We start from the raw sequence: 71,432 nt of genomic DNA on the forward strand, positions 1-71,432 counted from the left end.
TATGGCAATTATAGGCATCAAGTTCGAAGTCAAACTCCATTCCAACACTCGAAATGTTGTAGTTGAAGATCTACTACCCATTCTCCTCCACGAGCTCCATCCCCTTGAATTTCATATAAAAAATAGGGTAAAAAACAAAAAAGCCCCCTGTGATAAGTCTAATACACAGAAAAGCCCCCTATGGTTTCAAAATATACAATACGATACCTCATGCTTTGAACTAAATTGTAAAGGTGACGGAATCCGTTAAATTTAACGGAAATGACTTATTGGAACCTAAAAAAAAAATTTTATACTTAATTTTTATCAAATATACCTATTCTACCCCTTAACCCTCAATTCTCTCTATTTAGAGAATAAAACAAATGATTTTTTTGAGCTGTCTTTTGCTTAATTATATCAGGGTATTTTGGTCATTTTGTCCATTTCCGTTAACTTTAACGGATTCCGTCACCTTTACAATTTAGTTCAAAGCATGAGGGGTCGTGTTGTATATTTTGAAACCATGGGGGACTTTTCTGTGTATTAGGTTTACCACAGGGGGCTTTTTTGTTTTTTACCCTAAAAAATACTATTACATTAGTGATGATTTTACAATACACCTTAAAATTCAGCAATCTCTTCAGCAAGAATGCTGCTATATTAGCTTTCAAATAATCGTTTGCAACACCTCAAATTGATTACACACACCAAATGTTTCTTTATGCCAAGGCATAACATAACGCAAACTTACCAATTTAGTCTTTTACTAACTCCATAACAAACAAAACTCATCACAAGATTCACAACTTACGCATTAGTTGAACCACCATTATCATTCATTAACTTTTTGCCTGTACAGGATTTACTTCATTTTGGTTACCCATTTTTTCTATTACGATGAATTTTCTATGTAAGTACATCCACATGTGTGCATGCCATGGCTTTTTTATTTTTAGTTTTTCCTTGACATCTAAGACAATGACGGCAAGTGAAGGCTTTCCTTGTTGAGTGAACAGAGTCCTCATCATTCACAATTAAGAGGTGTACAGGCATGGTCAATCCAACATGATTGTTCAATACATTTGTGTATTTAATGACCCTAACCTAGAAATTCTATGTTTTCATGTATAGTTCTCTACTTAACTACTAGCAATGCAAATCTCACTCTGTACAAAAACCAAGCTAGAGATGTTTCCCCACCAACATTTGTTCTTATTGTTACGAACTCTTCCATGTGGGTGTTCAACATATTAAAGGATTCAATGCCTATCTTTGTTTTCAGCACCACGTTTGTCGTTGAATCTCTGGAGATAAGTTGATTTCCTCGCTGCTCTTCTGTTTAACAAAACTTGTTTTGGTGCGGCTGCTGCATCCCCTATTGGATACCATTTGTTCCTGCAATTGGAATTTGACCCTTTTTGCCACAATTCTTCTACTTCTGAGGCAGACGAATAGAGGAAAGCAGCACATGAAAAAGAAGGGGAGAACACTAGTAAATGGGGGCTAAAGCACTTTTTTAAAAACTTGAATTATTTCATTATTCGTCCCAAAATCTGACTGCAACATTTTTTCCTCTCGGCAAATTAAGAATTTCTTCACCCCCCAACTTGGATTGCTTAATAGAGATGAACTAATGGAACTGGTCAAATTTGCAGCATTTTGCTTTTTTTTTTTTTTTTTTTTTTTGTTGTCTCAAAACGACGTCATTGGTAAATCCAATTACAACATCATCATTTTGTTAAATTGCGCGAAATGGCACTTGCGAGGTCCCGTGCGCTCTTACTTCCCGCTCAAGCTGCATGAAGGCTAGAGGAGGTAATTTAATTAGGGGTGCAATTGGGCTTTTTGAGTCTAGGTTTTAGCAAGCTCAAGTTAAACTCACAAATTATATGAATTTTTGGGATTCAAACTTTCGGGTTCAGGGTAATATTAAAAGGCTCAATCTCATTTCACGTTGTTATATGAGTTTTGGGTTCAAATTGGACTTGATCCAAACTCATAATTAAATACATGACTATATATAATATATATTTTATAGGAATAATTCATAATTCTCCCCTGAGGTTTAGGACAATTTCATTGAACTTCCTTAATATTTCAAAAATTACACTTACCCCCCTTGATTTCACATTTTTTGTAACTAAACCTTAGACTTGACCAAAAATTTAAATGAACACTCTAAAATGCCCTTAGTTTATAAAGTTTATATTACTTTTCAAAATAATTGTAAAATATATAGCACAAATATAAAGTAGAAGTATCAGGTCTTCAATACCTATATTTATTATTTAATAAACAATTATTACAACAGTTTTTATCGTATTGATAGACTACTGTGCATGGTGCTTTGTTGGGGATATGTATTCTTTTTAAGTTGGAGAAGAATGTATTGTGATAATCCAAATTCTTTTAGAGTTTCTAAATTTTAAAATTGTTGGAAAGGTTACTAGTTTACTAGTAGTTTTGGATAGTTTCTTTTTAAGTTATTCTTGCAAATGGAACTTAATAGCTAAAATGGATAAAATGTTCATTGATTTACAAAATCAGAAACTTAGTTCATTAATTTATCATGTGAATATATGAACTCACATTTATTGTCCTCCGCATTTGGAAACTTATCTAAATTAATTTCACTCTTACCAAAATATTAATACTTGAACCTATCTTAACTGAATCGAGTATACCATATAAACAATTGTTTTGGAATATTAAATCCAGTTCAAAGATTTAATATTCTATGCATTAACCAAAAGTTGGATAAATTTTCAAGCATTTGGAATTTTGGAAAGGCACTTGGGAAAACAAAAATAGTGAAAAAAAATTCTCAAGAGTTGGGTTCAAACAACATCAAGTTTAAGAGCATCTTGGCACCTTTATTTATTTTTTCTTATTTTAGTAGAACTTAGTACTTTAAAAGACAAACCTTGTCATTGCTAAAACAAAAATTGATTGATTCTCCAATTTACATACCAAATTATATGAGTTCATCGATAATACCACCAAGAATAAACAAGATGACCGTTTTACATTATAAAAACTTTTCATGGGAATATCCCATATTTTCAACTAGAAGCATCTAAATCTAGATCTTATTACTTTCTTAGGAGTGGGGAAACGGTGGGACTAGACAATAATCTTTTTTTTTTTAATAAGTGGAGAGGTTTAAGAGGACATGTGACACCTTATTTTGGTAAAATTAGTGAAAGAATTTGTAACTTTCATTGCAAAAATGGTGAGTAACTTTTTGCAATGAAGAGGTGCTTCTCATAAGATATTAAAGCTTACTGTTTTTATGGCTAAATTTACTAATTTTATGGTCAAATTTACTACTTTATCTCCTAACCTTACTTTTCAAGTTTCTAGGACTTGGAAAGCTAAATGACCGTAACAAAATGGTCGCTAAAAGTACTAGTCTAGACTGTGGGGAACTTATAACCAACTCTTATAGTATTATCTCATTAACTTACTGAATTGTTAAATACTAAATTTGATACATTTAAGTATATATTACATCAAGTAATAAGTGAATACCTTATCATTTATTTTTTCGAACAAGTTTTGTCTAAAAAATTCAATGTCAGTTAATTAATTCAAATGTTCTAATTTTCATTATGAAACACGTCTGAACATGTTAAGATTTAAACTAATTAAGTTTAAATGTTAAATTGAATTATCAAACAAAACCTAAGTTGGTCATTTGCAAAGGCCCACATGCCCAACACGTAACCAATTCCATCAGAACTTCTAGATTAGCAAGAATGAGGGATTAAATTGGTAAAATTGATTGATAAGAGACCACATTTGCCAAGACTCTAAAAATAGGCACCAAAATGGTCGTTTTCCCAAATTCCTTTCTCTGCAACTTGTTTGCTGGTACATGATTGCATTCACAATAGCACTACCAACACTATTCCTTAATTGAATTTCGAATGCTCGAGATAGAGAAGCTGCTTGTATCGATGGTTTTATTGCAAGCCATATGCCTACCAGATTACCTTAATCAGGCAACTGAAGATTTTTATGATATTAGGGAGATGTTTCAAGCTGGGGCAAAAACTTCGGCAGGGCAAACATTGCAAATCCTATTGACTTGAGGTAAGCTTTATGTGTTTCAGTATAGTGGAAATATAAATCAAAGTTCAATGAAGTTATCTTCTTTTCGGGTGCGTGAGTTGCTCTATTCTTAAATGTAAACTTGAGGATCTTGAATTTGAATTCCTGATCTGTAAAATTAGAATTCTTGATCAGTTAAGCTGCCTAAAAGGAAAGGCGACCTGTTCCAGCAAAACAGATGTCCAAGACAATCCAGGGAAATTGTGTGCTTTCAATACCAATTTCCAAAAGAATCAGCTATCCGTGCAATCACTTAGTAGGCCTCTGTCGAATGAGAAGGGTTTCCAGTTAGTTGATAGTACTATATGCTGGGTAGGGCAATTGACCCATATACCATAGCCTTTCAGGCTCTCTCAGTTCGAGTTGTACAAATTTGCATGTTCCTGTCATGTTTTAGTGCAAATGAAACCCTTGTCATATAAAGCTGCTGCAAAATAAATGATCTAATCCATATGGAATTTACTGGCATACTTAAAACATATCCTAACACTACCCTTTGGTGCAGTTCGTGCACAGTTACTAAATACATTGTGCATAACTTGAACAGAGAACCCCATAAGCACAAAATGATCAAAGACAATTAGGCATGGGAAGACGAAGTCGTGCAAGTAAGAATCAGAAAAAGAAGAAATGATGCAAGTATTGTACTAGTCATCACTGATCAGAGGCTTTCGACGTCGAAGAGACAGAGATTTCATTTACAACTTCATTTATCTCATCAGGCTTGATGGTTCTTCCCTTGAGGAAATTGGAGTACCAGTGGGCTGAGAGCTTTGGGTATCTTCTCAATTGCTTGTCATCCAAATCAACGTAGTACAGGCCGAAGCTGGTTGTATAGCCGCCCATTAGCTCTAAACCATCTAGCAAAGACCAGAGGAAGTACCCTTTTGTATTTGATCCATTTCTTCCCAACATTTCAAGATTAAATTAAAAAAAAAAGAGGTCAGAAAAGTTGACATTTAAAATGGTGAGAAAAGTCATTTCAGAAATAATTTCAGTGATACTGTGACCTCATGCATTTAGTCTAAAAAGTTGAGCAGAACATGCCTTGCTGCATGGCTTCGATGACCAATTTTTGCCAGAATGATTTGTAAAGTAGTTACTGAAGAAATTGAAATCTCAAAACTTGGGGAATACATAAAATTTAGCTCATACAAATAGCAGTAAACACACAGTTGAAGTGACCCTAATTCAAAGTTGCATATGCTTACTTTATAGCATCAAGCAAGGTCCTAATATATGAATACATATATTTCACCCTTGATGTGTCGTTTAGTGTTCCATTGCGCTCAGTTCCTTTACCTGTCAAAAACAGTCCAGCCACGAGAATCTGAAACTATTTGCAATCATATTGAACAAGAAAAGAGCAAGAGAAATAAGCTAGATAGTTGCAAACATCTGCTGATTATAAATTCATCAGATGAGAATGCATTTGTGGCAGAGCTCAGCCGGCCAAAAAAGTTGCACAAAGTACAAGAGCACCCTAAACTTAATGCTAGAAACTTAGAGAGCTAAAACCATGCATATATATCCACGAAGAGGAACAAATCCAAAAGGAAATGATAATTCTCAAGTAATATATTTTTAGTGGTGGTATAATTAGGTTCGCAGGTTAAGTGATCACTTCATTTCTCTTTTTTGGTGAAAAAACAGATGTAGTACCAATCATGTCTATCGGAGGTACGCATTTGTCAGAATCAGATCACTAGTACAGAAACATTTGGAAAATGACTAGAGAAGATGCAGGTTAATGCATCCAAGCAAAGGCAGATATGAGTGAGAGAGAGAGAGAGAGAGAGATAGAAAGAACCATTTTCATGGATATAAGTAGGCGGATTGGCATATACATTCCTGAGATACTCCAGAATTCCGGATAGACCGGATGATGTATCATCATTCTGTGCCAAACCGGATGGTAATTAACACAGGACCGAAAATGAAGAGCAGGATATCTTGAAGTAAAACTGTTAATCCCAACCTGATTTTCTGGTGCATCTACTGGCTCAACTGAAGAAAAACAAAAAGACACAGTAATAAGTAAATTTAATCACAATATCTATAGGGAAACAAAAGTCAACATAGAGATATAGATTTTTGAAAGAAGGAGAAGCACTAAGAATTCTCAGATGAATCCAAGGTTGTAAACTAGTTCTCATAGAACTAATAAACAAGGCTTTGCAAAAGGATTTGATCAGTTGATTCACTCAGCAAAATCAAATCCAGCAAGGAATAAGTACAATGCAAGCTCACAGCACATGTGCTAAGTACAATGCAAGCTCACAGCACATGTGCGACACATACCCAGAGTGCTTAATCCCATATCAGCAACTATGTCCCTGATATTCACATTAAGGCTGCTAGGACTGTCCTTGACGTAGAGTGTTAAATAATGGTTCAGCCCTATAAAGTCGAATGAGCCCTTAAGTAGCCTAGATTCACGTGGAGTTAGCGCTGGAATTTTTGTGCCAGCATTCTTCTTTATGATGTCAGGATAGTCTCCAAACACCATTGGATGGAGAAACCTGCAGTCAAATTGTGGGTATACAATAAAGCAAGCTTATATTTTACTTAAAGCAGAAAAATGCAGAAAGCATCTTGCTGCTAACAAGAAATGATGAAATGCATAATTAAAGCACTTATCTACCAAAGATTCTCTACTCACCAACCAATGTAAAAATCAATGGCTCTTTGAGTTGCAATTATATCTTCTGTAGCATTAGAATATGGAGAAAACCAAGGAGCATAGATGTTTTGTCCCACAAAACCATGTTGAGTCGCCTGATATAGAGGTTCAACATCTGTTAATTGACTTACTTCACCTGATATGTTCCCAAATATGAAGATTAAAAAAAAAAACCACTTAAAAGAATTCTAAACAAAAGCATCAATGTCCTATTGTCTTATTCTTCCTTGGCAGATGCAAGGTGGGAACTCAATGATCAAACTGCATGATACTACACACATTAGTGGGAGTGGCAGCAGGTGCTTTATAACTGAATTGCCTTTCCATTTTCAGACCTACTAAGTTGCCCATTTTCCAATCCCCACAGGTGATCTGAAGCGTGTTTGGTCTCTATTCCAAGCTATTTTTCTATTCTTCCAGCTAAACCAAATCCCAGGAGCACTTGCAACCAATCGTTTTTTTTTCCGTATGAGATAAATGTAAACTGACAGAATGTTGATAATTTATCTCAGAGTAAATTGTGATTTCCTTGATTAAAATCGAAGAGGTGACAGATGAGTTTAAGGACAGAATTCTTTCACTGTAAATGACTACACCAGAGCCAGCACATAGCAGAATGACTCCAATTAGCAAGTAGACAAGCATCTAAATATCTGCTTGGACACTTAAAGCCACAAGTATATACAATAAGTGGCAAAAATACGCTTACGTGAAAGATGCTTGTCTAAGTGATAATGAAACTGTGACAGAATTAAAGTACAAGAGCACATTCCAGGTGCATCACTGGTTAGCATTAGTTTAAATTCACAATGCTCCAGAGTATCAATAATGTAGTAGCTTAACAAGGTTGGGCTAACACAGTGCTCTGGACAAGATCCACCACATTTCCATCCCTATCTCTATAAAAGTGAATCGGAAGATTAACCTACTCTGTAAATTCATCTCTAGTATTTTCCAGTTAACACCACTAACTAATAATAGTTTCCATCTATGATTACTTATTAATCACAGTGCCACCTCTGTACATGCAGAGATGTATATGGTTGGACATGGACTATGAGTTTATCGAAAACGATAGTCCATTAGGATCAATGTGACAAAAATCATATTTCAATCGCAGTTGTAGAGCTATCAAGATACTGATTGCTGTTTATGTGAAAAAAATTATGAAATAGGATATTATAGTAATACCTTATGCTTTTTGTAGTATAGCTTCACAGCAGATGAATGTGCCAGCAACATGTTGTGACCAGCAATATATGGCTCAGTTATGGAATTACCTTCGGAGCAGTTCAGTCCAAATGGAAAAGAGCAGCGACCTGGGGGTGCGATTCCATTATCATAACCACCCATGGCAAATATATTACCCTCATTTATGGTAGTCCAATACAGAACCCTGTCTCCAAATTCCTTGAAGCACACATCAGCATAGGCGGTAAAGTCTTTCCTGAAATAACAAACAAATAAGTGTTTAGATCTGATACCATAAATAAGCATCTATGCTTTAAAATATAAATCATACATAAAACAAGCTTAAATGTGAATGGATCAAAGTACAAATATTAAAAACTTACACTATCTTCCGACTGAGCCATCCCCCATATTCATCTTCAAGAACTTGAGGGGTATCAAGGTGAAAAAGTGTGACATGTGGTTGAATTCCTATGCGTTGGTCCAACAGTAAAGTCGTGTTAAGATGGAAAGAAATTTGAATAGATTGTACAGCATTTTGGAAGTTTATCTCCATGTTCTCGGGAAGATAAAGATTTGTCAATATGATGTCATTGATGCAAAAATCCATGAGCGGATTCCCTACAAGTGCTTAATCATTGTACAGGATAAGCTTACCATGGATTAGGAGTTCATTAATAAGATTGTTGTAATATTCTAAACCTTTGGGGTTGACACGGCCACTTCCATCTGAAAAGAGAAATTAGAAAACAAGGTATCAGAAGAAAGAAATAAAATGTGCAGTGGTCTTGTATAGGTAGTACAGTAGAACTCAACATACCAGGAATAAGTCTTGACCAGGAAATAGAGAGTCTGTAAGCCTCCAGACCTGTGTCTACCATGTGTTGAACATCTTCCTGAAACAGATATATTCCTAAAGTCAACTGCATCCTTATGTTAACAAGATAATGAATGATTTTATCACTTAATATCCACAAACATTTTTATACCAATAAGAAGAATCAAGTAGCAGGCTACTGAGATCCACGTAACTAACAATGTAACACCTTTCAACCAGCAAATACATTTAAGTAGCAGTCTAACGGAGCAGAATTCGGTAATACTGCAGGATGTTCGAGATACATATGGATGGAATCAGGAATAGCCGAGGCATGAACATTTAGTGTGATAATAGTGATGATAGTGGTAGCAGGTTGTTTTGTTTTGCTTAACGAGTTTGTCTTTGGTTGAATAGAGCAACGTCCAGCTATGCTGCTGCTCACTGTTGCATTGCTTCTTAGTAAAACAACTATATAATGCCCTAAAAGAATTGTTATCAGAAAAGAGAACAGGTTGCATTTGCAATTGTACATACAAAGTTGACATTCAGATGCTTCATCTGGTTGAGATAATAGTGAATATAAAAGGACACTGTTCACCATCCAAGTCACAAAGTTGAGAACTACTTTAGATTCCTTTCTTTAGGTTTGGTAGGAAGAGGGGGAAAGAAGAGAGATAAGAATTTGATTCAATATCTGATACTATCAGCAATTAATTTTGGTGTATATGAGGCATAAAAGTATATCTCATTTTTTCTGGTTTAAGTGCAACAATCTGCTGCCAACTAAAAAGTTTTAAATAGCTTAGCTTAAAGCTTCTATGCTCAAATATTAACCACTAGAAGAACGGATTTCATAGACGACCGATTACTTTCCACTACTATAAAAAAATCAAAAGATGGGCAGGCTAACAAACATCTAATCATCTATTGGGTGCCACAGCCATTGGTCTTTCCAGCTGCTCGGGACAATGTAGAAACTAACACAACAAAGGAAGTCGATACTAACAAAACAAGTAAAGATACTAACTATAAACATGTACACCTGCACAATTCACACATGAGTCTCTCAGCAATAGAATATTTTCAATCTCCACCTCACATAATTCATTTTAGGAGAAAATTTCCACTAATTGTCTGCAGAGCAATTTAGGAACACCATTAGCTGAAGTTAGATTTTCTATTGAAGTTCCAATGCCACCACTAGGCCAGAAAGCCTCAAACATGACTGAAATGTTTACCTTGTATTTGTGATAGTGATCACATGCTATGTCTCCGGAGGCTCCATTAGAAAGCCCTGAACATTTTATTGGAGATTAAAGCCTAAGTTACAAATTAACAAATCAATAAATAAATTTTTAAATTGCAAAATTTGAGTTTTTCTGATTAACTTCTGCCAACTCGTCTCAGTATAACTAATTTTCGTCCAACTCACCATTTGAAGCCCAGTCATTTCTCTTAACACTTCACTTTTTTTCTCTTTCAAAAAAGCTAACACCTAAGACCTATGGCTATTGGTACCCAATAGTCATACCCAAAAAATTTATTTTTCGACAAACTTACCCTTATTGGCATAAACGAAGGTATCCCAAATGCTAGGCGTCCTTCCATCTTCACGAGCAGCCCCCTCTACCTATACATATGCATATGATTATCATGTTACCGTATTCATGTTATTCATTATACACTATAACTACTAATCCTGTTCCAGAAAAAGAACTAGGTGTGAAGAAATTAAATCAAATGAAACGGAGAAAGTACTTACTTGAAATGATGAAGTGCCAGCACCGAAGATAAAGTCAGCTGGGAAGTCTGATCTTGTAAAATTCTCCACTCTGGCTATTGCCATTACAGCCAGAAGTTGCAACAGCATTAGCAACATTAGCAGTATAATCAGAGGACCAGAAGAATCCATAAGACTCCTCTGTTTCTGTTTCCACATGGTGTCTAAATTTACACTTCACAGAGCTAGTATGGAGGAGTTGTTACCTTTATCAACTCTCTGGTTTCTGTATTATTGTTGGGTCTTTTTATTCATTTTCAATTATGCCGGCATAAGTGCACATTTCAGACGAGAAAATCTCATTGGAAGTTTGCAGAATCAAGATAGCCAAGTGGGCAACTGCTCAAATAAAATAGTAATGTCATCCCCCTGATCTTTCAGCCACCCAGCCGTCCAAATGTGAGTCTCACCAAAATAAACAATTGATATCTAAGGAACAGTTTTGTATATAAGAACTGAAGGAATAATATTTTAGTTGCAGAAGTTCTCGGATCTGCATGGACAGACACCAAGGAAATACAGTTCCAGTGCTCAGCTGCCCACTTAAATTTTTAGAGATTTAACAAATTGGGCACGCCACAAATTTTGAAGCTTTTTTTTTTTTATGATAACTCAAAAGTCCGGATGGGTTTGACTTTAATCACCATTATCAGAATATTTGTCTCCAAATTATATGTCACGTACAAGAATCTACACATGATTTTTTGTAAGAAATTGTTTCATTTTTATCTAGTAAATCAATTTGTGCTAGTGCAAATTTTAAATCTCTAAAACTGAAGTAATATATGGTTGTTCTGCTGTGCGCCCCTTAGTGCCCTTAGGGTGCATGATATATTGCTTTGTCAACAAAAGTTTAAAATTTCTAACACGTAAATTGTAAGCAAAATACATGACGGAAGTACGGAACTGGTGGAGTGCCAACCCCTAAGGGGACGCACATAACGTAATAAAAGCTACAATAAATTAGACTAGTGGAATTTGGATTTCATTAGGTTCAGCCTAATTAAAGCAAGACTCGAAATCCCAGTGTATACGTGAGCCGAGCATATAGTCTAACTGACGGTCCTACTCGAAATCCCTAATCCTTTGAAAAATGGGCACATAGAGTTGTCTAGCTTGTAGTTTTGTGTGTGTATATATATATATATATATATATATATATATATATATATATATCCTACGCGGATGCACATATAAAAAGAGCTTTGGATGGCACCATTTACAAGTTTTTATTTGTCACCTATATGTGTACGTCAGTGATTCCACATTTTGTTCTTAAAGTGATTATAAAAATTGTATAAGATATAATGGAATAATGCATGGACATGAAGAAAATGACTATTTCACCCTCTATTTAATTGAGTAAGCTACATGTTGTTGCATCATTAACCGTTAGAATTTGTGTGCAATTAACACAATTTTAATGTTCATAATAAGACTTAATTATTTTTTGCCCATTACAATTATACTACAAAGTGATTCAAGTTCTTCTTCTTTAGTTTCCTGTGCTTTAGCATCACGACATCATAACTGCAACGTGATTGGAATTCTTCTTCTTTGATTTCCTGTGCAACTATTGTTCAACATTTTCTTGTTTCTACTGCTTCTTTTCCTTTTCTTGCTAATTGCGCAGGTATGCTTTGCTCTTCTTTTATTTAATTTGGTTTGTTCTGATTGTTGATTTGTAGAATTATTTTGTTATTTTTGTTGTTTATAAACGTGCTACTCCTTTTTGGTATGTGAGTTATAATCTCTGAGAATTAGTCCAATAATTGTACATCCAACTATAGATTGCTTTATTGTTAATTGTTTCTATTAAATTGTTTAACTCTCTTTTCTTTAGAATCAAGTTTGATTTTAAGCAGCTAACATCCACATTTTGGCGTTTGATTTATCAAGCTACAAAATTTTGTTAAAAAAAATCAATAAGTTATTTAACAATGTTTTTGTTGACATTAACAAATTACTATCATGTACTTCATTCCATGAGTATCCGAGTAAAAGAGTGAGCATTGTTTCTTTTGGCAACGCCATTTGTGAAGCCATTTTATGCTATATGTTTTTGTTCTAGGCACTATCTTGAAAATTCACTGGGGAATTTGCAGCTGAAAAAGAATTTCAAGGAGGCTCCTAAACTATATTCATTGACAATTTATGCCAAGATAATTTTACACACAATAGTTACATTCATGTGTCAAAAGTTGTGTGAAATTACTACGGCTAAAGATAATTTTAAATTATGCATTATTGTGCAGTTATGTTAATAATTTCTAATGTCCTTATGTTATTTTGTATTCTTGTTTTCCTTTAATCGCTGCACTAACTTTGTGTTCTACTTAGAGATTTTCATGAATTGAGAGGATTATAATTCTTTAGTATATAAGTTAGTTTTTATTACACTACTTTTCATCTTTTACATATTTTTCATATTTCTTTCACCTTCTTCTTAACTAGATGTTTCAAATTCATTAATCACTTCTTCAATAATTTTTTTTTTCACAACATAGGTACCAATTCCCACGTATTACATAGGCCTCTCCCCTAGTTTTTATGTATGATCTAGTATATTTGTATACGCAAATTTGTTACATCAAATGAATGTGTGAGAACAATAGTGCATGTACGTATACATTAAATCTTTTATGAAGTACACAATCTCGACCCTTTGTATTATTCTTAGCGTTTTGTATAACAAAAATAATGATTATTGATTAGTTCGGAAAAAGAATTTAGATTATTGATTATTCGTGACACTACTATACAACCGTGAGAAAAGAATATGTAGAAAAAAGAAAAAAGAGAGCGTTCGAGGAGGTTCCTATAATTGTTATTTTCTTTAATTGCTACCTTTTCTTTAATAATTGTTATTTTCTTTAATGGAATTGTCCTGGGTTTGTGGCCATTGGATGTCTATATCCTTTATTGATAAATTTCGAATGTTTGCACTAGTTGTCTCTGTATACTCCATCTACAAAGTTAGGAATCGGGTGCTATTCCAAAATGAAAATGTATCTGCTGTGGTTATAGTAGGTCAGATTATCGATACCATCTCATGTATTAGAGCCTCATAGAGAGATGTGCCAAAGATTCAGGAGAATTGGTTGCTGATTATTGAGTGGGGTATTTCCCATAAATGCTTTGATAGATGAATAGAAATTTGGGTTGTAAAAAGGTGTAGAGAATCACTGATGTACAGTTAACGTGCATATGTTACTTTACTAGTAAGTGTTGGCTGTGCGTACCTTGAAACGTTAAAAGTTAGCAAAATTTGATAGAATGTTTGTCAGTAGAGTGTCATGTGTGAAAGTATACATAAAGTATGTATATTACTGAAATAGAGAGAAATTGGATTATCAATATTTAAATTTGAACAAATGAATTTTGTCATTTTTTTTGTCAATTTTCTTTTGAGTCATTAATATGTTAATATTTAGTTAAAATATGAGTCATTAATGCTAACTGAAATTACCACCAAGTATAGCATGCATATTTGATGAGAAAAATATATATGTCTTTATTGCATTTCATTAAGATGCTTTTTTTCCCCTCTTTGAATGATAGCTTTCAAATATACATTTTTTTGTCATTGTCACTGGATTTATTATTGTCTACATTTTTCATTTAACAAATTTAATTCAGGTACAAATTAATAATATACTTATATACTTTTTGTTTTAAAATTATATGTATAATTTGTTCAGCAAGTATACGCAGAGAAATTGAAAAATAGTAGGGTTAATAATGGTTAGCATTTTTGTAGAAGTTTTTTGTGTTTGATAGAGGGACATCTATATATGAATTGGATTTATAGCTTATCAATAAATTTGCTTTTCAAGGTAAAAGAGATTAAATTGAAGTACATTAACATAAAGGATAGACAAATACAAGATAATAGAATTAAAACATACGTAGGTAGCAAGTCAAAATAGCTAAGTCGAATTAACACAAATGATAAATAGATATAAGATAATTAAAGTAAAACACAAGTAGTTCAGTTCTGAAGCACATAAGCATTACACTGTTGGAAACTAATTTTATGCATAATCATTGTGAAGGTTCATTTAAATCTGCTGGCCAGCTGGGACTTGTTCAATTTCATAGCTTGTGATAATGGTAAAAACTGTTCCTTTAATTGCTTTTTCTCTTGGAGTTGCTTTCTTGAGAAAGCACAAGAGTCTCTTTCCTTGGAATATATTAAGTGGCAATGTTAGTTCAATTGTATAACTTTTAATGTACCATTTTCTGTGTATCATGATCTCTTGAATTTTGGATTAAAAATTAATAGATCATAATATAGTTCATAAATACATTTTTCATTTAGGTAAAAGTCTAGAATTGTATTTCAATTTTGTAGTTTCAAAGATATTGACATAATTTATATCCTACTTAAAATCTCAACAGTAATTTTTTCAGGAATCCAAAGCCAAAAAGGAAAAAAAAAATGCTATAATGATTGGTTCCATTATATATGCTAAAAACTAAAGGAGCTGAGAGCTGCAATCATCCGAACATGTAAGAAGAAAATTGTTTAAAGGAAGTTAGAAGATTAATAAAAGGAAGAAAGAAGAATTAAGCACGCAAATTCATCATTTGAGTAAAATAACAGAGTTTAGAAACTGAGCACTAGTTCAATATTAACATCTTTTCTACTTTCCCACTGCCAAGTAATTCAGCAGCCTGTCATAAACTTTGTAGTAGTGCTATATCCTAGACAACTATAAATTGAAATACTAACTACCCACTAATTAGATTGCTAACTTGCATTTACTCCATCAAGTTCTTTATGAGAACGCCATCATAAAGGATCTTGAGCATTGATATGAAATTTGGGAACATCTTTTGTGATCTTCATTTGGGATTGCTATCGAAATTTGACCTCCAACCTCAGTAGTGTATGCTTTGATAGTGTTGTTCTTCGCTGCCCTTTTGTCCTTGGATTTTCCAGATTAAAAAGCATGGATGAAAAAACCATTGTAACCCCCTCAACATGAGAGGCTAGTTTAGCAAATGTGTAGCATCCTTAATTTCATTAGTGAACTTTGTTCGAAATATTTGTTTGAAATATTTAATCAACAATTACATGTTGACTATGCAAATTCCAACTGTGAAGCAATGTAGCTTTTTACAATCAAAAACTAAGGCAGCATTCTAAAATTTTAACAGATAAGCAGATACGTTAGATACAAATAACTTATTAAAGCATACTGAGTCATTTTTTTTTATGGCAGCCTCATTCAAAAACCAAATAGTAGAAATTTATAAGTCACTTATGCCTAAGCCATAACTAAGACAGCTTATCTTTTTCAATTATTTCCAACTGACTAAAAGAATGCTCTTATACGGCTTTAGGATATCTCAAGAGTCAAGATCCAAAGCTATACGTGAATTTGTAAGGGTAAACTTATGATAAAATGTCATACAAAAGAATTAATCCAATAAGCAAAATTTAAAGCTATAAAATGGATCAAATAAGTTGAACAAAGCCTCATTAATTCTTTAAGGAAAAATACGACTTTTTAGTATAATATTTCAATCTTTTCCTACAATTGTTCTTCTAAGAGCATTTAAGCGCATTTATCAAGTTGCACTCATCATTATGCAATAACTCATCAAGTTATAGCTCATGGAGTTGAACTTACTTGGCCATCAGCTGGCTAGATGAAGAGCGGTATATGATAACAATTTCTAAACATATGGACTGAAAATTGCAACATGTAAAGATCCTGTTACATTATTTACCACAAATCCCAAGCGACACCTATCATATTTTGCCATTACCTGAAGCAAATTAGAAGTTATAATTGTTGTAAATGATTTACTAATTCTAGCATTAGAAAAGTAAATAATAACATTTACCTCGCTTCAACGCCAGTTTCTTCCTTGTATGATGGGCATCTAATGGTACATTCTATCTCAATATGGATAGATTTTTGGGTCTTAAGCCAAAAGTTTCTGAGAAAAAATAGCCAAAACTTGACATTTTTAGAAAAACTAAATTGAAACTCAGAAGTCTTAAATCAACATGTACCAAAGCCATGGTTAAACATGCAAGTTCTATGTCTTTAAAGCAATGGGTGTTATTATAGGGTACTATTAAGTTCAAGCCTTCACCATAAGAATATGAATTTCAATTTGAATCATAATGAGTTCATAAAGACTATCCTTTAAATAATGAAATAAGATTATTAAACAAATACATAAACCTTTCCGTTTTGTCATCAACAATACATAAACCTTTCCGTTTTGTCATCAACAATACATAAACCTTTCCGTTTTGTTACTCCAACAAAACACGGTGAACTGGAAATTAACAAAAATTTAAGAGTTTATTTATTTCCTATGATGTTAAGTAGCAGAGGAAAGGAGAAAAATTTACTTAGCAGCAGGGGCTGTAGCATGACCATTAGCAGTAGAAACCTGGGGCTTCTTCTCTTGAGCTGGCTTAGATGACTGAGGGATAATTTCTTTTCCAACCCCAGAACCCACAAAAGTTTGCTGACTTCTGCTCTCAACTCCACCAGCTCCAATACTCTTGACAAGCCCATTAGCACTCCTAGGAGAGAATAAGCCACCGCATTAGCCAAGTTCATCTCAGATCCATCATTCCCAGAATAAATTCACTTGCCAGAATCACCGTTAATGGTGTCAACAACGTCCCCTTTGGTCCCTGAAATTAAACTCTTAAGTACACCAATATGTGTAGAGATAAGAAACTAACAATGCAAAATTTCTAGGATATGTGCATATGATATATCTAAGATATGTCTAAGATGTATCTTAGAAATTTTATATTATACAATACATATGATATATCTAAGATATGGGTAGGGATAACAAACTAACAATACAAAATTTTGACTTCTACAGTTGGAAATTCTTAATCGTATGCTATATTACATCGGCACCATCAGAATTTATGTGGTAGCTCTTTATCTAGACAAAAGGTAACCATAAGTTTTTTAAGTTATTATATGAAGATGAAGTGTAAGACATACTTGAATCGGCAACTTCTACAGCACAAAAAATTGTAGACCAATGTTTCCAACTACTAATCTACTAATAATTAACTTCTTGATAGGATAATTTGTGCCCTGAAAAAAACGTTGAAAAGGAAAGATAAAGTGCCCTAAAAAACGTAGAAGGAATTGGCTGTAGAGAAAAAAATGATATAGACCGAAGTAGAATTTACTTGTGCGATCATTCTCTCCGTGTTTTCTCTGCTATCCCAAGTTTCACACAGACATTTTATCAAACACTTGATGGCCATTGGTCTCTGAGATTTCACAAAACCTTGACTTGCTTGAATAGCTGTATTTGCTAGATAAATCATTGCAACCAAAAGAAACAACACAAAAAGAAAAAAAACATCTCGAATATCAGAACATCATCTAATAAAAAAATAAGAGAAAAAAGAAAGAACAAAATGAAGAACATCTGATAAAAAAAATTTTTAAAAAGGAAAAAAACAAAATGAAGAAAAAATTCATTGACAGATATATTCACATTTAGCAGAAAAGAAGAAAAGGAAATTTTTGTACTAAAGTTAGAATATCATCTAATAAAGACCTAAAAGGCGAAAATAAAATTCAGAACCAAAAGGGAAAAGAAATAAATTCTTACTTTTCCTGCAGCCCTTTCTCTAGAACTCTTTGTTGTTGAAGTTCTCTTTTCTTCTCCTCTATTGCACGCAATGTCACAAAATGTAACGAAGGAGAAAAAGTGCCAAAAATTAGACTCAATCTATGAAACAATTGGTGGTTTCCATGGCAATAATTAACACTAATAGGTTAGCCATGTGTATTCTATAGTGGAGAATGAGAAGGATTTGGTGAAAAAAAATATGGAGAAAGGAAGAAACTTACCTGCTTCTTTGTTTTTTCTGACCATGCATAGAAGCAGTTCAACTGCTATTCTTGATTGTGTCTGACGTACAAAGGAAAGGAATGGAAAACACAGCCAAATATAGGAGAAGAATGGTAGGCAAAAAGTCACAAACAGCCCTAAATAGTTAGCTACTGTTTTGAGAGCCATTTTTTTTCATTGGACAAAGTAGTAATTTTACATAAAAAGACACAAATGCCCTCAATAGTGGTATACTATTCGCAGAAGTAGTCAACATTTTGAGGCCATAAATGGAAAAAAATTTCTCCCCGGTAGACTCCCTCCCCAGAGTCAACCACATGGCTCAGTGTAGAAGAAGTCTTACGTGGTAGTTTGGGAAAAGTAAACAATGTAAAGTCCATACACAAAGCAAAAGAAAAGGCTCAAAATTCATGCAATGTGCCACGTGTCACCAAGAGGAGCTGCTACAGTAACATTAGCCTTTTGCTTATCTTATAGTAAAAGTAAACAATGTAAAGTCCATAGACAAAGCAAAAGAAAAGGCTCAAAATTCATGCAATGCGCCACGTGTCCGTAAGAGGAATTGCTACAGTAACATTGGCCTTTTGCTTATCTTATAGTATTATAGTAAGATATATGCCTCAATTCTCTATCAATAAAAGTTTGCAGTTTTATTTAAAAATAAAAATTAATTGCTACCTTTTCTTTTTTAATTTTATTATTATTCTGTTTCACCTACTCTGTGCTTCACTGATATTTCATCTTTTTACATTTTTTTCTTTTTTTTTCAGCAAAGTGCAAATTTTAATACTCAATGATGTAAAATGGTTGACTTCATCACACTGGACTATTAATTGGAGTAAATTCTCAAATTATTATGAAAAAAAGCATTCCTATAAAAGAGGTTATTTGTCGAGTCATTTCTAAAATCAAGTTGTTCGCATTTATTGAATGCGAACTAAGTAAGTTCGCATTTGGTAACTGCGAGATAGCATATTTTAATAATAATAAAAAAAAAGTGGACCTCGCATTGATCTTTCCGTCAAAAGAAAAAACACAGCTCGTTGAACCTCCATTGAACTCTATTAGCTCATTTAATCAGACTAAGAAACGACAAAATTGGGAACTGCAAATTGAACCCAAGTTCCATCCCAAATCCGTCATTCAAACTGCGGAGCAGCAACATCCATCAAGAGGAGGTACAAATTGGAGGGCAGGTCTGCAATTTTCTTTCATCCTACGGCCTCGGAAGCTCTCGCCAAAAATTTCAAACGCCGAAAAGCTGCAAAACGGAGACCATTATGTTGACGGTACATGTATCATTCGGTGAATGAGGTAAGTTTTCTGATGCTTTTGTCCGGAGCTGAAAGAAGATGGCTTGGAGCCCGTAGTTATCTCCAAATGTTGTTTTGATTTTTTCTTTTTCTGGTGAAAAAAAATGAACCATAGCAATGTATTTATAGAGGAATGACAGTGTTTTCCTATGGCTCATAGCAAAAATCCTATGGTTCATATTGAAAAAATCATTTAATATGTCCTTCATATTTTAAAAAATAATTTTTTTCGTCCTTCAATTTTAAAAATATAATTTTACGTCCCTTACAAATTCACATGATCAAATTTGGTCCCTACCTAGATTTTCGACTAGTTCTTTTTTATCGAAATCCACTATATGCCTAACATATGATCATTTTTTAGGGGCAATATTATTAAATTAAATTTTACATAATTCAATCTATAGTCCCTCATATTTCACAAAATAAATTATTTTGTTCTTCAAATTTCACAAAATAAAATTTTTCATCCTTCATTAACTATGTGTTCGAATAGTTTATTTTTCTAAACCCATGTACATATCTGTTTGATTTCACGTGAACAGTACAAATAGCATGTAATATATTTTTATTTGATTTCACCTAAATAACCTAACTATATTTATACACATCCTATTCAATAGATATATATATGGGTTTAAAACTAACAATTTTATTTTAAACCCCCCACGTATATATCTATTTGATTTCACCATGTAAACCTATTCAATATTTGTGACCTTTTTCTTTTTTGGTAATAAATCATTTATTGAGTTGTATGATAAGGCTACCTAACTCGAATTCAATAGTTATGCTAACAAATTGTAATTTAAATCTAAAGTTTCTACTCACCACCTTTAAGACCAATAATTGAATTACTTGCCTTGTGATTGTTTTAAAATTTGAAAGTGCTAAACACTTACTTCTTTTTGTCATACTTTTCCTTTGTTTATTTTTTCTGTCCAAATTAAATAGATATAAATACTCAATAATGTTTAGGATTAAATGTTTTCTTTGTTTACAATTTTTGAGTAAAAGAAAATGAATATGAGTGAAAATCTAACACTTCTTTTTAAACTCATATATACATCTATTTGATTTCGCCTAAACAGGTAAAATTAAATAGAGATATATTACATGCTATTCATATTGTTCAGGTAAAATCAAATAGATATATACGAGGGTTTAAAAAAGAAAAGCTATTCATACATATGATTAATTAGGGATGAAAAAATTTATTTTGTAAAATGTGAGAGGCAAAAAAATTCAATTTGTGAGATATTAATGACGAAAAAATTTATTTTTTAAAATATGAGAGACGAAAAAATTTATTTTATAAAATGTGAGAGACTATGGATCGGATTGTGTAAATTTTGATTTGATAATTTTGCTCTTATAAAATAATCACGTGCAATACACATGGTGGATTCCGACTAAAAACTAGTCGGAAACTTAAGTAGGAACCAAATTTAACTAATGTAAATTTGTAAGGGACGTAAAATAACACTTTTAAAAGTGAGGGACGAAAAAAATTATTTTACAAAATGTGAAGGATGTTTTGAACGATTTTTCTGTTCATATTTACACCCCATCCAGTGTATTTACAGCGCAATTGTCCCCTCTATTCTTAGAGCCCGTATTTTCCTATGAACCAACTTACAAATGGGTCTTTGTTTTACATTTTTTTTTATTTTTTTGAAGAAGAAGCCGGTTTGTTTTTGTTTCTGTTTTGGCCGATCAAAACTAGAGAGTATGATGGTGACGAAATAGTGAAACTTTTACTTTAGCTTTTTTTTTTTTTTTTTTAGCTTCTAATGTTGCAAAGTATATTAGTTTGTCTAAGCTGAGAAGATTGACCCATCTTCTAATCCGAGAAGATGTACCATATAATTAAACAAATACAGACATTTTAGCAGAATTTTCAGTTTTTAGCCTTGAATCAACTCTTATAGCAAAGTAAGAGATCACAGTTTGCAGTGTTCTAAATTGTTGTGATTTGTTTAGTCACTGGTATAATGAGGAAGACATTAAGCATCTAGTCCCACGAACAGTTTTTGTCGAAAACCAATAAATAGTTCTAGAATGTAGAATATTAATAGCAAGACCAGAGTCAATTTTTTGAATTTTCAAATGGATCCGAAAAGGAATTACACAATGTAATTCAATGGTTTAACATTCTCCTCTATCTTGCAAAGCTATTTTTTCTTGGAAATTATTTTAATCAATTAGTAGTAACCTACTTTTAGAATACTTATTCAAATAAACTGACATTGGCTCCAATTGTAACTCTCATCCAGACACCACACGTCATTGAAGTGTCATTTATATTCAGAACCACAAGCTTTTAAACAGTCCAACTCTCACTTTGCTGACTTCTCATTGTACCCATTAGTTCCTTATGAGTTGCTACTGGAGCATTTAGGGAATATTAACTTAAAGTAGCTTTCAAAATTCATGTGCTTGGATTAGTTGATAGGGAGTTTTAGCTCATTTATAGGGGAGACTATCAAAATTTTTTCAAAAAATGTACTAAGTTGTTTAAAAAGTTTTGACAAATTCATGTTGTGATTAATTTTTTTTTTATTTTTTTTGGCTCGTCATTAACTCTGTCATGTTCATACAGGTGAGCACAAAGTTGGTGACACAAGTTTATCACTTGAAGAGACTTTGATTGGTACCAGTAGGATCAAATCAAATCCACAGAAGTGTATCTTTGGAATTTGAGACTAGTTATTAGACAAGTTTATAAGTTTACAACTTTAATAAGGTTACCTTCTGATGAGGGACCACCAAGGCTCCAAGTTGCAGATTCAAATGGCTCGAGTGAGGCCTTATATGCACCAACGATGAACCTTGGGCCAATGACTCGAGCAAGAGCAAGGAAGCTGCGAGAGTCATTTCAAGCGTTCCTACAAGTAATTCACTCTCGCATAGGACGGATTCAAGAAACTCATCACATATTGGCGAATCTGATCCAAGCCAATGAGGAGACCACGGGTCCATAAGAGCAACATGGATAGCTTGCTAATTTTACTTGCTTTTGAAGTTAGTTAGTCGAATGGAAATAAGGTCGAATTAGCTCATGTTGAGCACTTAACTGATCAGTTATAGCCGTGAGGGCGAGCTAGTAATTTAGGGTTTATTTTGAGTTAGTGAGGTTTTTCCAAGATAAGTTAGGAATAGGATTTGTGAAGCCTATAAATAAGGCTTGGCCGATTGTCACTTGACATCAAGTTATTATTATTATTTCAGAAATAAGGAGCGAGTTCTCTTAGTTTTGAATATCCTTTGAATATCTTAGATTGTTTCTAAGTATTCTACGTGGTTTATCAAGGAAGAATCACACTTGTTTGTGGCATCATTCTATCAAACACCATAGGTTCTTTTAATCACTTCTTGAGGGTTAAGAATCACTCTTAGTTCTCATCCAAGGGATTTTAAAGGGGTTTAGGGTTCCGCATATCCAAACATTGGAGTCGCTTGTCTAGATCCTTCTTGTTGGAATACGAGTTCGCTAATCGTGGCTGGGTTCGGATCATCCGGTAATCAGAGCTAGTTGACAACTACCAGGTTATATTCTTCTTTTCTTTCGTTCGAGTCATATACTTTTTTTTCCAAGTCAGATTCGTGCGTTAAAAAAAATACATTGAGTCTCTAGTCTATTTATCTAGTTTCCTTGTTGTCCACAAATTACTCTTGCTGTCCGAATTCTAATTCTTGCTGCTACTGTGTTTTCTTTACCTTCATTGTGTCTTGATTGTCTTGTCTTGAGTCTTGAAGCTGATCAAGTCAAAATATATAAATCTGGTCACTACTTGTTCTTGAAATCTAAAGTTCTAAACTAGGGTTTCTTGACAAAGGGTGTTGGAAATTATTGTGTCTTGCACTACAACAAGGTTGTTTACCTTTGTTCTTGGAAGTCTTGATAATATCTTGTATTTTCTGGAAAATTCTTGGGTGAATCTTGAAAGTATTGGGGTGTTAATCTAGGGTTCTTGAATTTTTGAAGTCAAGTTTACCATATCTTGAACAACCAAACCTTAGTTCTTGTTTCTTGAAATTGGGGCTGATCTTGTGCAAAACTCAAAATGAAATTCTTGTTTCTTGAAGTGTGATCCGAATTGTAAGAAAGAAACGAAAATCTGGTTGCATTACAAAAAAAAAAAGAAGGAAGAATGCAAGAAAGAAAAAGGAAACCAAATTCAGACTCACAAGAAAGGAAACCAACTAGAATTTGGAAACCAAGTTGACTTGGGTTTGGAAAAACAAATCCTAGTTGCACTCCAATTACCAAATTCGGTTGTTAACCTTTTGGCACTTTGCGAAACCAGAAATCAGCCACTAACCTTCCCAAACAACCCAAGGAACTTTGTTTACAACTTCCCAAAATTACAGCCTAGTGCAATTCGGGTAGAGTCCACCTAGTGTCCGAAAATTCTGCCATTCTTTGCTCTTGTTTAAGTCGGTGAGTCTTGTTTGAGTCTGTTTGTCTATTTGACATAGTTATTTAGTCCAAGTCAAGTCAGGAAAGTTAAGAGTTTCCTAAACTCATCACCATTCCCGTATTTGTCGCCCGAACCTAAGTGATTCTTTCTCTTGGTGAACCATTGAACAACTTTTGAGCTGATCTAACCTCTTCAATGATGCAATCAAAGCTTTGAGAATATTTGGTGTGCTTACAATCAAGAGTTGTGTGATACACGAGCGCAAGAGTAAATACTAAGGGAGTGAGTAAGGATATTATCTCTCGAACTAACCTCTTTCTTACATGGTTACCTAAGCATGTCTAACGAAGGAGGAGAGAGCCCCTCGGCCTTTGATTTTAAACTCTTTGCCGAATCTCTGAGGGGAGACATTTGCCGAATCTTGGACCAAAAATTGGAAATTGTCCATGAAAGAATTGACAAAGTAGAAGCTGTCCAAAGCGGATCTAAGGGAAGTGGGAATAGAAGGAAATCCGCTCCTCATGAATCTGATAGCTCCAATTATTCCGTGGAGGAGTTTGAACCGAGAACAAGGAGAACCAAGGTGAATTTCAAATCAAAGAGGGAACCAATTAAAGGTGTCAAAATGCAAGTTCCACCTTTTGTAGGAAAACGGATCCAGATGCATACCTCGAATAGGAGAAGAAGGTCAAACTCATGTTCAATTGCAACAACTATACGGAGGAACAACAAATGAAGCTACTGGCCATGGCATTCTCCAAGTATGCCATCATCTGGTGGGACCAAATCACCACTAGTAGGAGGCGTAGTAGGAATATTGAAGTCACTACTTGGTCCGAATTGAAGGTTCTCATGCGAAAACGCTTTGTTCCTAATCATTACCACTGTGACTTGTCCCACAAGTTACAAAACCTAAGACAAGGAAATCAATGTGTTGAAGACTACTACAAGAAGATGGAGATAGCCATGCTCCGTGCAAACATTGTAGATGATCGAGAAACCATCATGACGAGGTTCTTTAGCGGTTTAAGACTAGAAATAACGGATGAAGTTGAGCTGCATCATTACATGGAGTTGAAGGACATGCTTGAGAAAGCATTAAAAATTGAGCGAAGGCTTAAGAGGAGGGGTCAGTTAAGAACTTTCTTTACACCATCACCATCCTATAGCCGTAATAGTGCACCGAGGAAGGAGATCAAACCCTCAGAAAGTTATGCCACTCCAACCAAACTGAAGCAAACTCCATTCAGGGAAGAAGGGAAAACTACTTCGAAGTTGGCCAATGAACTCCCTAGAGCAAGGAGCCAAGACACCAAATGTTGGAGATGCCAAGGACTTGGCCACATTGTTAGTCAATGCCCAAACCTAAGACCAATGATCGTGCTCCCAAGCGAGAAAGTAGTGTCAGACGATGAGGAGGAGTACAAGAAGATGCCACCTCTGGTTGAGGATGAGGAAAACGAAGCAGTTGTGCAGCAACCATTGGAGCAGTCAGTTGGACTAGAGCTAGTTGCAAGGCGCGCACTAGCAGCTCATGTCAAAGAAGAGGAGATTCAAAGGAAAAACATTTTCTACACCCGATGCCTCGTAAATGGCAAAGTGTGTAGCTTGCTGATAGATCCCGGCAGCTGCACGAACGTTGCTAGTTTCATTAATGGTCGAAACTTTGGGATTGCCAACCCGTGAGCACCTCAGGCCATATCGTCTACAGTGGTTGAACAATTGTGGAGACATATGAGTGTCTCAACAAGTACTAGATTCTTTTAAAATTGGTGCTTACGAGAATGAAGTGCTTTGTGATGTAGTACCTATGTAGGCTAGTCATATTTTACTTGGTAGATCATGGCAATTTGGTAGGATTACTAGTCATGATGGTCGTACCAAATGTACACTTTCTTACATAAGGGACGGAGAATTACACTTGCACCGCTTATGCCTAAGCAAGTGTATGAGAATCAAGTCAAAATTCAGCAAGAATGTGAGAAAGTTGATGAGCGAAAAAGAATTGAGAAACATGAGAGAAAAGAGAGAAAAAGGTCCGTGCAAAATGAGAGGGAAAAGGCAATTAATGGGACGGATGATGAGGTAAAAAAAGAGGAAAAAATATTGTTGATTACAAAAGCCAAAGATATGAGAAGAGGCTTCCTTGGAGGCCCAAATTTACTCTTGTTTTACAACAAAGAAGTTTCGGCTAACACTAACGAACTTGACCCTTCATTACCCAGTTCTTTTGCTAAGCTTTTATAGGAATATAATAACATTTTTCCAGACGACGTGCCTAGCAGATTGCCACCCATAAGAGGTATTGAGCATCAAATTGTCCTCATACCTGGAGCATTCCTACCTAATCGTCCCGCGTATAGGAGCAATCCAGAGGAGACGAAAGAAATTCAAAGACAAGTAGAGGAGCTTCTAGGAAAAGGGTGGGCACGAGAGAGCTTAAGTCCCTATGCTGTTCCAGTCATTCTTGTGCCAAAGAAGGATGGGTCTTGGAGGATGTGCACAGACTGCAGAGTCATAAATGTCATAATGGTAAAGTATCGCCATCACATTCCTCGTTTTGATGACATGCTAGATGAATTACATAGGACGGTTATATTTATAAAAATTGACCTAAAATCTGGATATCATCAAATTAGAATCAACGAAGGGGACGAGTGGAAAACTGCGTTTAACACTAAGTACGGGTTATGAGTGGTTAGTCATGCCTTTTGGTCTTACTAATGCATCAAGTACCTTTATGCGCTTAATGAATCATGTCTTGCGTGAGTACTTAGGCAAGTTCGTATAGTGTACTTTGATGATATTCTCATTTATAGCAAAAATCTAGATGAAGACTTGCAGTATGTTAAGCTAGTATTGGAGGTACTTCGGAAGGAACATCTTTATGCTAACCTAAAGAAGTGTACATTGCACTGACCAACTAGCATTTCTAGACTTTGTTGTGAGTTCATAGGGCGTCAAGGTGGATGAAAATAAAATTAAAGCCATCCAAGAATGGCCAAGTCCAACCACCATTGGGAAAGTAAGGAGCTTTCATGGCCTTGCGAGCTTCTATTGACGGTTTGTATGCGATTTTAGCTCCATAGTAGCACCTTTGACGTCGGTCATAAAAAGGATGTATCATTCCAATGAGGTGACGAACAGGAAAAATCATTTGACTCTCTTAAACATGCTCTCACACATGCACCTATATTGTCTCTCCCTGATTTTTCTAAAACATTTAAAGTTGAATGTGATGCCTCAGAAATCGGCATAGGAGCCGTGTTGGTCCAAGGAGGATGACTAGTTGCTTATTTCAGTGAGAAGTTGAACGGGGTAATGTTGAATTATAGCACCTATGATAAAAAGCTGTACACCTTGATTCGAGCCCTGCAAGTATGGCAACACTACCTTCGTCCCAAGGAGTTTGTCATCTACACCGATCACGAGTCACTAAAATTCCTCAAGTCTCAAAAAAAACTGAGTAAAAGGCATGTGCGGTGGATATCATTCATTAAGATTTTTCCATATGTTATAAAGTACAAGACCAGTAAGTCCAATATAGTGGCCAATGCACTGTCACAAAGGTACATCCTTCTTGCTACTCTAAATGTTAAATTACTTGGTTTCGAGCTTATCAAGGACTTATATGTTACTGATGATGATTTTAAATTGGTGTTTGAGGCGTGTAAGCGGGTTGGCCAAGGAAAGTTCCATGTACCCGATGGTTTCCTTTACTACCTAGATCGGCTTTGCATACCAAAATGTTCTATTTGACAGTTGCTAGTTAAGGAGTCTCATAGTGGAGGTTTAATGGGACACTTTGGGGTAGTTAAAACTCTTTCAATCTTGCAGGAACACTTATATTGGCCAAATATAAAGAAGAATGTCGAACGAGAAGTTGCTAGGTGCATCAATGCTATCGCGCCAAATCCAAGGTAAATTCACATGGACTCTATATGTCTTTGCCTATACCTAGTGAGCCTTGGGTTGATATTTCTATGGATTTTATTCTTGGTTTGTCTAGAACAAGGAAAGGCCACGACTCCATCTTTGTCGTGGTAGATAGATTCTCTAAAATGGCGCACTTTATTACTTGTCACAAAACTGATAATGCACCATATATTGCTGATCTGTTCTTTAAAGAAGTAATATGTTTGCATGGTATTCCCCATACTATTGTCTCTGATCGTGATGTTAAATTCTTAAGCTATTTTTGGAAAACGCTTTGGTCTAAGTTTGGTACTAAATTGTTGTTTTCAACTACTAGTCACCTTCAAACCGATGGCCAAACCGAGGTCATATTATGTGCTTTAATTAAACACAATTTGAGAATTTGGAAAGAATGTTTGTCTTATATTGAATTTGTTTATAACCATTCTACCCATTCTACTATCCAATTTTTTCCTTTTCAGGTTGATTATGATTTCAACCCATTAACACCACTGGATCTTATGCCTCTACCTTTGAGTGACCATACTAGTCTCGATGGTAAGAAAAAGGCTGAGGTTGTAAGAAACCTTCATGAGAAAGTTCGGATGAATATTGAGAATGCACAGTGCAATTTGCCAAGCACGCAAACAAGGGGCGTAAGCAAATGACATTTGAACCTGGAGATTGGGTATGACTACACATGCGCAAAGAACGCTTTCCAGAGAAAAGGCAAAACAAGTTGATGTCTCACGGGGATGGACCATTTCAAGTCCTTGCCAAAGTCAATGACAACGCATATCATCTTGATCTTCGAGATGAGTATGGCATCAGCCCAACATTTAACGTTGCTGACTTGCTACCTTTTGATGTAGGGGACGACTTGGATATGAGGACAAATCCTTCTCAAGATGAGGGGACTAATGAGGGACCACCAAGGCTCCAAGTTGCGGATTCAAATGGCTCGAGTGAGGCCTTATATGCACCAACGATGAACCTTGGGCCAATGACTCGAGCAAGAGCAAGGAAGCTGCGAGAGTCGTTTCAAGCATTCCTATAAGTAATTCACTCTCACATAGGACGGATTCAAGAAACTCATCACACATTGATGAATCTGATCCAAGCCAATGAGGAGACCACGGGTCCATAAGAGCAACACGGATAGCTTGTTAATTTTACTTGCTTTTGAAGTTAGTTAGTCGAATGGAAATAAGGTCGAATTAGCTCACGTTGAGCACTTAACTGATCAGTTATAGCCGTGAGGGCGAGTTAGTAATTTAAGGTTTATTCTGAGTTAGTGAGGTTTTTCCAAGATAAGTTAGGAATAGGATTTGTGAAACCTATAAATAAGGCTTGGCCGATTGTCACTTGACATCAAGTTATTATTATTATCTCAGAAATAAGGAGCAAGTTCTCTTAGTTTTGAATATCCTTTGAATATCTTAGATTGTTTCTAAGTATTCTACGTGGTTTATCAAGTAAAAATCACACTTTTTTGTGGCATCATTCTATCAAACACCATAGATTCTTTTAATCACTTCTTGAGGGTTAAGAATCACTCTTAGTTCTCATTCAAGGGATTCTAAAGGGGTTTAGGGTTCCGCATATCCAAACCTTGGGGTCGCTTGTCTAGATCCTTCTTGTTGGAATACGAGTTTGCTAATCGTGGTTGGGTCGTATCATCCGGTAATCAGAGTTAGATGACAACTACCAAGTTATATTTTTCTTTTGTTCGAGTCATATACTTTTGTTTCCAAGTCAGATTCGTGCATCAAAAAAAAAAATACATTGAGTCTCTAGTCTATTTATCTAGTTTCCTTGCTCTCCAAATTCTAATTCTTGTTGCTACTGTGTTTTCTTTACCTTAATTGTGTCTTGATTGTCTTGTCTTGAGTCTTGAAGCTGATCAAGTCAAAATATATAAATCTGGTCGCTACTTGTTCTTGAAATCCGAAGTTGGAATACGAGTTCGCCAATCATGGTTGGGTTCATATCACCTTCATTTAGATTTATGATATTTGTCCAACTATATGAACAAGTTCATTTGACTTGAACAAGTAGGATTTATTTGACCCATCCCACTATCGCGAACATGACAAATCAAGAGATACATCTTTTGACGACCAAATTACTGGTGACTTGGAAATTTGGATTTTGTCCTAAGGAAAAGACAATGTAGCTTTCATTCTTGAAAATCTAGATATAATTGTTGTCGAATTTATGCTCTAGTTTTTTGAATTATTGTAGGTAGAAGAGGCTGTTTGAATAATTATGGATTTATAATGTAGCTTTTGTTCTTGAAAATCTAGATATAATAGCTGTCGAATTTATGCTCAATTTGACTAATTTAATTATTATATATATACTAAGATCATCTAAACAAGATATACTTTCAACTAAAAAAAAAAAGCAACTTTCTCATCCGCGTCAATCTCATATTATGCTTCACAAAGCATAATCCAAGCTAAGATATAAAAGAGTTGAACAACAGTCAAAACTGATCAAAGAATTAAATCAAGATAACAACAAAGAATGGAATATTTACTTTGTGGAAGGCTTTGTAAGTTGCACTAACATTCCTATCTTTGAGTGACCTCAATGCGCATTGCCTTATCTCTTCAATTTTTTGGCCTTATTATTTTGTTTGAATGCTCTTTTATCCAGTTTTATTTTCGAATAATAAAATTTACGAATTTAAATTATTTGGTGGTTGTGGAAGTATTTGAAGGATGTATCCTAATCTTTTAGATGATTAATTAAAGTAGCTTTCAAAATTCATACATGCTTGGATTGGTTGGTAGGGAGTTTTAGCCCATTTATAGGGAAGACTCTGTCGAAAATTTTTTCAAAAATTCTACTAATGAGTTTAATTGGTTTTGACAAATTCATGTTGCAATTAAAATTTTTTAATTCTTTTGGTTCTTCATTGTCTCCGTCGTGTTCACATAGGCGCATACAAAGTTGATGACTATCACTTGAAAAGGTTTGGATTGGTACCTCTATGATCAAATCCACATAAGTGCATCTTTGGAATCTGAGACAAGTTATTGGGTAAGTTTATTAGTTTACAACTAAATATAATTGAAGTCAAATTAATGTTCTAGTTTTTTAAAGTTTTGTTAGTAGAAGAGGCCATTTGAATATTTTTGGATTTATTTTATGGTGACTTGATGAATTTAAAGTTAGGCCCTTTCTTGTAATGTATCTTTTAATTGCATGTATGTGAAGGACAGAGGACTATCCAGAAAATTATTGTAGTTTCACATTCTGCTATATACTTGATATTATTATTGTAGTTTTTTGTTCAGCTATCTAAGAAATGGTAATGATTCACAATGCATTGATACTTAAAAAAATTTGGACTTGTTCATAGAGAGTTTTAGCTGATTGTTAGGGAAGATGCTATTGAAATTTTTTCAAATTTTGTTGGGTTTGGGTAAAAAAGGATTAGAGTGTCCTAACCCAACAACTAGTTTGGATTCTTATACTAGTAATTCTAATACTTTTTTCCCAAATTAGGGATATATATCACACATATGTTTGTAGAAAGATCTCAGCGAATGTTTCTTTATTGGGGAGGTAAAATACATTACGAGAATAGATCAATTTGTTACTTACCTTGTTCCTTCAATCGTATTGATGTGTGCACGAATGACGACCTTCAATCAAGCCCGATTGATGATGCTCAAGTGAGAGTTGGAGACGGTTTTTAGATCATTAAAGGCTTGGAGAATGAAGATTCAACAATATACAGCTTACTCCAACTTGAAAAATCAAATAAAGGATAGTTGCTTAGAAGATCGAGGGCAATTCAGTCATTTAGTCACTATCTTCATTATTTAATTTTGTAATAAAGTCGGCCAACCATAAAATTTGTCTTGACCAAACCTTAGTTAGTAGTTTACTTAGTAGAATCGGCCCACAGGCCTAGTTTAGCCGAAGTTAGGGTTTTCCAAACCACTTTAGGTTTAGTTAAGTGAATCCAATTCACTTTAGGTTGTCAAGTATATGGCTATATATAGCCAAAGCTAGGGAACCTTCAGTAGACAGTTTGATAATGAAATTTCAGTTTGTTCTCTTATGATTTTGAGAGTTACATTCATACTTGCTTGCCAAGGGTTTTTGAGCAATCTCGCGGGACGTCCTTAATTGTTCGTCCGACCTATCTACTTGAGTAATCACCTCAATTGGAGTCGTCGTTTTACCGCCTTTTGCCAAGTTGAGTCGTCCCTCTTGGTTCTAGGTTCCGCAAATCCAAACGGTTGAATAACCCCTTTAGATCCTTGGACAATCGTACTACGTGCCTCGAAACATATTGATCGAGGAGCGTATTAGTTGGCTTCAGAGTTGGTTAAGGTATCAATTCATTATATCCTTTATTCTTGTTCATCTAGTCTATCTATGGTTGTTATTTCCACTGCATTGTTGAAAAAATAAAAATAAAAAAAATAATTCTGTCCAAAGTAGTGTCACCAATCTGTCCGAAATTCACTTGCTAATTGCTTTGTCCGAACTTGGTTTCCTTTATGTTAAAATTCTGCCCGTAGTCTTGGTCTCATCGTTGCATTGAAAATCTGTCCGAAGTGTATTTTCCATTGGCGTAAAGTTTGTCCTTGTTCGTGTCGTTTCGTGAGTCTTAAATTTCTGTCCGTACTTGTGGCTTCGTGTGTTCTTGTTGCCTTGAGATTTCTGCCCGCGAATTGTATTTATCATTTGGCAGTAGGCATACAAACCTTTCAAACAAAATTCCATTGTTGTCGTGTGTTGCTGTCCAATCTTGTTCTTGAGTTATCCAACTTGTTTACTTGGTTTTCAAATATGAATTTTGGTGAAACTTGTTGGTAATTTGTGAATCTTGAGAGGTCCCACAAGGATCTTGAGTTTCTTGAATTTCTTGACCACAATTTTGAAGTTCTTGAAGTTCTTGAAAACCTCCTTGAAAGTTCTTGAAGAATCTTGGAGTTCTTGAAGGTTTCTTGTTGTGTGAATTGGCCGAAACAAATCTGAAAAATTAATCCCATTCGGCCAGGCTTGTGTTGTGTTAGTTCGTTGTAGGAAAAAAAAAGGGAGGAAAAAAAAAGGAAACAAAATAGAATCGAAAGAGAGAAAAAAAAGGAGGAAGAATCTGTCGGCAAAACAAAGAGAGGACAACCGAATTGTGTGGGAGGAAAATTCTGATTTGCGCAATACTACTTGGAGTAAATTTTGGAACCTTCTAAAAGTTGTTACAAGAAGAAAAGGGGTTTTTTTCCAAAAGGTTTTCCAAACCAATCAAATTTGCGCAATCCTTCATGGAGGGAATTTGGAAGTTTCTAAAAATTGTTTCAAGAAGAAAAAAAGGTTTTCTAAAGGTTTCCAAAACTAACTTGTTTCCAAATTCAATTAGGAAACTAAGTAAACAACTTGGGTAATTCTTTTGTTCCCCCTTGGGCACACTCCTACAAATTAGGAAGCTAGGGTTTCGTTGATTCCATTCACACTAGTGCCCTTCCTAAGTTCTGTCCGCACCTAGGCAGCCTCCTATTCGTCCACTTTTGTTTCCATTTTTATATCCAAGTCGTGTCTTTGTCTCTTGGTTACTCTGTGGAAAGTTTGGGTGACATTTGTGGACTTTGTGCGGCATTTCTCAACTACCTAAACCGACAGGTAGGGAATTTTGGTAAACTTATTTGAGTGCTCTGAGTGATACACGAGTGATGAGCACATACACACACTACAAGAAAATTGTTCATCAGTGACAACACAAAGTCATCACAGAACATACAAATATCGTCACAAATACCTTTTATTGACGACTTTTTGATCATCACAAAGTCGTCACTAAATCTCCGTCGGTAAAAGTAAACAGTGACGACATTTTAGGTCGTCAATAAAACACTTCCAGATTTTCTTCACTAATGACAACTATTTAGTGACGACAACCTGAAATGTCGTCACTAAATAGTTGTCATTAGTGACAACAATCCGGAAGTGTTTTATTGACGAATTGACCTTTTGTCAAAAATGCTCTACTTAAGGTCGTCACTAAAAAGCACCGAAAGTCATTGTATATAACTATTTTACGGACAACAATTGTCGTCACAAATGTAGCTTAGATTTAGTGACAGTCTCTGTTGTGCAAGGAGTTTTTATTTTCTATTTTGTGACAACTTTTTTTTGTCATTAGATAATTTCTCAATAGCTTAATAGTCATAATTTGGCCTGTAATCATTGCTAAATCATTGATTTTAAACAAACCAAACAAATAAACATGAACGATTGATAACCAAAAGTATTTACATTAGATTACATGGTAATAATATAGCATTCTCAAATGCCAAATTCAAGTGTACATTACCCAACTAATGCCTACAAAAATAACATTTGTCCAAAATATCACTTGTACATAAGGTACATTTACAAAAGCAATCACAGTTTAAGAAATTGAAAAACATCTAAATGAACCACTCCATGAGCAAAAAACAATTTTGTCTTCAACATTCTTCAACCATAACCATAGATATCTTCCAAAAGCTAGTATGAATAGCATTTATCTGTCATAAAAGAGTAAAAGAAGTAGGTAAGGGGAGGAGTACAATAATAAAGAACAAGTAATGAGACTTAGATTATTAAGACAAAAATTACAATTCATTAAGAACCTCATATAATTTGGGCTCACATATTACAACACTAGCAAGAAGTTAGAAATCACAGTCCAATCTATACAAATACAACACTGCATAAGCTCAACTAAAGAGCTCTCTAAAACAGTTTTTTTTTTTATTTTCTTTCTTCTTCTTTAAATAGCTCAACTTATTGAACAATTAAATTGGACTCCCACAGTAATTATTGTTTAATCTTTATGCTTTTGATTGTTTATATATTAAAACACAGAAAGCAACTTATTGTACGAGGTGTGAATACAGGAGGTACTAGCCCTCTTTGATTTTAGGAGTTTATGCTTCATAAATCATGAAGGAAACGATGCCTCTGTAGGATTAAACTGTACAAAGAGAATGAGCTATTTGCCTCACAATGTGAAAGTGAAGACCATCTAAACAGGTGAAACCAATCAAAGTTCACAAATGCCGCCTTTGCATTATATTCATTTCTTTCAAGTCACTACATAGGCAAAAAGAAGATTGCTATCCATGCATGGTCTGTCGCTTGTACTTGGAAATAATATACTATTGCAGATGAACAATCAGATTTTTACCTCTCTATTGATAAACTAACAGCACTATATACATGATACCTAGATATTTCCCAAAGAATAAGTTCAGATAACAATGATGCATAACATCAGCCCCAAAAAATGTTATTACACAACCATCAGCCCCATAACCATAACCATAAACTACACAACTATAACAAAAAAATAGTCCACAATGATGGATAACATCAGCCCCAAAAAATGTTATTACCAGCTATTATCAAAAAACAGTCCACAATGACCACAAGTTACCAAAAACTACACATCAGCCATAACCATAACCATAAACTACACAACCATAACAAAAAATAGTCCACAATGATGCATAACATCAGCCCCAAAAAATGCTATTACCAAAAAGCAGTCCATAGTGACCACAAGTTACCAAAAACTATAGATCAGCCATAACCATAACCATAAACTACACAACTATAACAAAAAATAGTCCACAATGATGCATAACATCAGCCCCAAAAAATGCTATTACCAACTATTACCACAAAACAGTCCACAGTGACCACAAGTTACCCAAAAACAGGTCACATCAGCCCCAAAAAATGCTATTATCAAAAACTCCCCATCAAAAGATACAAAGCACAGCTTTAAGAAAGAACAAAGGAGCATCCAAAACTTCAGGTTCCTAAAATTTCCTAAAGGTTTCTGGGCTCCGGCAGACCAAAGCTTTCTTTGCTCCCACAAAGCAAGCTCTTTCTGCTGCAACAATTGCAGCTCAAACCCAAACAGATTCAGCAGCCAAACCGACATTAACTTTCGTAAACTCATAATCAAAATGCCATGTTGTACATACAAGAGGATAAGAGCTAACAAAGTGAAAGTTTGCAAATTCTAATTCATTCAAAAGGTCTCCACCAGTTCTGAATTTACCTATGGGAGTTCATTTAACAAGTTAACACTCACATTTGGTCGGCATTATGAAAAGGAAAACAACAGTGAAAGTCTTGTTTCATGGTAAAGCAAGTCAAAATCTCTCAAACGGGCTCTTACGCAAAACTCCACAGAAACGTAAGAAAACAGTTACTTAAACAAGTGAACGAACAGGAGCACAACAGAAGGTAGCAGGCTTACTGATTGCTGTTTTAAATCGTAGCATACTCATATATGAGATTATTATCAAACAACAAACCAACCAAAAAGGAAATTCAAACCATTCCAGAAACTTCAACAATTCAAAAGATCAAAATTTTTATTGCTGCAATAGAGAATAGGGCTCTAATCTGTCTACATTGCTGCAGCAGGACAAGGAGCACCGTCCTTGTTGCAGCAACTCTCAGCTACTGGAATTGCTCGCATAACAGCGAGGGAATGGGAAAAGAGGACAGTGTGCCTTTAGTTCAAGGCTAATGACTTTCTAAACACAGCCGTGATAGCTGATATGTTCATAGTATCCCACTCCAGTTGCAAACGAAAACAAGATTATCAAATGAAACCACAACTTTAGCAATCCCAGAAAGAAAAGACTGCTGCAACAAGCCGATAACTTCGAGCTTGTCGCAGCGCATCCTTCGATTGGACTCCAAAGGCCCTAACAGACCCAGGTTATGCAAATAAGGACCAAAGATGTAGTCTTTGGCTTACCAGATTGAAGAAAGTTAAAACCTTTGGATCAAACAACAAACACAGCATCACATCAAACGCTATCTCAGCGACCGAAAGGCAAAAAAAGATAAAAAAAAAAGTACTGGAAACAGTTGCAACAAGCAAAAGGTTTCATCTTGTTGCAGGGGTTCTAACAAAACCATTAATCACTACCACAAGTAAAGGAATGGAACGTTGAAACAAGAAATTTATGTGATTTTTCTGATTTTGGCCTGTCAAAACATAAGAGGGCAACCATAAACATCCAACGAAAGACCTCATGGGTTCATCATAGACTGTACCAAGAACCTTAAAATCATAAGTATGGCAAGGCTACCTCGTCATCGTCAAACAGATAGATAAGAAGTAACATATCTGGACAGCAAAAAGGAAGCGGATTGGAAAGATCTTTAGCGGACAGCGTTGCCCTTCAACGATGATGGAAACCGATGATGGAAAGCGATGGTTTTCTCCTTCACTCGCTGCTTTCCCTTTCCTTTTGCTTAGAATTTCTCAGCCTTACTCTCGGCTCTCTCGGTTTCTCTTCTCAGTTTTTCCTTCTTGTTTCAGTCTTTTTCCTCTCAGCTCCAACACCTTGCTCCCCTGTGCTTCCTCGACATAAATAGAGGGGGCAAAAGATTGGAAAAAAAAAAGAGAAAAGAAAATGTAGTAGCATGGCTAACAATTTGACAGACGTTTAAGACTCGAATAGACAGCTTCTCAAACCTGATCGATGCACCAATCAAGCGGACTCCTCTTCGAAATAACGGACATCCAACTCAACGACCAATCACGCTTGTAGAAATGAACTTGAAACAAATCAGCCACAGGTTAGATGAATCGAGTCGAGCGGGGGGAGTTCCGAGTACAACATAGCTATGATAGCATCTAATAATCAAGAGCTGCTAAAAGATTTTGGGCAGAAATTTGCAAAAAATATTGTAGAATATTAGGGATTTGGAAAAATTGGGGAAAATGTATAGGAAAGAGAAAAACGAACCTTTCCAATGAAAACCTTGCCCTTTAATGCTGGACAGCCATGGTGATGCTAGTGAGAAGCCAGAGAACGGATTTGTTGTGTGGGTGAAAGTATCAGGTGCCGTGCAGAAGCTCTGTTTTGTGCTCAGTGCAGAAGCTTGTTTGTTTCAGCTCGGTGAAAGTTTGTGTTGCTCAAGTGTTCCGTTGCTTTAACTCAGACCAAGTGTTCCATTGCTTTTGTTTTCAGAATGTGTTCCGCTGCTTTGGTCTTTGCTTTGCTTTGGATATTGTTTTTGTTACGCGGCACTTTCACTATGATTATGATTTGATCAAAATTTTGACTTCACTCATTTTCCCTCCATTTGATACCAAAAATCATGTTTTTTTCAGGATTTGTAATATGGTTTGAACCATAGATTTTAATGCTATAATATTATTTTTTATTTTTTAGCAAAAAATAAAAATTTTCATCAACATAGGTGGCAAAATTTGTTAATTTCATATAATTGAAAATGTACTTTTATAATTTGCTAATATTTTATACTAATTTCTTATAATTGCAGCACTAAAGAACATCATGTAATTGAAAATAATTAAACTCAAATTATATGGTTATAACATAGTTTCAATAAAAATAATCATTTTCCCAACATTTGAGACCAATCATCATGCTTTTTTTTTATTTTTAATTTGGTTTGAAGCATAGATTTTATTGCTATAGTATTATTCTTTATTTTTTAGTACAAAAACACAAATTTTCATCAATATAGGTGGCAAAATTTGTTAATTACATATAAGTGAAAATATACTTTTATAATTTGCAAATATTTTAGCCCTGCAATTTTTTATAATTGCAGCACTAAAGTACATCATTAATTGAAAATAACGAAAGTCAAATTCTATGGTTATAATAGACTTTCATTAAAAATAATCAAATGCTATTAATAAGACATTATTGTTAAGTCAAAGTCAAAGAAAATTTAGTGATGACATAATGTTATCACTAATTTATTCAAGATTATAATGACAAGAAAAGTCGTCACTAATTAAATTGCTAGTTTTTAATATTGTCAATTGCTAGTTTTTAATACTTTTGTGAAAATATTGATAATGGTTGAGAAAATTTTGTTACGTACATTACTGCAAGTGATAAATGTACTTTTGTTCTTTTTCAAACATTTATTTTAATGTTTAATTTTGTTTAAAACTATTGTACTAGTATAGATTTGCAAGACAAAACTTAAGTTCTCAATAGTTAAAAAATTCATTACAGAAAAAACACAAAGTAGTAGTTGCAAAATGTGTATAAATTACAGATATTTTAATGTGTATAAATTACAGTTTATTTTAATGTTTCATTTTGTTTGAAACTATTTTACTAGTATAGATTTGAAAGACATAGATTTATGGGTAATTTCTTTTTTTTTTTTTTTGCTTTCACATATTTAATTTATGTTAAATACAAAACCTACCAGTTTCCCTTTCATAAACATTTATGTATCGAATCAAAGAGGCTCAGAAGAAAGATTCGATGGTACAAAAGTGGATAGAAAATGTGCAAAAAGGAAAATTTCATGATTTCAATTTGAATCTCGAATGAATTTTGAGATTTCGAAACCGTGTGATTGTGCCGAAGGATGAAGCGTTGAAAAAGAAAATTTTGGAGGAAACTCATCGATCCAAATATACGATTCATCTGGATAGTAGTAAGATGTATCAGGATTTAAGAGAGTTATATTGGTGGGATAACATGAAAAAGGAAATTGCTCAATATGTTCAAACTTGTCTCGTCTGCCTACAAGTTAAAGCCGAACATCAAAAACCCTCTAATTTGTTACAACCCCTCGAGATACTCGAATGGAAGTGAGAAAATATCACAATGAACTTTGTTTAGGGTTTGCCACAGACGCAGAGAGGCCATGATGCCGTTTGGGTAATCGTCGACTGGTTAATCAAATCGGCCCATTTCTTACCAGTGAACATGAAGTATTCTATGAAAAAGGTAGCTCAACTGTATATGGATGAAATTGTGAGATTGCATGGAATCCCAGTGAATATAGTCTCAGACAGGGATCCCCGATTCATGTCTCGATTTTGACAAAAGTTGCAAGAAGCCTTGAGGACCAAACTAAATCTTAGTACTACATACCATTTTCAGACCGATGGACAATCAGAAAGAACCATTCAAACTCTTGAAGATATGTTAAGGACATGTATCTTAGATTTTGGAGATAGTTGGGGCCAGCACATGATGTTGGTGGAGTTTGCCTATAATAATAGCTACCATTCATCTATTCAAATGGCTCCATATGATACTCTCTACGGAAGAAAGTGCCAATCACTGGTTTACTGGGATGAAATAGGGGAAAGAAAGATTTTAGATTCAACAACAGTGCCATGGATGGAGGATGCACATGAAAAGGTCAAACTAATATGCCAGAGACTTCAAACAACTCAAAGTTAGCAGAATATTTGTTCATGTAATGGAGGAAACTCACAAAGAGTTGGTACTTTATGGGCCATTTCTTTTTTTAAAAAAATTTAATTTATATTGAAAAGATAACCTGCCAGTTTTCGTTTTGTAAGAAATCAGTGTAACACTTTTTAAATTTTACTTACAAACATTTATAAATTTATCATAAATTATATGTTTGAGAGTAAAATGCCCATAAAAAGTTGGTACTTTGAATAGATAATGCTCATTTGCCCATAAACTACACTCCCTGAAGGCTATTTTGTTAATTACTTTGTAGTACTTTGTTATTCCTTTGCTAATACTACTTGGCATGTAGTACAAAGGATAAATCTGGTATAAATTTCTTATTCCATTGATAAAAAGACCTGCCTGCCTTATAACTATTGTAATGAAAGATATATCTTTAGAGTTTATAACAAATTATTACTTAAGTTTGAGAAAATTATAAAATATTTATGCATAGTTTATCAAGATACCATTCGCAATTTCCTAATAAAAAAATATGGGCTAAATTGTAAAAGTTAGGGTGCCATAATAGAAATAATAAAATTGGTGTATTACATATGGGGGTTAAATTGCAAAAGTTAGAGTGCCATAGTAGAATTAATGAAATTAGTGAATTACATATGGGGCTAAATTACAAAAGTTAGGGAGTAATAATAGAATTAAAGAAATCGATGTACTACATATGGGGCTGAATTGTAAAAGTTAAGGTATCATAATGGAATTAATGGAATTTTTTACAACATTTGGGGCTAAATCACAAAAGTTAGGGTGGCACAGTAGAATTAATGAAAGTGACTTAGAAATAAATACTTTAAACAGTGACGATTAATTCTTGTCACTAAATCCGAATCGGTAGAGTGACAGTGACAATATTAGAAGTTGTCACTATATAGATCATTTTAGTGACAACTTTTTCAAGGTCGTCACTGAAGACTTAGTTGCTTTGAGCAATTATGACAACTTTCCTTGTCGTCACTAAACAACTACTAAAAAATTAGAAGTTGTCACTAAAAAATGTTGTCACCAATGACCATATTTCTTGCAGTGTAGTTTGTGACGAAAATAACGGGTCGTCACTAAACATTTAGTTGCTTTGATGCAATTGTGACAACTTTAGGTGTCGCGACTAAAGAAGCTCCTTTTGTGACGACTTATTGTTATCACTAAAAAATGTTGTCACTAATAACTTTTTTTTTAGTGATCAGTGACGACAACAAAAAGTCGTCTGTAAATAGTCCAAGCAATAGTGATGATGTTCTTAATGTCGTCACTATTGTGTGTTCTAAACACTCCCGCACTCTTGCTAAATCTTGGCAGGAATTTACTAGTGACGACTTAGAAACAAATGAGTTGGCTCCCATTAGAGGTTTGTGACGAGTTAGAAAGTCGTCAATAAAGGATCCACTTTTGTGACAACCTTTTTTCGTCACAGAGAAAAGTTGTCACTGATGACCAATTTTCTTGTAGTGACGTGAGCTTGTGTGTCATGAGGAATCTCTTTTTCTTTGCTAACCATTTTGGCAGGTCACGTAATCATGCTTAGGGGAGTTGCTTCTTACTCGTACAACCAAGAATTCTTGGAGGATGAGCCTCTCAAGAGGAGGGGTTCCAAGCAACCTACTCCCAAGTACTCTAGTACCATGGAATCTAGTTCACACATGAGTTTCGTTCACTCCGGGAAGAGATGGAACGTTACCGTGCTTCGTGTGTATATGAAAGGTATAAATGAGATTGTGATGAGTATGAGAAGGAGCAAATAAGTTTGCGCCAAGCATCTAAATTGAGGTCCACCTCAAACAAATGAGATTCATCTAAGAAGTGTCTTGACAATCAAGACAAGAAGTTTGAGAATTCTCGAATTGAGGCAAAGTTTCGTGAATCAAAGGATGAATTCCGAAGTCGGACTAAAGCATTGGCTGATTCTATGATGGAAAGACTTAGCCAAGTGTTAGAGTCTCACTTAGAACAACTTAATCATGTGTCAACAGGTGGTAATAAAGGGAAAATTCATCCTAGTCCCTCGTTGATTGAAGATCCATATATGAATGAGTTGCAACCAAGCCATGAACATGGGCTAGACAATAAAAATCCAAACTCAAGTGCGATGAATGAACAATGGTCCGAGAAGAATGGAGTGGAAAAAGGCAAAAATAATTTGACCTTATTGATGAGTAAAGAGGAGGAGTTCGCCATGTTCGCAAAAGTTGAAAGTGTGGACGTTTTGTTTGCTAACAAGCTAACATGTGTTTTGTTTAGTACCTTTTCTTTTGTGCAGATTAAACAAAGTCAAGTAAAGTTGGTCATGGCATGTTCCATTTCCAAGTCACTTGGACACTTTGCGAGTTTCCATGGAATTTGTCTTCTAGGAGTTAAACCTCTTTGGTCTCAATTCATGAAACCATGTCAACTCAAACCTGTCCACATCATTGGAGGATTGATTCGAGCTTATCTTAAAGGGGGAATCCCATATTTCACTTCTTGTTCTTTACCTATGGTTCATTCATCATTTTTGGCTTATTTTGAGCATGTTACTCATCTTAAATCTTGTCGTTCCTATATAGATTTTGATGAGAAGTGTAGAGAACCCGCACTAGATTCTCAAGTTAAATCAAGTGGTGGAAGGCACATTGAAATGTCAAAGGGAGTTTTCACATTTAACTCTTGTTCTACACCTTCTTACCATTTAGTTAATGATATCCCATTGTTTCTTTATCCAATTTTTGGTTCAAAACAAACTGAAACTTATTTCATTTTTGCAGGTAGTAAAGCTGTCCGAAAATTTTCAGCTTTGACCAAAGAGTTGTAACTTGATTTTATGCTTGTTCCAGCTACATGTTGTGAAGAAGGACCGAATTATACCACCTTGTACAACCCGATTCAGGATTTTCTAGTTTCAATGAGCATCAATATGAAGATCCTTATCTTGAGTACGTGACAGGTAAGCTATTGCATAATTTTATACCTATGACTACTAACTATGTGATTTATTGTGTAGGTAATATCATGATAGACCATGTTCGAAAGCTAATTAAAGAGTTTTGGGTTGCAACTTGGGATTTTCGCAAACCTTATACACGTTCTTTCCTACCTTGGCAATGTTCTTGTTTGAGAGCCCCTTGAGGCTGGCCAAACAACATTTAACTTGGCTAGTGACCCTTCATTTCTTTCCAACGTGGTTGTCCTCTAAGCGTACCGTTGATTTGTGGCCAAATCACTTTCAAGAGGAGGGGAATGATGCAAACATGAACATCATCCTCCAAACTATTGAGTCAAATGAAGAGTGGTTGCAATCTGTTCCCCTTTCCGAGTACTCTACTGTCTCAACAACAATGCTTTCAAAGTCATGGACTTGAGCCCGTTCCTCGACGAGGATGATCCAGATTTGAGGACAAATTCTTCTCAAGTGGAAGGGACTGATGTCTGCACGGATGATTACCTTGAGTCAAGCTCGATTGATGATGCTCAAGTGAGAGTTGGAGACGGTTTTTAGATCATTAAAGGCTTGGAGAATGAAGATTCAACAATATACACCTTACTCCAAGTTGAAGAATCAAATAAAAGATAGTTGCTTAGAAGATCGAGGGCAATTCAGTCATTTAGTCACTATTTTCGTTATTTAATTTTGTAATGAAGTCGGCCAACCATAAAACTTGTCTTGGCCAAACCTTAGTTAGTAGTTTACTTAGTAGAATCGGCCCACAGGCCTAGCTTAGCCGAAGTTAGGGTTTTCCAAACCACTTTAGGTTTAGTTAAGTGAATCCAATTCACTTTATGTTGTCAAGTGTATGGCTATATATAGCCAAAGTTAGGGAACCTTCAGTAGACACTTTAATAATGAAATTTCAGTTTGTTCTCTTATGATTTTGAGAGTTACATTCATACTTGCTTGGCAAGGGTTTTTAAGCAATCTCGCGGAACGTCCTTAATTGTTCGTCCGACCTATCTACTTGAGTAACCACCTCAATTGGAGTCATCGTTTTACCGCCTTTTGCCAAGTTGAGTCGTCCCTTTTGGTTCTAGGTTCCGCCAATCCAAACGGTTGAGTAATTCCTCTAGATCCTTGGGCAATCGTGCTATGTGTCTCGAAACATGTTGATCGAGTAGCGTATCGCATATAGTCACATTGCGGCATAGAATTAGATATGAGAAATTGGTTGACAAAATTTATCAATATATGGGGGCCGATAGGGGGATATTCAAGTTGAATTTGTTTTTTTGCCAACCTTGTGGACGTACCTCTTATAAATGTTTTCGCTGTGGTGGATGATGAAATTCTGGACATATTGTGTGATCTATGGAATGAAATAGTTCCATATATAGTAGAACTGAATATCGAGAACGAGAAAATTGTCCAAATTCTTAGAGTTAGTATCATATTAATTCCACCAACAAGAAATGTTGGTCTGATGATGTCACTTATCCTTGCAAGCATGGATCCAACAAAGTTGCGATCCCATTCTAGTACAGTAGTTCTGGAAACAACATCGGCTTCCCAATATACCTAGGGAGATTTGGCCAGTGACTCATCAGGACCAAGGATCATAGTAAGGCCCAGGGGTAATGTTGAATATGCTTACGGTCTTGATTCGATTCAAAGTTTTGAAGATTCGGAATTCTAGTATCATTTGTTTTCTTATGGCTTTGAGTCCATCCCAGATCCAATTCATCCTAGAACAGCTGAAGATGAAGTATATATCAGTGGGCATGGCAAGCTCCCTGCTTCAGAGGGAGACAATAATCCAGAAATTGATACCGAAGATGTAAAAGAGTCTGAGTCACGAGATGTGTCTGCTAGCGCCTCAAATGGGGAGCATGAAACCTATGGATTATAAATGGATCTCGAGACCTAACAACCCTTTAATGGCAGCATAAATGCAAATACTGAGTGAGGAGATAATGCACGACACATTGCTTATGACAACCTCTTGTATGTTTTAATCAAATTGGCATTCTTCTCCGAGCATGGAAGCACAGACGATGATGACCTTACTGATGAAGGTGACTTGGAGCTCATTATCACATTCAGTGAGGAGAATAATAATATACTGCTACATATGAGATTTGAAAGCAAGCAACAACTTAGTAGGACTATTAGGATGTGATCCATTAATCATAATAAGGAATTCAAGATTATTAAGAGCAAAAGTAATATGTGGGTTGCCAAATGCAATTCTGCACTTGATAGGAGCACTACCACTGTAAACGCCTCATCGTATTCGATATGCGACTGGTGTGTTAGAACAATTAAAAAGAAGACTGATGTGGATATGGGTACGCAACAACTTCACCCTTGGGTCAAGGATCCTTTGGTCCACATTGGCAGTCCGATGACAAGATTAAGATCCAAGAGGGTGAAGGAAGCTTTGCGAGCCGATATCATTCACCATACAAGTAAGGAGCAAGCTAAGTTTGAAGATTTGATGGACCTTGAAGTTACATTGTTCACTTGTACGTTTGAAGTGAAGGAATGATCTCATACTTGTTAGTTTAGTTAGTAGTTGGTTTAAGACTGCCTAGTTTAGTAGTTGTTAGTCGTTGAGTATTTTATTACTTATTGGGCCTTATCGGGAAGTCTTAAAGAGCTGGCTCTTTATGCGGACCGAATTCCTATTCCAGGTTTATGTGAGCCGGATTTTGCCCTAGTTTTAACCTATAAAAAGGCATTTCTTGTATGAGTAAAGGGACAGAATATTATAACCAGAAATCGTGAGAAATTTTCCTTCGGGTTCTTAATCGAACTTACTCTTGAATTCATTGCTTAGGATTCAAATATGACTTTATCGATTAGTTTGTTTCCTAATCGTGGTGTCTCTTCATCCATCTTTATTTGCTTAAGGTTGTTGATTACCTTCGTGTGTCAAAGGTCTTGAGTTCATGAGAACAATCGAGTTCAATTTCCATTGGAAGAAAAGGTCTAACTCTGATATTACAAGGTTGGGAGGTTCTAGGAGGGTCATCCCCTAAGGTTGCCTTATCAGTTGGTCATCAGAGCATCAGGTTAATTCTCTTTCAATTGAAGTTGTTCATATCTTGTTAGTTTGTGTCTTTTGTCAAAAAAAAAAAACTGTAGCGATTACTGTTCATCGTTACTGTACCAAAATACTGTTCATCGTTACTGTAGCGTACTGTTCACATTACTGTTCATCTGAGTCAAAAAAAATCTGTTTGGGTGTTGTCTTTTTGTGTTTTCTTTCCAAGTTGTTGAGTCTGTTATACTTGTGTTTGGATTGTTAGGGTTTAAAGACAAAAACAAAGAAGAGTCACGTACCTTATATTGTTTTAGTGTCCAAGTTACTAGAGTATTTCTGGAATTTTCTTTTGAGTATTGCTGAAATTATGTTTTGCCTATTTCTTGAATATTGGTTGTTGTTCTTGCAAACCCTAAACACCACAACGCAATTTGGGGAAGTTCTTGAGCTTCTTGAACAAATTCTTGAAGTTCTTGGACCACCAAGTCTTATTTTGAAAGTTCTTGAACAATAAATCAAGAACTAGAGCCTTCTTAGAATTTGCATAACCTTTCATCCGTTTTCTTGAACTTGTTGGTGTGACCTAAATTTGTGTTCTTTGAAGAGCCGAAGCAAAAAAAAAAAAAAAAAACTAAGAGAAGGAATCGGCTCTCATACAAAGGAAATCAAGTTTTCCAAATCTTGAGTTTCCAATTCTTGATTGGTTTCCAATTCTTGATTAGTTTCCAAATCTTGATTAGTTTCCCAAAACTTGAGTCTCTAAATCTTGATTGGTTTCCAATTCTTGAGTCTCCAATCTTAACTGAATTCCAACGATCCCAAACGACCTAACCAACCCCAAACACCTCCAAATCAGTTTCCAAAATCAAACCTAAACCGCCACAAACACCTTAGCCAAACCGCCTTTAAATTCTTGAATTTCTAAAATCGGTTGAGCTAGTCTTTGCGAGCCGATTTGACTGACATTTGAGGACTGGTTCGTACATTATTTGAGCACCCCAAAAGCACCACTTACCCTCTAAAATATTGACCAGAAACTCAGCAAAAAACAGCAGTTCAAAAAAAAAATTCTAGTTTCGGGTAGAGTTTTTCTAAGATTTGCAAAATTCTGCTTTGTGTCTTGTTACTTGCTTATAGGGCAATTAATTCTGAAATTTTTGAGAGTTTGAGTTGTTTTAAGAACTTCGAGAAGGAAAATTGAGAGTGAGTGTGTTTCCTTGAGTGATACACGAGTGCTTGTAAGGTAGACTAGGATACACTTGTTTTACAGATTGGACAATATGTCTCAAGAGGGGTACATGCCTAAGCCGTCTGAGACCGACATGTCGCTCAAACTGGTGCTCCAAGCTCTTCAAAAACAAGCGAAGAGACATGAAGTTGTGATGACACAAATATCCGACAGGTTGGCTTCCATTGAGATGCGAGGTACCGGAGATACACACAATAGGGTTTCAAGTGTTCAGAATGCTGATCATGATGCGGATGATGAGGGATATCATTCTAACATCTCATTTCGATCAAGGGAAAGCCAAAGGGGAGCGAGGAAACACAAACATAAACCCCAGTAAGAGAACGAATCTCTTAAGAGGAGGGGTTCCATGCAATCTACCTCTTTAAAGCCGGTTTATACAAGAGGTGAAAGAAGGTTCATTCAACATTTTCTAGGCCTAAACCTAGAGTTGAATCACCTCATGAGGAGTCATGTTGGGAGACATATTAACGTCTTCTACACCAAAAACAAATGGAGTCAAATGGATGCTATCAAAGTGAGTTTTCTAAGAAGGAGGTAGCTGAACCTATTCCCAACAAAGGAGTATCTCATCCTATTGAACCATTTGTTGAGGAGGTTGATAATGAGAAAACAATCAAGGGCGTTAAGCTAGATAAAAAGATGGAAAAATCTGATGAGATGAGTGGTAAAAAGGAAAAAAAAAAAAAGAGAAAGTGAGCCAAATTTGAGCAAAAATGTGAGGGTTTATTTTTTTCTAACGAACTTACCTTTTAAACAAAGTCAAGTGAAGTTAGTCATGCCATGCTCCATTCCAAAGTCACTTGTACAGTTCACTAGTTTCCATGGAGTTTGTCTTTTAGGAATTAAATCTATTTGGGAACACCTCATGGAACAATTTCAATTCAAATTTGTCCATTCTAAAGGGGAACCAATTCAAACCAACCATGAAGGGAGAATTCCAAACTTTGACTCTCATTTGCTACCTATGGTTCATTCATCATCTTTACCTTCTTTCGAGTATAATTTCCATCCTAACATTTGTATTTCTTATGAAGATTTTGAAAGAAAGTGTAAACGGCTAGCAATGCCTTCTTAAGTTGAATCAATTGGTGAAAGGAATAATGAAGTGGCAAAGGGAGTTTTAACACTTAAAACTTGTTCTATACCTTCTTACCATTTAGTTAATGATGTACCATTACTTCTTTACCCAATTTCTAATTTGTTTCAAGTTGAAGTTTATTTTGTTTTTGTAGGTTGTAAAACTGTCCACAATTTTCCAGTTTTGATTCAAGACTTACAACCTGATTTTGTGCTTATTCCAACTAAAGGTGGTGATCTTTCATGCTTATTCACTCCGCCAAAAGCTGGTGGCCAAGTGCTCAATTTGTCAACTTCAACTTGTGCTAGTTCGAGTAACCCTCATGAAGTGGAATTCTATTGTATGCTACCTTATATTAGAGAGTTTTCGATTGCCACTTGAGATTTTAACATGCCTTACACAAGTTCTTTCCTATCTTGGCGCATGTCCTTGTTTGAGAACTTTCCGAAACTGACCAAACGACATGCAACATGGCTCGTAGTCATTCATCTATTTCCAACATTACTGTTCTTTAAGCGCACCGTCGATTTGTGGACAAATCACTTTCAATAGGAGACTTTAAAGATTCGAGGACGAATCTTTTCGAGGAAAGAGGGAATGATGTGGATATGGGTGCGCAACAACTTCAACCTTGGGTCAAGAATCTTTTGGTCCACATTGGCAGTCCGATGACAAGATTAAGATCCAAGAGAGTGAAGGAAGTTTTGCGAGCCGATATCATTCACCATACAAGTAAGGAGTAAGCTAAGTTTGAAGATTTGATGGACCATGAAGTTACTTTGTTCACTTGTACGTTTGAAGTGAAGAAATGATCTCATACTTGTTAGCTTAGTTAGTAGTTGTTTTAAGACTGTCTAGTTTAGTAGTTATTAGTCGTTGAGTATTTTATTACTTATTGGGCCTTATCGGGAAGTCTTAAAGAGCTGGCTCTTTATGCGGACCGAATTCTTATTCCAGGTTTATGTGGGCCGGATTTTGCCCTAGTTTTAGCCTATAAAAAGGCACCTCTTGTATGAGTAAAGGGACAGAATATTACAACCAGAAATCGTGAGAAATTTTCCTTCAGGTTCTTAATCGAACTTACTCTTGAATTCATTGCTTAGGATTCAAATATGACTTTATCGATTAGTTTGTTCCCTAATCGTAGTGTCTTTTCATCCATCTTTATTTACTTAAGGTTGTTGATTACCTTCGTGTGTCAAAGGTCTTGAGTTCATGAGAACAATCGAGTTCAATTTTCATTGGGAAAAAAGGTCCAACGCTGATATTACAAGGTTGGGAGGTTCTAGGAGGGTCATCCCCTAGGGTTGCCTTATCAAAGACTCATGGATTGTGGTAAATAACCAAATGAGTCAATGACCATAACTATCTAGGTGACTTAGTAAGTAACAGCAATACAACCCTCGCTTCTTTAGTGATTGCTAAGCACATAATTCGTAGCATTGAAGATAATTCTGGATTTAAAGTAAAAAACATAATAAGTTATGTTAAGAAAATTTTGAAGGTGAATCTTTCTTAGAAAAAAAATCTGGTACTTCATTCGAACTATACAGATCATGTCATGACATTTAAGTTTATATTTTGGACTTTTGGATCGGCTATTGATGCCTTTTACATGTGTAGGCCAGTTATATATGTTAATGACACTCATTTACATGGTGAATACAAGGTCAAACTACTTGTAGTTATGCAAGATGTGAATAATAAAATAATTCTAATTGCTTATGCCATAGTCGATGAGGAGACTATTTCCAGTTGATCATGGTTCATGGAGCAATTTAGATATCATGTGGTCCATGATCGGTATCCTATTGGTATAATTTTCGTTCGTCATAATGATATCATATTCATGCCATAATGGAGTTTAACTACTAAAATGAACCTTTGGCTTTTCATAAGTTTTACCTACAACATGTTAAGAGTAATTTGATGACATATTTCAAAGGTACGCACCTTAAAAGGTTATGTTGGTCAATGAGAAAAACTAAACATTTGCACAAGTGGCGGGAGTTCAAGCGAGAACTAAGAAGCAGGTTTTTAGATACATGGATTTATCTGTCTGACATTTGACTCAAAATTTGTGGTTGATACATGACGGTGGGCATTGTTGGGGTATTCTTACCACTAACATATCCGAAAGTTATAACAATATATTTAGAGGGGCACGTTATTTGTCAATTCATATTTGTATTGATATGACATTTCATCAGACAGTTGAGTTATTTAAAACAAGGAGGAAAGATGCTAGACATTATTGTAATCCTTTTTTCCCAAACATATGGCGTCGATTTAAGAATTCTGATCAGAAAGTGGGATTCCACAGGATTGTGGAGTTTGATAGCTCATTAGAGGTATACAAGATTATTACAGGCTAATGTATGGATGACAAATAGGATAATACACAAACGATAAAGTATTTTGATAAAACATACTCCTATAGCTAGTGACAGCAATATAGGCTTCCTTGTTCACATGTCATGGCAGTGTCCAGAAATCGAGCGAACAATTCAGAATTGCTTGTGGATTCCAAGTTTATAAAAAGGAGATGGTCAGTGTAGTGTTTACGAAGGTTTAATCCTTTATGCATCCGGATACTTGGCTCTATACTGATTGTGAGCTATAGGCAGATAGAAATAAATATATTACATGTTGGGTAGAACGGGTACGAGTTAGAAGTATTTGAAATGAGATGGATGAGAGTAGGGGTGGGCACAATTTGAGTACCCGCCCCGAGTGGCAAATGGCTAACCCGACCCTAATATATTGGGTCACTATTTTTTTTACTCTAATCTACTCCGCTTGTCCTTGAGTACCCGAAAAATAGGGGCAGGTCATAGGGTACCCGCCCCTAATACCAATTAAAAAAAAACAGCTTACTAAGAAACTTCTTAACCTTCATGATTTCTTAACCAAAATTATAAAAATATCCAGTAATATATAACCAAGTTTGGTATCTGTAACTTATAATAACAACATTTGTCATCTACCTATCATACCATTTTGAAGACATGCAAAAATACACCAAAGATTGAAATAACCTGACACTTACATCTTAGAAGATAAAGTAGTCATACAAGATACAAGTCTGAATCAAAGGTTGCGTGTTTGTGGCATAGAATTAAGGAATGCATCAGCCAAGACAACAATACCAATAGTTTCATCACCAATTTCATAATATTGACTACGAGATAATTCAACCATCAGTTTTGGAATTTGAATGTCAACAAATACAATAAAATTTCAAGAAAAACTACAATCTCTAAAATGTTTCAACAACCTCAAAAGTATTTCAAGAACAAATTTTTAAACTGAAAATATAAATTAAAACATTGAATATCAATAGAAAAGGTTCATCCTTCTACAATTTTCAATTAAGGAGCACAAGTAACTCTTAAAATCATCAATTTTCAATATTAATAATAGAATGCTCCTTTGTCAAACCTGAAAAAAAAATTTCAAAAATAAAAGCAACCAAGAAACATATTGGCACAAGTTGAAACTCAAATGAAAATTTTCAATGCAATGATAACAATATATGAAAAGTATTACCCGATTCCATTTCTTCTAGTTCAGTTATACTTTCTTCCAAATCAATTGGTTGATTACCCTTGCGAAGCCAATCTTGTCCACAAATTATAGCCTCCACCATTCTTAGAGTTAAAGAGTTTCGAAAAGAATCCAACACACCGCTTTCCGTACTCAAAACAGACTCTAATGCAACAATAGACACCGGAATAGCTAATACATCTCTAGCAATTGTAGCAAGAACTTGAAACCTATGAGCATTATCTCTCCATCAATCCAATATGAGCATTATCTAGCAATTGGCTGGCACAACAGCAGGTTTCTATGGATGAGTCTTGTATCAAAAAATGACCTCAATTGGAAGAATCATCTACGTATCCATACCTACTGCTGGCTAATACTTCACACCAACATACTCCAATTTTATACGTAAATGTGCATAAGGGAAACACACAACATTAAAATTGTAGATGTTTCTCAAGACACCAAAATCTATAATAACAATTTATTTAAATCCTACACGATACGATTGCTTGATTATACTGTTATGACCTGTGATAGCACTCACTCGGTGAGAGCGCAAGCAGTCATATAGCACTTAAATATCGATTTTGTAGTGCAAGCACTCACTTGGGATGATAGGATGTTCATGAAAATGGAACTGTACAAGGAGAAGCATCTCCTCTTGTTATTCTCTGAGGTGGTCTGTGGAGTTGCATCTTCTTTAGGCTGTCAAAAGTGCAAAACATCCCTATTTGTACTAAACATATCATTGTGCAGTTCATATCAATGTATTGTATATAGTTTCAGTGGTATACTATTATAGTTCTATCCCCCACATTTCTTTTCTAGTACTTCTTTTTGCCATGCTTATCAATCCAACTCTGTATTTTCTTTTTTCTATTATTGATGATGCATTTCTTTATGCCCTTTTCTTTGATGCACAGAGCAGAACCAATTTCAGCATTGTCACCATTCTCGGCAGCATTATATAATGTTGTTGTGACACCTTCATTTGAACTTGTGCAGGATAACAAAATGTGTTCAATCTTCTTATTAAGCTTGACAATACCATTGACAAGTAGTGTTGTTGCCTTCAAACAGCTTGCTGCTTTTGTAGCAACCTTGATCATGTTTGGGCAAAATAATCTGTATTGCTGTAACATTTCAGTTCTGGTTCTTTGTGACTTTCTAGTCCTTTACCGTCAATTAGCATGCCATTCCTAGAACTGCGTGTCCATGTTTTAAGAATGTATACATTTCAGATTTTCTTCACATCCATAGTATGGAGGACTTTGAAAGCATGGAAACACAAAATTTCAATCGATTGGAACTTGTTGCAGCTGTAAAATAGGTCATTCGTACAAGAGTTATATGTGACTAACCAATAATAATCCCTCTTGCATTTGCTGACTGAGTACACAACACCCTCTTTACTTATTACTTTTTTGCTCAGCAACTAAAGCGCTCGACTCGTCGTATTCGTTATGGAACTCAGCCTGGTTGCGTTGTAAATGGATGCAGCCTGTTTCAACATCGATGACTTTTTCAAGCCAAGCGTTGGCAACTTCTATCTTGCCTCATACTCTATAGTGGCCTTCTTCTGCAGCCTCTTCTCCACCACATTGTTAAAGTGAGTAAAGAATTTTAAGAGATCATGGTTAGCTTTCAAATGGGTTTTAATTTCAGCATTGGAATTCTCAGGAATTCTCACTTAGTTGTGTGTTTCGCATTCCTGCAGTCCACTCTTTCATTGTATAGCATCTTGCCCATTTTTCTATCAAATCGAACAAACCTGTTAGCCAACTGTTGTGCTCAACCTTGTGCTCAACAAGCATAGCATACCATGCACTGCTGAATTCGTTTTCATCTTCTATCTTGTGCATGTAGTACATGAACAGTTTCAAAGCAGCGACTTGATTTTGAAGTGATTTCCTAGGTGTTTCACAAAATTCTACTAAATATGAAAGATGTATTGTCCATGATGGGTTTCTTGCATAAGTTGTGCAACGATTGCAGCAATAGTAGGGTCTTGATCTGTGAGTATCATCCTCAGATTATTATTTGACATTGCATTAAGGAATGTCTAGAACAACCATGTAAATGACTCTATAGTCTCATCATACAAGATGGCCACACCAAAAACAACCATGTGGCGATGATGGTTGAAGCTAATAAACACTTCGAGTGCCCTGTAGTTCTTGTTAGTCCCATAGGTTGTGTCAAATGTAATGACATCCCCGAAGCATGAATAATCAACTCTCATCCTTGCATCTATCTAAAATACATTTATCACCACTTTCTCACAATCCATTTGCAAGAAATATACAAATAAAGGATTCAAGGCAAGCTCCTGTGTGAAATACCACGTCAAACTCCCGGTCTCACCATAGTTTAGGCTCGTTTGCATCGGAATCCTTGAGTGCCTCTTGATATCCTCCTGCATGCATACAAGGTTCTGTCTTCCATTAGCTTGTTTAGTCATGAAATCATAAGATTTTTTCAGAGATAACCCAGAATCCTCCGCAATTTTAGCCTCAATCCCTTATGCTTTAGTCACTTTTCTTCTAGAAACAATCAAATGACGACATTTTGGTAGGTGTAATCCATGATTATGTTCGCTAACAAAGTGCAACACCCTATACCACTTGTTTTCCCTATTTTGGACAATACCCATTTTTGCCCCACAACCAATCTTTGTATATGCATGAGGCCTTTTAGTTTTCGAGTCTCTCTTGTCCAGTCACCTGCTACCTTCCTTTGTGCAGGTGAATTGTCTTGAAGTAATAAAGTCATTCTTGTCTTTGTTGTCATATTCTTTTCGCACACTAAACCCCGTCATTGCAGCATAAGAATTATAGCAATTGTAGGCATCAAGTTCAAAGTCAAACTCCATTCCAACACTCAAAATGTTGTAGTTGAAGAGCTACTATCCATTATCCTCCACGACCTCCATCTCCTTGAATTTCATATAAAAAATACTATTACATTAGTGATGGTTTTACAATACACCTTAAAATTCAGCAATCTCTTCAGCAAGAATGCTACTGCATTAGATTTCCCATAATTGTTTGCAACGCTTCAAATTAGTTACACACACCAATTGTTTCTTTACGCCAAGGCATAACATAACACAAACTTACCAATTCAGTCTTTTATTAACTCCATAACAAACAAAACTCATCACAAGATTCACAACTTACGCAGTAGTTGAACCACCATTATCATTCATTAGTTTTTTTGCTTGTACAGGATTTACTTCATCTTGGTTACCCATTTTTCTATTACGGCGAATTTTCTACGTAAGTACATCCACATGTGCACATGCCACGGCTTTTATATTTTTAGCTTTTCCCTGACTTTTAAGATAATGACGGCAAGTGAAGGCTTTCCTTGTTGAGTGAACATAGTCTTCATCATTCACAATTAAGAGATGTACTGGCATGGTCAATCCAACATGATTGTTCAATACATTTGTGTATTTAATGACCCCAACCTAGAAATTCTATGTTTTCATGTATAGTTCTCTACTTAAATACTGTCAATGCGAATCTCGCGCCGTACAAAAAACAAGCTAGAGGTGTTCCCCCACCAACATTTGTTCTTATTACTACAAACTCTTCCATGTGGGTGTCCAACATATTAAAGGATTCAATGCCTACCTTTGTTTTCAGCACCACGTTTGTTGTTGAATCTCTGGAGATGAGTTGATTTCCTCGCTGCTCTTCTGTATAGCAAAACTTGTTTTGGTGCGGTCGCTGCATCCCCTATTGGATACCCCTTGTTCCTGCAATTGGAATTTGATCCTTTTTGCCACAATTCTTCTACTTTTGAGGTGGACGAATAGAGGAAAGTAGCACATGAAAAAGAAGGGGAGAACACTAGTAAATGGGCGCTAAAACACTTTTTTTTTAAAACTTGAATTATTTCATTATTCGTCCCAAAATCTGACCGCAGCATTTTTTCCTCTCGGCAAATTTAAGAATTTCTTCACCTCCTAACTTGGATTTGCTTAACAGAGATGAACTAATGGAACTGGTCAAAATTGCAGCATTTTGCTTTTTTTTTTTTGTCTCAAAACGACGTCATTGGTAAATCCAATTAAAACACCATCATTTTGTTAAATTGCGCGAAATGGCACTTGCGAGGCCCCGTGCGCTCTTACTTCCCGCTCAAGTTGCATGAAGGCTGGAGGAGGAAATTTAATTAGGGGTGCAATTGGGCTTTTTGAGTCTAGGCTTTAGCAAGCTTAAGTTCGATTCACAAATTATATAGATTTTCGGGTTTCAAACTTTTAGGTTTCGGGCTAATATTAAAAGGCTCAATCTCATTTCACGCTGTTATATGAGTTTTGGATTCAAATTGGGCTTGATCCAAATTCATAATTAATTACATGATTATATATAATATATATTTTATAGGAATAATTCATAAATCTCCCCTAAGGTTTAGGACAATTTCACTGAACTTTCTTAATATTTCAAAAACACTTACCTCCCTTGATTTCACATTTTTTGTAACTAAACCTTAGACTTGACCAAAAAATTTAAATGAATACTCTAAAATTCCCTCAGTTTATAAAGTTTATATTACTTTTCAAAATAATTGTAAAATATATAGCACAAATATAAAGAAGAAGTATCACATCTTCAATACCTATATTTATTATTTAATAAACAATTATTACAACAGTTTTTATTGTGTTGATAGACTACTGTACATGGTGCTTTGTTGGGGATATGTATTCTTTTTAAATTGGAGAAGAAAGTATTGTGATAATCCAAATTCTTTTAGAGTTTTTGAATTTTAAAATTGTTGGAAAAGTTTACTAGTAGTTTTGGATAGTTTCTTTTTAAGTTATTCTTGCAAATGGAACTTAATAGCTAAAATGGATAAAATGTTCATTGATTTACAAAATCAGAAACTTAGTTCATTAATTATCATGTGAATATATAAACTCACATTTATTGTCCTCCGCATTTGGAAACTTTTCTAAATTAATTTCACTCTTACCAAAATATTAATACTTGAACCAATCTTAACTGAATCGAGCATACCATATAAACAATTGTTTTGGAATATTAAATTCAGAGATTTAATATTCTATGCATTAACCAAAAGTTGGATAAATTTTCAAGCATTTGGAATTTTGGAAAGGCACCTAGAAAAACAAAAATAGTGAAAAAAAATTCTATAGAGTTGGATTCAAACAACATCAAGTTTAAGAGCATCTTGGCACCTTTATTTTTTTCTTATTTTATTAGAACTTAGTACTTTAAAAGACAAACCTTGTCATTGCTATAACAAAAATTGATTGATTCTCCAATTTACATACCAAATTATATGAGTTCATCAATAATACCACCAAGAATAAACAAGATGACCATTTTACATTATAAAAACTTTTCATGGGAATATCCCATATTTTCAACTAGAGGCATCTAAATATAGATCTTATTACTTTCTTAGGAGTGGTAATCATTTTTTTTTTAATAAGTGGAGATGGTTTAAGAGGACATGTAACACCTTTTTTTTTGGTAAAATTAGTGAAAGAATTTGTAACTTTCATTGCAAAAATGGTAAGTAACTTTTTGCAATGACGAGGTAATTCTCATAAGATATTAAAGCTTACTGTTTTTATGGCTAAATTTACCAATTTTATTGTCAAATTACTACTTTATCTCCTTACCTTATTTTTCTAGTTTCTAGGACTTGGAAACCTAAATGACCGTAACAAAATGGTCGCTAAAAGTACTAATCTAGACAGTGGGGATCGCTTATAACCAACTCTTCCAGTATTTTATCATTAAAATATTCAAAAGTGAGTGATGATAAGTCACCACAGCATTATCCCATTAAATTACTGAATTGTTAAGTACTAAATTTGATAAATTTAAGTATATATCCACATCAAGTAATAAATGAATAACTTATCATTTATTTTTTGAAACAAGTTTTGTCTAAAAAATTTAATGCTACTTAATTAATTCACATGTTCTAGTTTTCATTATCAAACACGTCTGAACATGTTAATTAAGATCTAAATCGATTAAATTTAAATGCTGAATTGGAATATCAAAGAAGACCTATGTTGGTCATTTTTAAAGGCCCACATGCCCTACACGTAACCAATTCCATCAGAATTTTTTAAATTTTCTGTTTTGAGTTCTAGATTGGCAAGAATGAGGGATTAAATTGTTAAAGTTGATTGATAAGAGACCACATTTGCCAAGACCCTAAAATAGGCACCAAAATGGTCGTTTTCCCAATTTCCTTTCTCTGCGACTTGTTTGCTGCTACATAATTGCATTCACAATAATACTACCAACACTATTCCTTGGCAAGGTAAGTACGTAATTGAATTTTCAATGCTCGAGATAGAGAAGCTGCTTGTATCGATGGTTTTATTGCAAGCCATATATGGGGTGAATTCTTAGTTTATGATGAAAAAAAAAAGGAATTCTACAACGAGGACGTTTCTTGGAGAGTGTTCTACAAATAGGGTGTTCGCATTCCGGGAATGCGAGCTCACCTACCTCGCATTCCTAAAATGCGAGCTAATGCGAGCTCATTGAGCTCATGCGACCCATATGGTTTCAAGAGTTCTCTAACTTCTCAGTTAACATAGAGCTGCATATAAAAGAAGACCAGAAGATGACCTCATCAAGTCCCATTTCACTCTTCACTGACACGCGCAAGGCTCCATCAGGTCCCATTTTCCGATATTTAGCCAGCTCATAGTCATCACAATTAACATCTTCTGTAACGTAGACAACAGGAGGTTCTTCCAGCAAATCACATTTGGACAAAACATCAAGCCAAAGATGGTTGCTAAACCTTTCCCTTATTTCCTTATAGATGACAAACTGCATAAGCAAATATGATGAAAACAAATAACTTTACCATGTAAATATAGAGGGCTATGCTACACTACAGAACACACACAGAGAAATGTGAGATCTGCGTCAAAACTTTATTCATGTAGACGTAAGTTTTTGAACTTCGTACCCTGCTACAAAAACTAAATACAATTCAATAATTGTACTCCCAAATACATAAAAATGAACAAAAGTTAAACACTATATTGACCCCCTAATGTTGTTCTGAAATGTCTGAAATACATGCTGCACGTTTAAACAGAGTAGTTGGACGTCCATATTCGCAAACAGCATATCAACATTTGCATATATGATAAGACTCTAATGCTTCATAACCAAAGAAATATAATGCCCCTTGTTTTTCATCTACTGGATCACTGAGCTCGCATTTCACGAATGCGAAGACCCCGGACGGAACCCCTTGCCAAAACCACCCCTTTTGTAGAATTTTTTTAAAATTCATCACAAAATTAGAAATTTCTCGCCATATATGCCTACCAGATTACCATAATCAGGCTACTGAAGATTTTTATGATATTAGGGAGATGTTTCAAGCTGGGGCAAAAACTTTGGCAGGGCAAACATTGTAAACAATAATTGACTTGAGGTAAGCTTTATGTGTATCAGTATAGTGGAAATACAAATCAAAGTTCAATGAAGTTATCTTCTTTTCGGGTGCGTGAGTTGCTCTATTCTTAAATGTAAACATGTAGTTGAGGATCTTGAATTTGAATTCCTGATCAGTAAAATTAGTGTTCTTGATCAGTTAAGCTGCCTAAAACGAAAGGCGATCTGTTCCAGCAAAAGAGAAATCCAAGACAATCCAGGGAAATTGTGTATTTCCAATACCAATTAATACCAATCACTTAGTAGGCCTCTGTCGAATGAGAAGGGTTTCCAGTTAGTTGACAGTACTGTATGCTGGGTAGGACAATTGACCCATATACCATAGCCTTTCAGGCTCTCAGTTTGAGTTGTACAAATTTGCATGTTCCTGTCATGTTTTAGTGCAACTGAAACCCTTGTCATATAAAGCTGCTTCAAAATAAATGATCCAATCCATATAGAATTTACTGGCATACTTAAAACAGATCCTAGCACTACCCTTTGGTGCAGTTCGTGCACAGTTACTAAATACATTGTGCATAACTTGAACAGAGAACCCCATAAGCGCAAAATGATCAAAGACAATGAGGCGTGGGAAGACGGAGGCGTGGGAAGACGAAGTCGTGCAAGTAAGAATCAGAAAAAGAATAAATGATGCAAGGATTTTACTAGTCATCACTGATCAGAGGCTTTCGATGTCGAAGAGACAAAGATTTCATTTACAACTTCATTTATCTCATCAGGTTTGATGGTTCTTCCCTTGAGGAAATTGGAGTACCAGTGTGCTGAGAGCTTTGGGTATCTTTTCAATTGCTTGTCGTCCAAATCAACGTAGTACAGGCCGAAGCTGGTTGTATAGCCGCCTATTGGCTCGAAACCATCTAGCAAAGACCAGAGGAAGTACCCTTTTGTATTTGATCCATTTCTTCCCAACATTTCAAGATTCAAAAAAAAAAAGAGGAGGTCAGAAAAGTCGACATTTAAAATGGTGAGAAAAGTCATTTCAGAAATAATTTCAGTGATACAGTAACCTTATGCATTTAGTCTAAAAAGTTGAGCAGAACATTCCTTGCTGCATGGCTTCGATGACCAATTTTTGGCAGAATAATTTGTGAAATAGTTAATGAAGAAATTGAAATCTCAAAACATGGGGAATATGTAAAATTTAGCTCATACAAATAGCAGTAAACACGCAGTTGAAGCGACCCTAATTCAATGTTGCACATGCTTACTTTATGGCATCAAGCAAGGTCCTGATATATGAATACATATATTTCACCCTTGATGTGTCGTTTAGTGTTCCATTGCGCTCAGTTCCTTTACCTGTCAAAAACAGTCAAGCCACGAGAATCTGAAACTATTTGCAATCATATTGAACAAGAAAAGAGCAAGAGAAATAAGCTAGATAGTTGCAAACATCTGCTGATTATAAATTCATCAGATGAGAATGCATTTGTGGCAGAGCTCAGCCGGCCAAAAAAGTTGCACAAAGTACAAGAGCACCCTAAACTTAATGCTAGAAACTTAGAGAGCTAAAACCATGCATATATATCCACGAAGAGGAACAAATCCAAAAGGAAATGATAATTCTCAAGCAATATATTTTTAGTGGTGGTATAATTAGGTTCGCAGGTTAAGTGATCAATTCATTTCTCTTTTTTGGTGAAATGACAGATGTAGTACCAATAATGTCTATCGGAGGTAAGCATTTGTCAGAATCAGGTCACTAGTACAGAAACATTTGGAAAATGACCAGAAAAGATACAGGTTAATGCATCCAAGCAAAGGCAGATATGCGTGAGAGAGAGACAGAGAAAGAACCATTTTCATGGACATAAGTAGGTGGATTGGCATATACATTCCTGAGATACTCCAGAATTCCGGATAGACTGGATGATGTATCATCATTCTGTCCCAAACACGATGGTAATTAACACGGGACCGAAAATGAAGAACAGAATATCTTGAAGTAAAACTGTTAATCCCAACCTGATTTTCTGATGCATCTTCTGGCTCAACTAAAGAAAAACAGAAAGATACAGTAATAAGTAAATTTAATCACAATATCTATAGGGAAACAAAAGTCAACATAGAGATATAGATTTTTGAAAGAAGGAGAAGCACTTAGAATTCGGAGTTGAATCCAAGGTTGTAAACTAGTTCTCATAGAACTAATAAACAAGGCTTTGCAAAAGGATTTGATCAGTTGATTCCAGCAAGGAATAAGTACAATGCAAGATCACAGCACATGTGCGACACATACCCAGAGCGCTTAATCCCATATCAGCAACTATGTCCCTGATATTCATATTAAGGCTGCTAGGACTGTCCTTGACGTAGAGTGTTGAATAATGGTTCAGCCCTATAAAGTCAAATGAGCCCTTAAGTAGCCTAGATTCACTCGGAGTAAGTGCTGGAATCTTTGTGCCAGCATTCTTCTTTATGATGTCAGGATAGTCTCCAAACACCATTGGATGGAGAAACCTGCAGTCAAATAGTGGATATACGATAAAGCAAGCTTATATTTTACTTCAAGCAGAAAAATGCAGAAAGCATCTTGCTGCTAACAAGAGATGGTGAAATAGGCACTTATCTACCAAAGATTCACAACTCACCAACCAATGTAAAAATCAATGGCTCTTTGAGTTGCAATTATATCTTCTGTAGCATTAGAATATGGAGAAAACCAAGAAGCATAGATGTTTAGTCCCACAAAACCCCGTTGAGTCGCCTGATATAGAGGTTCAATATCTGTTAATTGACTTCACATCATATGTTTCCAAATATGAAGATCAAAAAGAAACCACTTATATGAATTCTAGACAAAAGCATCAATGTCCTTGGCAGATGCAAGGTGGGAACTCAATGATCAAACTGCATGATACTACACACATTAGTGGGAGTAGAAGCAGGGCGCTTTATTACTAAATTGCCTTTCCATTCTCAGACCTGTTAAGCTGCCCATTTTCCAATCCCCAGAGGTGATCTGAAGCGTGTTTGGTCTCTATTCCAAGCTATTTTTCTATTCTTCCAACTAAACCAAGTCCCAGGAGCACTTGCAACCAATCATTTTGTTTCCCTATGAGACAAATGCAAACTGACTAAATGTTGATAATTTATCTTAGAATAAATCGTGATTTCCTTGATTAAAATCGAAGAGGCGACAGATATGTTTAAGGACAGAATTCTTTCAATGTAAATGACTACACCAGAGCCAGCACATAGCAGAATGACTCCAATTAGCAAGTAGACGAGCATCTAAATATCTGCTTGGACACTTCAAGCCACATTTCCATCCCTATCTCTATAAAAGTGAATCGGAAGATTGACCTACTCTGTAAATTCATCTCTAGTATTTTTCAGTTAACACCACTAACTAATAATAGTTTCCATCTATGATTACTTATTAACCACAGTGCCACCTCTGTACATGCAGAGATGTATATGGTTGGACATGGACTATGAGTTTATCAAAAACGATAGTTCATTAGGATCAATGTGACAAAAATCATATTTCAATCGCAGTTGTAGAGCTTTCAAGATACTGATTGCTGTTTATGTGAAAAAAATTATGAAATAGGATATCATAGTAATACCTTATGCTTTTTGTAGTATAGCTTCACAGCAGATGAATGTGCCAGCAACATGTTGTGACCAGCAATATATGGCTCAGTTATGGAATTACCCTCAGAGCAGTTCAGTCCAAATGGAAAAGAGCAGCGCCCTGGGGGTCCGATTCCATTATCATAACCACAAATGGAAAATATATTACCCTCATTTATGGTAGTCCAATACAGAACCCTGTCTCCAAATTCCTTGAAGCACACATCAGCATAGGCGGTAAAGTCGTTCCTGAAATAATAAACAAATAAGTGTTTAGATCTGATACCATAAATAAGCATCTATGCTTTACAATATAAATCATATATAAAACAAGCTTAAATGTGAATGGATCAAAGTACAAATATTAAATACTTACACTATCTTCCGACTGAGCCATCCCCCATATTCATCTTCAAGAACTTGAGGGGTATCAAAGTGAAAAAGCGTGACATGTGGCTGAATTCCTATGCGTTGGTCCAACAGTAAAGTCGCATTAAGATGGAAAGAAATTTGAATAGATTGTACAGCATTTTGGAAGTTTATCTCCATGTTCTTGGGAAGATAAAGATTTGTCAATATGATGTCATTATCCATGAGCGGATTCCCTAGAAGTGCTTCATCATTGTACAGGATAAGCTTACCATGCATTAGGAGTTCATTAATAAGATTGTTGTAATATTCTAAACCTTTGGGGTTGACACGGCCTCTTCCATCTGAAAAGAGAAATTATAAAACAAGGTATCAGAAGAAAGAAATAAAGTGTGCAGTGGTCTTGTATAGGTAGTACAGTAGAACTCAACATACCAGGAATAAGTCTTGACCAGGAAATAGAGAATCTGTAAGCCTCCAGACCTGTGTCTACCATGTGTTGAACATCTTCCTGAAACAGATATATTCCTAAAGTGAACTGCATCCTTATGTTAACAAGATAATGAATGATTTTATCACTTAATATCCACAAAAATTTTTATACCATTAAGAAGATTCAAGTAGCAGGCTACTGAGATCCACGTAACTAACAATGTAACACCTTTCAACCAGCAAATACATTTAAGTACCAGTCTAACGGGGCAGAATTCGGTAATACTGCAGGATGTTCGAGATACATATGGATGGAATCAGGAATAGCCGAGGCATGAACATTTAGTGTGATAATAATGATGATAATGGTAGCAGGTTGTTTTGTTTTGCTTAACGAGTTTGTCTTTGGTTGAATAGAGCAACGTCCAGCTATGCTGCTGCTCACTGTTGCATTGCTTCTTAGTAAAACAACTATATAATGCCCTAAAAGAATTGTTATCAGAAAAGAGAACAGGTTGCATTTGTAATTGTACGTACAAACTACAAAGTTGACATTCAGATGCTTCATCTGCTTGGGATAATAGTGAATATAAAAGGACACTGTTCACCAACCAAGTCACAAAGTTGAGAACTACTTTAGATTCCTTTGTTCAGCTTTGGTAGGAAGAGGTGGAAAGAAGAGAGATAAGAATTTGATTCAATATCTGATATTATCAGCAATTAATTTTGGTGTATATGAAGCATAAAAGTATATCTCATTTTTTCTGGTTTTAAGTGTAACAATCTGCTGCCAATTAAAAAGTTTAAATAGCTTAACTTAAAGCTTCTATGCTCAAATATTAACCATTAGAAAAACGGATTTCATAGAAGACCAATTACTTTCCACTACTATAAAAAATCAAAAGATGGGCAGGCTAACAAACATCTAATCATCAACTAAGTCTCATATTTGGGGGATCAGATGCCACAGCCATTGGTCTTTCCAACTGCTCAGGACAATGTAGAAACTAACACAACAAAGGAAGTCGATACTAAGAAAACAAGTAAAGATACTAACTATAAACATGTACACCTGCACAATTCACCCATGTGTCTCTCAGCAATAGAATATTTTCAATCTCCACCTCACATAATTCATTTTAGGAGATAATTTCCACTAATTGTCAGCAGAGCTATTTAGGAACACCATTAGATGAAGTTAGATTTGCTATTGAAGTTCCAATGCCACCACTAGGCCAGAAAGCCTAAAACATGACTGAAATGTTTACCTTGTATTTGTGATACTGATCACAAGCTATGTCTCCGGAGGCTCCATGAGAAAGCCCTGAACATTTTATTGGTGATTAAAGCCTAAGTTACAAATTAACAAAACAATAAATAAACTTTAAAAAATACAAAATTTGAGTTTTTCTGATTAACTTCTGCCAACTCGTCTCAGTATACCTAATTTTCGTCCAACTCACCATTTGAAGCCCAGTCATTTCTCTTAACACTTAATTTTTTTCTTTTTCAAAAAAGCTAACACCTAAAACCTATGACTATTGGTACCCAATAGTCATACCCAAAAAATTTATTTTTCGACAAACTTACCCTTATTGGCATAAACGAAGGTATCCCAAATGCTAGGCGTCCTTCCATCTTCACGGGCAGCCCCCTCTACCTATACATATGCATATGATTATCATGTTACCGTATTCATGTTATTCATTATACACTATAACTACTAATCCTGTTCCAGAAAAAGAACTAGGTGTGAAGGAATTAAATCAAATGAAACGGAGAAACCACTGACTTGAAATGCTGAACTGCCGGCACCAAAGATAAAGTCAACTGGGAAGTCTGATCTTGTAAAATTCTCCACTCTGGCTATTGCCATTACAGCCAGAAGTTGCAACAGCATTAGCAACATTAGCAGTATAATCAGAGGAGCAGAAGAATCCATAAGACTCCTCTGTTTCTGTTTCCACATGGTGTCTAAGTTTACACTCCACAGAGCTAGTATGGAGGAGTTGTTACCTTGTCAACTCTCTGGTTTCTAAGAACTGAAGGAAAATATTTTAGTTGCACAAGCTCCCGGATCTGCATGGACACCAAGGAAACACAGTTCCTGTGCTCAGCTGCCCACTTAAATAGTTAAATTTTTGGAGATTTAACAAATTGGACGTGCCGCAAATTTTGAAGCTCTTTTATTTTTTATTTTTTATGACAACTCAATAGTATGGGTGGGTTTAACTTTAATCACCGTTATGAGTCAAGATATTTGTCTGGAAATTATATGTCGTGTATAGAAATTTACACATGATTTTTTTGTAAGAAATTATTTCATGTTTATCAAGTAAATCAATTTGTGCTAGTTCAATTTTAAATCTCTAAAACTGACGTAATGTATAGTTGTTCTGCGGTGTGCCCCTTGCTGCCCTTAGGGCAGCTCCAATGGGGGTGTAATGGGGAGCCATTACACCGCTCCATGACACGGCTCGCCATTGGAGCCAGTGTCATGGAGATTACACGCATCACATGTATGATGCGTGTAATCCATTGAATGTGGTCCCTATGGCAACGGTCAAATTCCAGCTCAAAACACATTTAACATTTCCAACGGTTATATCCAACGGCACTATTTTTAGAATTCTATATAAACACACAACACTTTGTCCTAAAACATATCCCAATATTCTACTCTATTATTTCTTTTATTCTCTCACACACTTCTACTCTCTCACTCATTTAATTCATTTTTTGTGATTATGGATGAAAATTGGAGTAGTTTTACAAATATGTTAAATGCTCTAAATATAGAAAATTCATCATCCTCACAAAATCAAAACCTCCAAAATATTATGTTATGGAGTTCAACTAATTACATTCCGAATTATTAATTAAGTATGGATTATTATGATATCTTCGCATTTGAAGTATCAAATATTTGTTTAATTTCCTACATAATTATTTTTAAAAAAATAACAATATATTATTTTTGAAACATAGAAAAAGATATATTATTCAAACTTAAAAATTAATAATATCATTTTTAGAAAATAAAAAAATTCAAAATGTACAAAATTTAACGAAAGTTAGTACTTTATTTTTTAAAAATAACAAAATTAGTTTTAAAAATTACTTTATTTATTTATGGGATATGAGTTATGCATTATTAAAATAAATATTTGATTAATTGTGGACCCATGCTATTACACCTTGTGGAGTGTAATCCATTGTGAGTGAAAGTGTAATAAAAGAGGAGAAAGTGGAATGCTGACGTGGCATGTGGATTATACTCCACAAAGTGTAATAGCATTGTGGATGCTCTTAGGGTGCATGATGGGGTAGGTAGTGCTTTGCCAACAAAAGTTTAAAATTTCTGACACGTAATTTGTAAGCAAAATACATGATGTCCATGAGGTTTCATCTGCGGTGGAAAGCTGAGTCATCTGTCCATGGTGGGAAGAACAAAGGAAATGAGGACAACACATCACTGTGGAGCCAAACAAAGGGGCGACATGAAAAAGAGATACCGGAGACCGGATAGAACAATGTGCCAATGATAGTCAAAAAACAAGAGTGCATTTTCTCGAAAGACAAATTGCAAAATCCACCTGTTGCCTAGCTGATCCCAGTTGTTGTCCGGGTTCAAATGCATGTTCATCTCCACTCCTCACCCGAGCTGCGCTGACCTATTAAAATTTACTTGTCTGACACCATTTTTTAAATATTGCCTCCATGCTCACTCCTGATCACCAATTTGGGAAATTTATTCAATATGCCTTTTGCTTTACACAAAAGAGTATTTAAATTTTTTTTATTATTATTTCAAGTTAGGGGGTGGTACTTATCCATTATAAATAAATTTTTTAAAATTAACGGTTATGTATATCCAATAATGGAGTTCAATTATTTCTCAATCTATGCAATATTCAATAAAAGATTTTGGGGGACTAGTAGTTGCCGCCTTCTCAAATGAAAATTTGGAGTTTGGTAGTTGCGGGTTAGATCGAAATTTTTTTTTTAAATGTTGACGCCTTTAGATTGAAAATTCGGACTCTAAACTGAAAATTTCGAATTTAAATGATGGCGCCTTTAAATTAAAACTTTGTATTCTAAATTCTAGAGCCTTAGGATTGTTTGACTTATCATCAGCATATGTATATATACACACACACACTTGCTTATATATACATGTTAGTTTATCCTACTCTCGCATGACATTTTGTATATAAATCACATAATCTTAGAGAAATGGAAAATGAAATGAGAGAAGTATTTCATGAAGCAAAAAAGTTATTAATTGCATCAGAATTTCCAGATTCCCTCGACTAGGAAGACATGGTATATGAATAACTGACGAAAGCAATAAGTTGTTAGTATTATGAATAAATATTTAATTAGAAATTGCATGAAAATTAGATTTTGCTTATGCATATAAAAAATTTAATAGGAAAGGGGTAGGATTTAAGAAATAGTGGGTGGACAGAGGAATTTGAATCTAAGATCTGTAATTCTTGGGTCTCAACCTTATGGTCCTTATCTGCCTATTATGCATTTTATGATAAATTATCATACATGCACTACCATCTGATCTAAAATGAGAAAAAAAAAAAAGGTTCCTGTATATTGTTTAAACATAAGTAATAATATTTTATTCAAATAAAAAATTAAAGACATATTATTTTAGTAAATAAATTTTTTATCCAAATCAAAAAGAAAAGACCCAATGAAAATTTGTACCATAATATAAATGGTAATTGTGACGAGTTTCAGTTGATGAAATATTACAAGAGTTAAAATGGATTTGTGTATTAACATGAGAAATCATTTACACAACAATTGAAAAGGTTCCTTAATTTTCAAAATAAGAAGAAAAAAAGAGAAGGGGAAAAGTAAAAGAAAACAGAGTAACAATAAATGTGTCTAACAAATTTTAAAAATACTTAGTGGATTTACTTAACCCATGAATAGTTGAGTTTTAATATGCATTTAGATTTAAATGAGTCATTCGAGTCCACGGACTCAAAACTCACTGAGATTAGAATTCAATTTAAATTTTGAACATGTGATACATGACATGTAATCTAAATTTGAATTTAATTTGAAAATTTGTACATGTGATGCATCCACGCGACTAGTATATCTATTATTAGTAGAGGAAAGATTTGACCATTTCTATACCATCTATATCTTTATTTTCCTGTTTCCCAGTCTACATGCGAAGATGCCTTTGCTTTTTTGTGATGTTTTGCTTTGGTTTTCCAAAATATCTTGAAATTCTAGGGCTTAAGAGATGGTCATTTAGTGGTTTTTTTTTGTATCTTGACTGGTTGTATTCTTTTTATTTTTCAGGGGATTTTTCTTCAACAGCTTCAACAACAGGGTGCAACACCATCTGGGACGAACGACCCTATGATGGTGGTGTCTGCTCTCGCGGGCTGATGCAATATCTATACCATCAGCGTCAAAGACCTGCAGTGAGTATAAATGTGGTTTTCTTGCAAAAATACTTCGTGATCCTCTGTACTACCTGGCTTCCCTATCCTTCAAGATTCATGGATAATGTAACTAGAATGTATGTTTTGAGGAATAAAGAATGTACGAGTTTCATAAGAGTCTGGTCTAATTAGTTTTTTGGCTTGGATTGGTATTCTATAAGAGCTTTATTTTGCAGGATAATAGCATTGCTTATTGGAGGAAGTTCGTTTCAGAATATTAGTCTCCCCGTGCTAAAAAGAGGTGGTGTTTGTCTCTATATGACAATGTTGGGCACCATACGTTATGGGTATTTCCCCAGGTAGCCATGGTACTTAGTTTATCTGTGTAACTTGCTTTTTTCAAAACTATTCTGTGACTTGAGTTGTGTGTGAAAAAGATTATTGCAAATTCGTTTGTTCAAATTCCTTGTCAAAATATGCAGGTTGATTAGTAATGTTATGGTGTGCTTTCATATCTAGATTGCGGTATCCTTGTGGATCTCTTGGAACATATAATTTTGTAAAGTTTAAGTGGAAAGCACCCTTTCCCAATTGGAGTATGTAAATCATGATTATTTGGGGATGTGAATTTTGTTCCTCATAATTGGTATTTGTTATTAAGATCCTGCCGATTGCTCTCCTCTTTGAGGAAAAAGTTAAAACCAAAATGGAATAGTCAAAAAGCTACCTGTGGCATCCCAGATTATTATGCTAATTGTTTCCATTTCTTTCTATTTGTCAGGATGCATGGCAATGTGATATTTGTGGTTCAAAATCTGGAAGAGGTTTTGGTAAGTTCGGCAGGGAATCCCTTAGATATATCATTGACATTCCATCCTTGGTATGCCTTTATATTTTCTTATTTTGGTTAAAAACTGCCCACCTCCTCTCATTTGGCCATTTAGGGGATAAAAAGGAATTGTCTAGAATACAATTCTGGGGTTTCAATATGTTAATTGATACCACTACCTCAAGAATGTGAGCCTTCCCCTGAATTTTCTTGAAAAGGAAAGAAAATAAAAAGCCATTCTTTTTTCCCTTTTATTTCCTAAGGTTTTTTTCCTTAATTTGAACTAGGACCTACTTATTTTTATAAATTTGTATGGACCATCTGATCATTTTCATTTATTTCCCTTTATTTACTATTGGTATTGTTATAAATTGAGTGCTTAAACTTTACTATTGCAAGTTTGACTGTAACAATCCTAATAGCTATATTAGCAGCAACAGTAATCCCAGAAAGAAAGATAGATTATTTCAAGTAATGCCACCATCGAGCAACAGTTACTTTTTTCCCCTTTTTTCCCAAATCATTGGTTTTATGTGTTAAATTTATTTTTTATTTATAAAGTTTAAATTGCCAAATTATCTTGAGGATGTTTTTTGTAATTATGAATTTGTCTATAATACTGGAAGCTGGTAATGTGTTATTTCACTTTTTTTTTTTTTGTTAGAAAAATATGAAAGTGATCTATTTGGAAAAGTCGGTATAGATTCTAATGAGGCCTTTGTGAAACTATAGTGGAACCTATTTCCTTTTTTGTAAATTCTTAACGCTTACGGTAAGTGTTAGGGTAATTGGTATAAAAGATATGATTTGAAAGCTATATATTTGTTAATGAATATTGATAAGATGAAACTTTTGAAGCAAGTTTAAGGGATAATCCTGAATCCTGTGAAATACTTTTCTGTCTTCCTGTAATCTTGTGTAATTTTTTAATTAAGAAACTAATGTTTTTGCAGGTTGAATGCTTAACTGGGTTTGAAGGTTTTTCTAAGAGTCTTTGTTGTAACTATTTGGGTTGATTTTCTGAGTTCTAATGTTTGGATTTTTGGTTGGTGGTAGTGATACTTGGGAATGCATTTCATGAGAAAGAATCACCTAGATTTAGGTTTGTCTCTTTATGTATTTCTTCTCTGTTTGAACAA

General features: G+C 35.0%; 4 protein-coding genes and 2 long non-coding RNA genes across 28 annotated transcripts in view; 3 read left to right on the forward strand and 3 right to left on the reverse strand.

The window, feature by feature from the left end:
- The first annotated feature begins 3,750 nt into the window (after nucleotides 1-3,750).
- Nucleotides 3,751-4,565, forward strand: LOC140036991 (uncharacterized). Its single transcript, XR_011840721.1, has 2 exons — nucleotides 3,751-4,077; nucleotides 4,231-4,565. It is a non-coding gene; the product is annotated as an uncharacterized lncRNA (long non-coding RNA).
- LOC140036990 (beta-glucosidase 11-like) lies at nucleotides 4,535-10,833 on the reverse strand. Of its 4 annotated transcripts, none has more exons than XM_072080406.1 (13): nucleotides 10,776-10,833; nucleotides 10,552-10,625; nucleotides 10,350-10,419; nucleotides 8,790-8,865; nucleotides 8,627-8,698; nucleotides 8,353-8,440; nucleotides 7,970-8,225; nucleotides 6,758-6,873; nucleotides 6,397-6,617; nucleotides 6,074-6,102; nucleotides 5,906-5,993; nucleotides 5,307-5,397; nucleotides 4,535-4,999 (listed from the first exon to the last, which is right to left on the reverse strand). In XM_072080406.1, the coding sequence occupies exons 3-13, from the start codon at nucleotides 10,395-10,397 to the stop codon at nucleotides 4,750-4,752; spliced, it is 1,335 nt and encodes a 444-aa protein (XP_071936507.1). In that variant the 5' UTR covers nucleotides 10,398-10,419; nucleotides 10,552-10,625; nucleotides 10,776-10,833; the 3' UTR covers nucleotides 4,535-4,749. The 4 variants fall into 4 exon arrangements, with proteins under 4 accessions (XP_071936507.1, XP_071936503.1, XP_071936506.1 ...); XM_072080402.1 differs by lacking the exon at nucleotides 10,776-10,833 and adding an exon at nucleotides 10,028-10,083 and having other exon boundaries at nucleotides 10,552-10,769; XM_072080404.1 differs by lacking the exon at nucleotides 10,776-10,833 and adding an exon at nucleotides 10,028-10,083 and having other exon boundaries at nucleotides 4,760-4,955; nucleotides 10,552-10,769.
- Nucleotides 10,834-15,132: 4,299 nt separating this feature from the next.
- Nucleotides 15,133-18,607, reverse strand: LOC140036992 (uncharacterized). Of its 4 annotated transcripts, none has more exons than XR_011840725.1 (6): nucleotides 18,432-18,607; nucleotides 18,190-18,247; nucleotides 17,759-17,886; nucleotides 16,946-17,236; nucleotides 16,426-16,521; nucleotides 15,133-15,500 (listed from the first exon to the last, which is right to left on the reverse strand). It is a non-coding gene; the product is annotated as an uncharacterized lncRNA (long non-coding RNA). The 4 variants fall into 4 exon arrangements; XR_011840724.1 differs by having other exon boundaries at nucleotides 15,133-16,327; XR_011840723.1 differs by having other exon boundaries at nucleotides 15,133-16,347.
- Nucleotides 18,608-26,101: 7,494 nt separating this feature from the next.
- Nucleotides 26,102-29,141, forward strand: LOC140036230 (uncharacterized). The gene is made up of 8 exons (XM_072077562.1): nucleotides 26,102-26,254; nucleotides 26,417-26,856; nucleotides 26,947-27,034; nucleotides 27,692-27,847; nucleotides 28,007-28,089; nucleotides 28,179-28,299; nucleotides 28,567-28,642; nucleotides 28,807-29,141. The coding sequence occupies exons 1-8, from the start codon at nucleotides 26,102-26,104 to the stop codon at nucleotides 29,139-29,141; spliced, it is 1,452 nt and encodes a 483-aa protein (XP_071933663.1).
- Nucleotides 29,142-58,572: 29,431 nt separating this feature from the next.
- LOC113727209 (beta-glucosidase 11-like) lies at nucleotides 58,573-66,258 on the reverse strand. Of its 4 annotated transcripts, none has more exons than XM_072080409.1 (14): nucleotides 65,834-66,258; nucleotides 65,632-65,701; nucleotides 65,310-65,365; nucleotides 64,045-64,120; nucleotides 63,882-63,953; nucleotides 63,617-63,704; nucleotides 63,234-63,489; nucleotides 62,253-62,368; nucleotides 61,901-62,121; nucleotides 61,627-61,655; nucleotides 61,459-61,546; nucleotides 60,870-60,960; nucleotides 60,307-60,562; nucleotides 58,573-59,019 (listed from the first exon to the last, which is right to left on the reverse strand). In XM_072080409.1, exons 1-13 carry the CDS (start codon nucleotides 66,008-66,010, stop codon nucleotides 60,313-60,315), a joined length of 1,590 nt encoding a protein of 529 aa, XP_071936510.1. In that variant the 5' UTR covers nucleotides 66,011-66,258; the 3' UTR covers nucleotides 58,573-59,019; nucleotides 60,307-60,312. The 4 variants fall into 4 exon arrangements, with proteins under 4 accessions (XP_071936510.1, XP_071936509.1, XP_071936508.1 ...); XM_072080408.1 differs by lacking the exon at nucleotides 58,573-59,019 and adding an exon at nucleotides 59,844-60,025; XM_072080407.1 differs by lacking the exon at nucleotides 58,573-59,019 and having other exon boundaries at nucleotides 60,034-60,562; nucleotides 65,834-66,257.
- Nucleotides 66,259-68,931: 2,673 nt separating this feature from the next.
- LOC113695180 (uncharacterized) overlaps nucleotides 68,932-71,432 on the forward strand; it is a 6,055-nt gene continuing 3,554 nt past the window's right edge. For 5 of the 14 annotated variants that reach the window (XR_011840726.1, XR_011840730.1, XR_011840732.1 and 2 more), the window contains exons 1-5: nucleotides 68,933-69,601; nucleotides 69,701-69,823; nucleotides 70,246-70,294; nucleotides 71,247-71,271; nucleotides 71,350-71,395. Coding sequence is in view for 2 of the 14 variants with exons in the window: in XM_072080411.1 (XP_071936512.1) it covers nucleotides 69,243-69,601; nucleotides 69,701-69,823; nucleotides 70,246-70,294; nucleotides 71,247-71,271; nucleotides 71,350-71,395 (602 nt within the window). In the remaining 12 variants the exon portion in view is untranslated. Of the gene's footprint in view, nucleotides 69,602-69,700; nucleotides 69,833-70,245; nucleotides 70,295-71,246; nucleotides 71,396-71,432 lie in introns of those variants that run through there. The other 9 variants (XR_011840727.1, XR_011840728.1, XR_011840729.1 and 6 more) reach the window with 6 other exon arrangements.

This window comes from Coffea arabica, chromosome 2e, assembly GCF_036785885.1.
Source record: "Coffea arabica cultivar ET-39 chromosome 2e, Coffea Arabica ET-39 HiFi, whole genome shotgun sequence".
In the NCBI taxonomy this organism is placed as follows: domain Eukaryota; kingdom Viridiplantae; phylum Streptophyta; class Magnoliopsida; order Gentianales; family Rubiaceae; genus Coffea; species Coffea arabica.

Bases quoted from the DNA above. Each gene is read 5' to 3' on its own strand.
- LOC113727209 (XM_072080409.1), bottom strand. From the start codon at position 66,010: ATGTGGAAACAGAAACAGAGGAGTCTTATGGATTCTTCTGCTCCTCTG. The intron at 65,702-65,833 runs GTCAGTGGTTTC...GCATATGTATAG, and splicing joins CCGGCAGTTCAGCATTTCAA to GTAGAGGGGGCTGCCCGTGA. The intron at 62,369-63,233 runs GTATTACTATGA...CCTCTATATCAG, and splicing joins TATACTACAAAAAGCATAAG to GCGACTCAACGGGGTTTTGT.
- LOC140036230 (XM_072077562.1), top strand. From the start codon at position 26,102: ATGCCTAAGCAAGTGTATGAGAATCAAGTCAAAATTCAGCAAGAATGT. The intron at 26,857-26,946 runs GTTATGAGTGGT...GTGAGTACTTAG, and splicing joins GCGTTTAACACTAAGTACGG to GCAAGTTCGTATAGTGTACT. The intron at 27,848-28,006 runs GTTGGCCAAGGA...TCAATCTTGCAG, and splicing joins TGTTTGAGGCGTGTAAGCGG to GAACACTTATATTGGCCAAA.
- LOC140036990 (XM_072080402.1), bottom strand. From the start codon at position 10,728: ATGTGGAAACAGAAACAGAGGAGTCTTATGGATTCTTCTGGTCCTCTG. The intron at 8,866-10,027 runs GTAAACATTTCA...TATCTGTTTCAG, and splicing joins ATCACTATCACAAATACAAG to GAAGATGTTCAACACATGGT. The intron at 8,226-8,352 runs GTAAGTTTTTAA...TTGTTATTTCAG, and splicing joins TGGCTCAGTCGGAAGATAGT to GAAAGACTTTACCGCCTATG.